At 40.1% G+C, this 72,089-nt stretch overlaps 1 long non-coding RNA gene across 1 annotated transcript; it reads right to left on the minus strand.

Annotated features, from left to right (window-relative positions):
* Positions 1–20,341: 20,341 nt before the first annotated feature.
* Positions 20,342–21,159, minus strand: LOC131899819 (uncharacterized). Its single transcript, XR_009376130.1, has 2 exons — positions 21,054–21,159; positions 20,342–20,610 (listed from the first exon to the last, which is right to left on the minus strand). It is a non-coding gene; the product is annotated as an uncharacterized LOC131899819 (long non-coding RNA).
* Positions 21,160–72,089: the final 50,930 nt, after the last annotated feature.

Consider the following 72,089-nt stretch of genomic DNA (forward strand, 5'->3'; position numbering starts at 1 on the left):
AAAATGATAGCAATCATAAGAATCTAGAAAATTCTTTTTTTTTTCATTTCTGAAGGAAGCATCATCCTACTTTTAGTCAAAATAAATTGAGTTTTCATCTGTATCTCTGCACTTTCAGTTAATGAAAACCCCAGAAGTTACTCAACCTCTCAAGGCCTGTGTCCACATCTATTAAATGAGTGTTCAGAACAGGTCCTGAATCCAGAGAGTTGTCGAACATTTAATGAACTAATGCAGTTGAAGTGCTTCAACCAGAGCACAGCACAATAAACAGCATTTGAAAATATTAGCAATAGTAATAGTTGATTCCTAGTTCAGTCCTGAGTGGTGTTTGCAGCTCTGACTCAAGAGAGCCGAGAGAAGGAAGTGGCTTCTCTGGTTGGAGTTATAAAAAGATTCAAGGCTTTTAGAAGTACAGTCAATCCATACCTCTGCCCTCTGTCCTGAGGAATGGCAAGAAGATGACCAGACCCTGTGCTGCAGTAAAATAACCCTGAATAGCTCCAAGCCACAGCTCCTGGAACTAACCGTAGTGGTTGGCCGTGCAAGCCCCTGACCTACCCAGACCCTCCCCTCTCACTTTAGCTAGCTAACTGTCTGGCAGGCAACAGGAGATGGTAGTCATTCTGTACCATAAAGCCAGCAAGCATTCAACATATTTTTTTTCTGGGAAAGAGATTATCATGTACACCTAAAAGACAATCTTTGGGCCAGTTTTATGTATAATCATTTATCATTTTGTTAAGCAATTTTGAAGACCAGAGCAATAGTTTACTCTTGGGAACAGCAAAACACTTCAGCAGCTTTTCATTTTCAAAAATAAAAATTGTTTCTTGAAGGCTTTTTGTTTTAAGTAAATCTTTACTTTCTAACCCATCACTGTGAGAGTGTTTTAGACTTGGAAAGTTCATGTTGACAATTGGGAGCGGCTTGGGTGCATCCAGCAGTGTGCATTCCTGTCCTCACCAGGAGGAGCCCAAAAGCACCAGGTGTACCTGGTGCTTAGAAAGGGAATGAGGCAGGTGGCAAGGAGAACTAGAACACCCAACAGCCATTGACTAGGCATTCATCTTCATCCAGGTTTGGAAATAAATGGCTTTCATTAATTTAGGGATTTTTTAAAATATTTTGCATTTGTTTTGTTGATACATGGTCTCACATTTTAGCTCAGGTTGGCCTGGAACTTACTGTGCTACCAATGCTGGCCTCAAACTCACAGCAAGCCTCTAGTGCTTGGGTTATGAGTTCAGATTTCATTCATTCCTTCTGTGGTCATTCTCCCTTCCTTCCTTCTCTCTCTCTCTCTCTCTCTCTCTCTCTCTCTCTCTCTCTCTCTCTCTCTCTCTCTCTCTCTCTCTCTCTCTCTGTCCAGGGATTCCTATATCTCAGGGTGGCCTGGAACTTACTATGTAGCCAAGGATAACCTTGAAATTCTGATCTTCCTGCCTCTCTGTCTGGCTTGACCAGGCATCCATTACCACACTGCATCTCTGATACTAGGTCTGGCTTCTGTAGTGCTGGCGAGTGTCAAAGCCCAGGATTCTCATATGCTCAGCAAGCACTCTACCAGGGAGCTGTAGCTCCAGCCTTGGCTTTCACTGGTTTTCTTTCCTTCACTCTCTTTTTAATTCTCTAAGAGTTGTAAACCAAAAAAAAAAAAACCCTATATGTTGTAAAAACAAACAAACAAACACACACACACACAAAAAAAACCCTATTATCTTCCTTTTTACCAGCAAGGAAACACAGGCTCAGAGAGGTTAAGAAACTTTCCTAATGTGTGCATGGCTGAGAAATAATCAAAATGGAAATTCAAGCCCAGGCTAGATGCACTCTTGTTCTCATGATTTGAACCACTGTGCCGTAGTCTTTCTTTTGATAACTTTAAAACATTGAGGTTCCCTTCCTCACCCTTCATGAAATCTAGTTAGTTTTGGTCCTTCATCTTTGTCTCTGAGGACTCTGACATCACATTTTTTGGGGCTAGATTGAAGAAGGAAAAAGGTGGTGACTCACTCAAGTCAGGCCAAGCAACAATCCCTCCTAACCTCTGAATCTCTGAATTATTATGTGACTCATCCTATTGCTTTTATGAGATTTAGCTTCAATCCTTGCTCTGCTACCTACTGTTAATGGGAATCCAAGTTTCTCTGACTCATAGCCTCTTCTTCTGTAACAGAAGTTACTGCTATCTCATAGGATTGGTAAGAAAAAGTTTCAAATAAACACTGCAGACGACTTTGTGTGGTATACTTCTAAGGGCTCAATCCATAACACCCAGTACTTGGAGTTTGAATTGCAGCTTCTATAAGTTGCCAGTTGTGTGAGTTGAAGCAATTTACATCAACTACAAAATGAGAGGGAATAGCATCAGCTTCATATAGGTGCTTCTGGGAGGACTAAGTAGATTAATATGGTTAGTATCTTTAGATAGAGCTTGTCCCACAGTAAGTGTTCCATTCTATTATGCAACATGTTCAAGGCATATAAAAACTGGTTGTTCTTAATTTCTTTTGTGTTGGGCACAAGTCCCACTTGCTTTCTGTAATAATCCCAGCCTACATTGTTTCTGAGAACTCCTCAAACACAGGTCTATCTTAGATTTGAAGTTCCAAGAAGCCAACATAGTATAGTGGTCAATACTCTGCATTGTGAAGTCCCAAGAAATATGCTGTAGCTTTTCCCCCAAGATAGAGAGCAATGGTCCTCTATCATCATGACCAGCAGGGAGAGGCAGGAGAAAGACTATGACTTTGAGACACCAAGATATGAGTGTATTGAGTAGAGCAATGGGAGAAGATATGTAAAGTAACACTAGATCTCTCTTTTCTCTCTCTGGAATGGAAGTAATCCCCCCAAACACACACACACACACACACACACACACACACACACACACACACACACACACACACACTTCCAGAATTGGAGCTGGCCTAACTGTACAGTACTGGTCTTACAGGCCTTCTACAAGCCCTGAGAAATAGTTCCTTTCTCTTTAGTCACGGCTTAGTCACAGGCAACACAGAATGGTTGAAAGGATGGAGAATGTCCACCAAAGGATGAGGACTGATTTTCTGCTTTAGAGTGGAGTACAGAAGACGGCAGGGGCAGCTTTGCATTTTAGTGAAAGAATCTTCCTGAGGGATTCTGGGTGCTTCACAGCTGAACAAGACTGTTGATGCGGTGTTAACGTATGGCTGGCTATCTCTTTTTACAGAATGCAAGTTCCATGAGGATAGGGACTAAATTTGTTCAGAATTATCCACTTAACCTAGTTCTTGGCACAAACACAGAAATAGGCCATGTATGCATACAGTACTGCTGCCTCAGAAAAGAAAAGGAGCCTACTTGGAGGGCATGTATATTTTTCCTTCCCCCAAAGGAGTTGGGGGAGCAGTAAGCCTCACCATTCATTATGGACTTCAGTGGCAACTTAGAAAAAAACAAAAACAGAAAACAAAACAAACAACTACAACAAAAGCACAATCTTCTCTAGCATCTGTCTTCTATCCTCAGCTTTTCTGCCAGACAAAGGCAATTTCAGGCTACCATTCAAGTTACAAGGTTTCTTGCGTCAATTTTCTTCTTCCTACAGAAACTTGATTGCGCCTGGGTATAGCATTTATGTAAATTTCAAGTGCCACTCCTATTTGTCTCTGAGCTAACTTAATGGATCATGTTAATCTCAATCAGGTCTGCCACTCAGTCCTCTTATCCCCTTCACCTTTCACCTAATTGCCAATTTTCCTTGAGGACCCGGCTGTAGAGGCCCTATTGATTCCTTCTTCCTCCTTCACCAGTGGACATCTATTTCATTTGATTATTCCTAGAAACAGTAAGTGGATGATTTCATGTGTTCCTGATGTGCAATAACTACATGCAGCCACCATGAAACTGCAGCATTACTCTGGAAACGGCTTATCTATACAGCTACACACAATAATGGTGGCAGAATCCCTCAAATATTTTGTTAAGAGGAAGGAGCCTGTTTAAAAGGAGAAGGATGGCATAATACCACACTACAAATTCAATTATGTGTAGTCTAAAACCAGCTAGAGTTAGTCTTATTAGACTTAAGGGGGCAGTTACTGGGAGGAGGAACTAGATGGATTTTGAGGATGCTGGAAATATTTTCTTTTGTGGTATGTATGTAGGTATAAGAGCATGGCTAAGTTTCTAATTTCCATAGAGATGAACACTTTTCTTTTGTTCATATTTTTGTATGTATGTTATACTGCAATAAAAATTTCCCCCAAAGGAGTCTATAATACCTCACTGTGTATAAACGCCATGTGAATTATATATTTGTGTGAAATAGGGAACTCTTATTCCTTCCAAAGAGATCAAATAACAAAACTGGAAATGGGTGTGTGTCTCAGCTGGACAGTTAGGGTGACTAGAAACTCTAGTTCATCTTTGGGTTCTTCCATGGACTTTTCCAGGTCTATGTCTGCTTATGGACTTTGCACGGTTCAAGTGCTGTCTTTCTCGCTAAATGTTGACAAACAGTCTCTCTTCCTTTGCTTTGACATTTAACCAATTTCAGGTAAATTTTCTAAGACTGAAATGCAGAGACATAGTTTGGATATTTATTTGTGAATCTCCATGAGGCTGGATATAAATATTCAGTTCATGCCTTCAAACTAAACAGAATTCAACAATCAGAGAAGATAGAAAGAGAAGGCATTTTCATGATCAGGATGGGTTTGATTGTCCTTACTTTGGTGCAGTCTATTCATTTATAGGTAACACTTGAGCTAGTTTCTTGAGCTAGTTAGTAGTTTCCAAATTGCATACTGACATAATGAAGACCACTAACTCAAATATTTATATGGGTTTTGCAAGGTTTTTGCTTTAAAGAATCAATAGACCCAGGGCATTTTTTGATACAACATTTATACCTTCAACTACTTATGAGTTGGTTTTAAAGACCCATGACGTGTAGTAATTTGTAATTTTGCTGAGGCGTAAATTTGAATTGCACACACTTCAGAGATAGTATGATAGAGAGATTGACTTCATAAAAATGTGATGGTTCCTAGGAGAAAAATAGAAATTTAATGGAGGAAATTATATATGCCAAAAATATGATAGTAGGATTTGTGAATTGGAGAGAGGCTGGAGATCAAGTTTTCTGGATGCCCTTCCTGAATTTCAAGGGTTCATTGTACTTCAATTTCCTCATCATAATCATCATAGATTTTGTCTTCAGCTATTTATTTGTCTTTAATTTCATCAAGACTTTCCTAACTGCGAGGCATACAACTGAATACCCTTGGGAGATGAAAACAGATTCAGTAGAAAATGATCAGATTTTTATGATAGGGAAATAAGAGAAGACAAAGTGAAAAACTCGAAGAGAATCTTGACTTTTAGTCTCAGCTCTTCACTGACTTGTTCATATATTTATCTTGACAGAGGGCAGGTGAACTAACCTTCCTTCTCTAGTATTCAGTTTCTCTATTTGTAAAGTGAAGAGGTTGGACTAGGTGTAGTTTGGAAATGGTCTTATGACCTTACAAGAGATGACTACTCAAAGCTACGTACTCCCTTCAAGCTATGTTTTTTGGTGTACGTGATGCCTGCAAAAATGTCATCATTGAGATAAAGCCATCGGAATATGAAACTGCACCTGAAATAGCTTTTTAGCCAGGAAAGATGAAGAGTTGGCCTAATCAGATTTAAATAACCAAACACATGACTCATACACTTTGATCAATTTTGGAACTTTTAAGTGCTGAGAATGGAACACAGGTACTGACTGACATGCTTAGAAAATGCCCTGACAATGAGCTGTACTCCCAGCCCTGTGATAGTTTTTAATTCTTTGGATGGTTTTGACTGTAAAAAAGAAGTTTTCACTCTGCTATTTTTTCTGAATGCTGATATTTAGTTACTGGAACTAGAGAAGTGTGCCGAGGGTCTGTCTTTCATTTTAGGAGTCTTAGTGAAATGGAATGCAGAAAGATTGTAGGTCCAGAAAGGTTGCTGTCTTAGGAGATGGGAGTGTAAGATGGAGAATAATATCCAACCCAGAATCACAAACTACTCAGAACTAAGAGGGAGCACAGCCTTCTCTCACTAGATAGATGGGCACAGCGGAGATTTAAAGAAGAGTTATTTAAAATACATATTCATACACAGTAGAATGCTAGTCAGCTATGGAATGAGGGATCCTGTCATTCGTGACAACTTGGATGAACCTGGAGACATTGTATAAAGTGAAATAAGCCATTCACAGAAAGAAAATCACTGTACCATCTCACTCCTGTGTGAAATCTTAACAAGTTGATTCATAGGGCTGGGGAGATGGATCAGCTGTTAGAGGCCTACAACCAAAAGGATGAAAAGTTTTTTTATAGTAGGAGTACAATAGTGGTTATCAGGCACTGGGATGTTTAAGGAGGGTTTGGTAAATGTTTTCAAAATTCATAAACTTTCAATTAGAAAGAGGACAAAATTTGAATTCCTATAGTTAACATTGGAAACAAGAAATATCATATTCCATTCTTGAAAGATGCAGTTTTCTCAAACTAAAATTGATAAATGTGTAATCATCTATATGTTTAATTAGCTAGATTTCATATTGTATATATATATACAACAAAATGTGATATGTATGTGATAAATACATATAATTTTATCAATTAAAATTAATTTGAATTATATATTATTTAAAATACATAAAGTATAAATACTATTGCAATATATTTATATTACACATAAAAATACATCAATATGCATACTGAATACCTACTATGTACCAGGTGCTGAGGCTACAATGGTGAACAAGGCGGGAAAGGCTTAGCCTTATAGATCTGACTGACAAAGACTGACATGAATATGTCATAGAAATATCTCTAAAACCCACAACAGAGAGGAATTGATGCTGAGGGAGCATGGCATAGAACGCAAGGTTTGACTAGGTCAGGAAAATGAACGAATGCCTCTCTGATGTTGTAATGAAAGACACACGGGAGTTAGCCAGATGGATGGTGAGGGCAAGTCTGAAGGATCTGTGAGAAGACAGAACTTAGTACACGGAACAGAAAGCAGGTCATTGTGGTTAGAGAAGAGAGCACTGGGGCAGGGGAGAGCAGAATATGGCTGCAGGTGTGTGGGGTGTTTGTCCCCAGAGCAACAGAAACTTATGGGAGGGCTTTAAGCATGAGAAAGACATGTTTACACTTGTGGTTTAAGTGTGGTTGCTGGCAAGGGTGGCTGAGATGGAAAATGGAGTGAGAGATGAAGCTAGGAAGAGAGTTTAGGTCCACCTGTGAAAAGATTCAAACAACAGGTCAAGGATTTGAATTTAGCTAGCTGTTAAGAAGGAGCCTACCTAAAGCAGAGACTGGCAAACTGGGCTCACTCAAGCAGCCAGTAGTAAGAGAGTCCTGTGAGAACTCAACACACTTTGCTATCTCATGAACACAGTGAAGAGGTAATGTAACAACGGAGGCCCTGTTTTTTACCTTATGTCCTGAAACTAACAGCTAGCTCAGATAACCACCTAAGGGTCCTTACCTTCATCTAAGAAGTGTGATTCTAGTTTCCAAAACATTTACATCACTGTAGAATATATCAAAAATGTAATTCTGTCTTGCAAAGGTCTGATCCCATGAAATTTATGAAGTCTCTGCTAGGAATCTCATAGAGCTAGACTCATACTACTAGTTCTAATTTGTATAGCAAATTACTCAAAAAAACCTTATCCACTTATATAGAAATATATTTACTACGTCATGGACTCTGGGTCAGAAACTTGGGAATGGCTTACCTAGGTCTTCTGTCTCAGGGCCTTTCCTAATCTGCTATGAAGGTTAGGGTCATATTTGAAGGTTGCAGTGGGAGAGAATCTGCCTCCAAGCTTATGTGATCATTGGCAGAATTCAGTTCCTGAAGTGTTATTGGACCAAGGCTCTCAGTGCCCTGCTGGCCATTGGCTGGTGGTTACTATCAATTCCTTGACCTGTGTATGTGTCCATCATGCCATCTTCTTCATCAAAGTGTCACAGCCAGTGAAGTAATAAGATACCCTGGATGCTTGTTCTCTGGGACTCTTGTAGTCTTTTTGTCAAAGTTTGATCTGCACATAGGAGGCAATTGACAAGCAATATATATGAAAGAATATAATTTAGAGCCCAACTGTATGATACATGCAGTGAAAGAGTCATAGAACTTTGACGGGAAGAGTTAGTGAGACAGGGAAGAGAAAGTACTCCAAATGAGGAGCATAGTATACACCATGACGTGGAGGTAGAACAAGTCTGGTCTATTGGCAAACAGTATGAGCAGCTGCCTGGACAAAGTAGAGCGTAAGTGTTGAAGTGGTGTGATAGAAAGCAGCAGGACAGGACCGCAGAACCAAGTCCACCTTAAGGATTTAAGAGGGAGTCAGTGTTGTGAGAAAAGAACCATCATTTTCACAGTGAGTGTTCCTGTCAGCGTCCAAGAGGCTGACCACGTGACTGATCCTCAAAGGGATACATGGTGACGAATATGTACTTCTTTGACAAGAGTGTAATTTTATTTAAGTACTTATTATTAGTTCCAGGTTGTTTTTTTCTGAACAGTCTCCTTCCAGAACAAAATAATTGGGTAGCAGCTCTTCTTTTCTTGCTTTACATTTCTTTTGTTCCTAAATAAAAGCAAGAGAGCCTTTTTTTCTTTTTTGGTTCTTGTATATGGTTTCCTTTTTAGGTTAATATCAAATGTTTTTCTCTCCTGACAGGTCTCTTAACCCTAAGCAGGCTTCTTCCACTTTCAATACACAAAGACTGTAAACTAATAAAATAGTTATCATCACTAAATAGTTCAAAATGACGGAGCTGGTGCATTTTATTTCTAGTTCTCTATGAGGATTAAAAGTGATTTGGGGAAATGATTTGCTTTGTTCCAGTCCCTAACACAGCGACACATAGCATCTGATAAATGTGCCCAGCAGATGACTGACTGAGTGCAATGCCAATGATTTTTAAATGTGACAAGGAATTTCACTTGACCTAGCACAATTTTATCCAGTTCCTTGTGCAAAATGAGAAATCAATCCAGATACAAATTGCATTTGTATCATTTTAAACTGCTCTGGGGGATCGCCACCTCCCAGGTAGAGGCTCCATATAACAATAAGCCAGTTTATCAAAGATGGGATTTACTGCTCGTTGTTTTTCTATTAGGGAAGAATTACGCTAAGCCCAGCAGCAGACATTTTGTGTTACCATGGCAGCCCATATTTCCTGCAGGGTTGTGACCCCTAATGACTACAGTGGGAAGGCAGGAAAAATAGAGACTCTTTGAAGATTAGTAAATAAATGCATTACTTATGCAAACCGTCTCTGAGATGGCCCCACAGTACAGAAGAGAAACCAGGAAGCTCTTCAGACTGAGCAAATGGTTGTATGTAAATACCTGCACTGGAAAAAACATCACCTTTCATTTGATTATTCCTTTAAAAGTCTGTTTGGCCTGATAATAAAAGTAGTGTAAACTGGACTTCATACTGGGAAAACAGTATTATTGTTCATAAAAATACAAACATTGATGTTTCCCTTTCACCTAGAGGAGCTAATTTTTCCCCATTGGCCCTTCAGATGTACTATGGTTCCTGGAATGATTTTCCAGTTTTGCTCGATGGATTACACATGGGTTGGGGAGGGAAAGAGCATATGCAACTTCATCAGAGCATCAAGTATACATTCCACCCTTTTCTTGTTAAAAGCAGGTTGGTGTTATTTTTAGCCAACTTGCTTTGTCTTAATGAACCTGCTATATTGTGTTGAGTCTATAATTTGTAAGGTATTCCCTTAGCATGAATGTCCTTTGAAGTCACGTCTGTATTTGTTCATTCAAGATATGTTTATTTGATGCCTACTATATGACTAATGTTCAAGGGACTGCATTCAGCTTCTATTATTTGGGCAGATCAAATGTCAGAGGGTTGCATTTTTGTGCCATGCCTTCCATATGCTCTTTTAATTGAGCACAGAAAGAGGGCAATATGATGTATTAAGAAATTAATCACATATCTATAATATTTCTTGCCCATTTTGTCACAACTTACTTGTATTAGAAGCCTTTATTCATGGGGAAGATAGTCTGTATCAGGTAGAATTCTAGCCATTGACTATAAAGTTGTGTACAAACCCTGACTTCGTTCTCAAGTACAGTATGGTCTAGTAATGGTTCCAGCAGCTCCCTGTAACTTGGATATTTGCCTTACTTCTGATCTGCAATGTAAACCAAAAACAGGCTGTGTCTAGGAGAGCAGCCCTGGTGGAATGGATTGGTTTGGGCTGACCTGTCAGTATTCACCCTCCTGATTCTTGTGTCCAGGGCATCACTCTGGTCTCAGCAATGTTCCCTGTCTTTTCTCCCTCAGTCTTCCTATATATTATGTTCTACTAACCATTCTGTGCTTTCTTCATAACCAGGAAGGTCTTCCAAGCTGGACATTTGAGAGTTGACATTTTTAAGTGGTAGGAGTATTATCTCATTGTACAGATTACCTCTGCCCCCTTCTTTAGGAATTCAAATACCTTCACTATTCATGCCCCCAGCCCCAGAAGAGGTTGCCAGTCTAAAGGAAACCTAGTCTAACACTAGAAAACAGCTCCCTTAAGCCCTCATCCTTCAACTTGGCTTTAATATCTTTTAGTATGTGGGTCTGCTATAGTGGGTCTACTTGGTGACTTGAGCAATCTTTTGAAGCTCTGAAGCTCTTTGGCCAAAGGTGCTAAAGAATTTCTTTTATTATTACCACTCTAAGAGGTATTACTTAATATTAGGCACATGTTTGAGGCAGGTACCCTGTTCTGTGGAAGAAAACAAAGCTTCACCTCTGAATGCAAACAAAAACATTGTTTGACTTTGGTTTGAAGTTACGAAATTTTAGGGGAGAAAGAGAGAAGTCTAATGTGTGTAGGAAACAATCTTTCCACATCAGTTTGTTTTCCATGCCACCACTAAGAATTACTGGACAGGAGAGAGGATTTAGACCAAATAAAACCACAGTGAGAGGGCATACCTAAGAAAATAAGAGGGCTCAGCAGGTTTGAAGGCTACTGATGTTGTGTCTCCAAGCTGAGCTGCGGAAGGAGGGTAAGCAATGCCTTGCCTGATTCAGCTGAAGTTCATTGTGCTTGTAGGATCACTATGGGCTATCCATCTTGTGGCCTTTGATGCTGTATCCCACTGCCTAGCCGGAAGGCAGGGAAATAAACACCTCTATTCATCAAGTGAGGGCCCAACAGATCATAACTCTGTTCCTATTTCTCAGAGACAGTAAATTAGTATTATAAGTCATGGTAAGAATATTTATGAAAATCCTTTTCCAACTCAAAATTCTTTGATTCTGCCATAAACTTCCAGAGAGCTGCTTCTAGAGGAACCTATTTAATATTCTATCCATTCTTGCCTCTGGTTTTCTGTCAAATGATTCTATCCGCTCCTTTGACCATGGCCTGAGTAGGAGGAGAGAGTTGTTCTTTGTGTCCCTTTGCAAATTCTCTGCAATGATGAATTCTAATTGCTTAGCAGCTGTGTACCTGTCAAACATGGGGCTGGGAAAGCACTGGGGATTGGCACCAAAGAATGGGCATATGGAGAGAGGCATGCCAGTGAAAGTAAGGTTGCTGCCTCCACCTCTTTGCTACCTGTTCCCTCCAGGTTCCAGGCAACTTTCCCAGACACCCCGATGCACTTGAAACCATACAAAAAGCATGGCTGGATTTGGGTTTTCCTGGCCTGCAGAAAAGACAGGAGGAGAGAGAGTTCACCATCTGCTTCTCCTGTGTTAGCCCACCAGACTTGGGGTTAGTTTTACTTCTGTCAGTACCTGGGAATTTCACAGACTCAAGAGGAAGACCTCAAATATATTACTGCCTTGGAAGTGAGCTAGTAGTTGGAGGAGGTAACAAGGAGATGGGCAAATATTCTTAGTGTTCCATGGACTGTAGAGGAAAATCTTTGAAAATTATTTATGGATGGACTTGAGAGCAGCATTCTTCCTCTGGGCTGGAAGTGCTCATGATGGAAAATAGACTCTAATAATGTTTGTGGCATTCAAGAATTACTTTGCAGGCAATCTCCATGACAAGCCTGCTGGTGGGATCTGATGGCAATTCTAGAGGGAGGGCAGAAAAATAGGGCTGTTGAAAGAAATTGGGGCTCAGAAAATGGAAGAAGACAGGCCAGATGACAGGATGATTGATGCAGCATGTGGAGCTGCAGAGGGACTCCCAGGAGAGGATTCCATTAACCAGGCAGGGAGAGGCAGCCAGCAGCGGCCTGAAATCAAGGAGCAGTCAAGGGGCCATCATTCCCAGGTTGGCCACCAGCACCCAGGAAAGAGCTCATTGGAAGTAATTGCAAGGAAGACAGAACCATCAGGCTGCTGTCGGAATGGCCTATACAACAAACCAGTTTGCTTTGCATAGGATTAAGTGTTCATTTCCAACTTCAGATATAAAATAGAAGGCATTTTTGGAAACATGGAATACTATCCAGAACCAAAATATATCCCCAAACCTGATTACTGGTGATAACCACTGTTAATACTTACAGCCGTAGATTTTCCACTGTAAGCCACACATGCACATTCCTGCTTTGACTATTGTGAACGATTCTGCTCTAAGTACAGGAGTGAAGATGTCTCTTTGGCATGCTGAGTTTAGTTCCTTCAGATATTTATCCAGAAATGGGATTAGTGGATCAAGGAATCAACACTAGTCTTATTTTCAGCATGTGGAGGAACCTCTCGACTGGTTCCCCTAATGGCAGTATCAATTTACTTTCTCACCAAAAACATACAAGAACTTCCTTTCTCTACCCTCTGGGCTGGTGGACAGTTCTTGATGATGTTCCAAACAAAATCAAATATGTTATTTCCTGCCACCACCCGTCCTCCTCTAACTAGGCTTTTGCCACCATTAGGTGAGTTAAGCAAACAAACAAACAAACAAAAAATAGTCACTCAACATTTTGAAAATGCCTCTGAGGGGGCATTGGTGTCCCATTGAGAACAAGTGCTCGGTCCATTGACCTTTCTTCTCTGTGGTGATATTTTATTTGTGCTGAAATGTGATGATATTTTATTTGTGCTTTGATAAATAAAGCTTGCTTGGAAAATCAGAGGAAAAAGAAAGCCATTATAAGTAAACAAAGAAGCCGGGCAGTGGTGGCACATGCCTTTAATCCCAACACTTGGAAGGCAGAGACAGGGTTTCCTTTTAAATAGAAAGAAAAAGGGAAATGATGGGTAATGTCGCTCTGTATGCTGTGAATGTATTGCTTTGATTGGTTGATAAATAAAGTGCTGATTGGCCAGTAGCAAGGCAGAAACTATAGGTGGGATAAGCAAACAAGGAGAATTCTGGGAAGAGGAAGGCTGAGTCAGGAGACATCAGCCTGCCATCCAGGGAGCCGCATGTAATGGCACACAGGTAAAGCCATGGAACACGTGGCAACATATAGATGAACAGAAATGGGCTGAGTTCAAGTGTAAGAGCTAGTCAATAATAAGCCTGAGCAAATGGCCAAGCAGTTATAATTAATATTAAGCCTCTGTGTGATTATTTTATAAAAGGCTGTGAGACTGTGGGTGAGAGATTTGTCCTAACCATGGGCCAGGTGGGACACAGAAAAACTTCCGACTACACTTCTCCATGACTAGGCAAGACCTATTCTCACCTCCTGATTGTTGTCCTCACTAGTGTTCTTTCTGCTGGAAAGTTCTCCCTCCAGTCCACTGAATAGCTCTTTCCCTTCCAGGGCTTAGCTTTCTGTGCAAGGAACTCTACTGTAGAGAGCCCTTCCCTAACTTTCTAGCTAAAACAGTGTTCTAGGCTAGTCGAACTCTGGCTTTGGATACTTATTTTTTTCTCATCATAATCTGATTCTTCCAACCTACTCTTACCTTAGATATCTATTTTCTTGTCCAGCTTTTGCTCAGCTGATCCAGTAGATGCTAGTGACTCTTCAGAAATCACTAAAAGAAGGACTTTTTATTATGTACTCCACCAACGCTGTGTCCCACCAAGATCAGAACAATGATGTGTTGTGTTTCACCTCAGTAATGGAAAGGTAATAGTTGTTTTCTCCTTTCGGAGGCCTTTCATATTATGAGCAGGTACCAGCAGCCAGCCTGTTACTTGTCCACACCATGCTTATATTTAGCTTTGCCTTTTGTTCCTATCAATGGTAAGTATTTATAAATCAGGAATCAAACTCCCCATAAAATGATGTTGCTGTACTATTTTGAAATGTTTCCTCTCTTTAGAGGAAAAGATCTGTTCTGTTTTTTACTTTAAAAATACATTTTTCATGTAATATATTTTGATCACATTATTCCTCCTCTGGCAATTCCTTCAAGATCCTCCTCATCTCCCTACTCATCCAACTTTATGTTCTTTCTCTGTCAAAAAAAAGAAAAAAAAACAAAGTGAAAATCAAAACAAACAAACAAACAAAAACCCCAATAGGACAAAAATTAAAAAAAAAACCAGAAAGCACAGAAAAACTATGGAGTTTGTTTTGTGTTGACCAAATAGTCCTGGGCATGGGTCTGCCCTGAAGTGTGGTTGATACTCCCAGTGTTAGTCCATTGAAGAAAAGTGTTTTTTCCCTTGTCTAGAAGGTATCAATTGCAAATAGTTTCTTGGTTAGGGGTCAGAATTCGTGTTCACTTCCTCTTCTTAGTACTGGGCTTTTGTGTGCCTTGAAATTGTGGCAGTCTAGTGCATGCTGTCACAGTCTCAGTGAGTTTATGTACATCAGCCCTGTTGTATCTGAAAGACACTGCTTCCTTAGAGTCACCCAGCACCTCTGGCTCTTCCAATCTTTCCACCTTAGAGGAAGGCAGAGGAAAGAGAGGGCATGGAATACTTGTGACATGAAAGTAGAAAGGGAGACCATTTGAAAAGAAAAGAACACAGAGAAGGGCAATGGGGGACAAAAATGAATTAGTAAGAAGTATTTTCACTCATATGCATACACACACACACACACACACACACACACAGACACACACACTTGTGAAAACGCCATAACAAAACTCATTGTTTAGATGATGACTTAAAATTTTAATTAAAAAGAAAGGAAGAAAGGAAGGCTAAATATACCTGTGCTCTTGATTACCTCTTTCATTCACTTAATAGTTCAATGAACCAAACAAGCACAACTGTCTTCTCTCCCATATGTGAGAAGGGGATGTCACTGAAGTGAGAAGATTGTATCTCTGTGATTGGGTAGTGGTGAAGCAAGGGGTGGGGGTTACGAGAGTGGGAGGAGGTAGATTAGCCAGAGTGTGCATGCAAATTACATGTAGTGGATCAAGACAAACACAATCTAACATTTGACGGAAGGAGCAATGGGGAGAGGAAATGAGAAAGATAAAAATCAGATGTTGAATCAAGCCAAGAATAGAACAAATAAAAGAGAGCAATTTACAGCAAGTCCCACATATTCAGTGAGTCACCTTGCTCAATTTCTCTTTTCAGGTCTCCAATTAAATGTCATCCCAATAGCTGGATCACCCCTGAACATCCTAAATCAAGTCAGACTTTCCCACTGTCACGCCACATTCCCCATAGCACGCCTGTTCTCTACAGCAGCACTACCCCCACCATTGTATACCAACATACTTTCTGTTTATCATTCTGTCTCTACCCATCCCAATTTACCACTGGGATGTCAGAACAGTACTCTCTACCTAAGGTTTCCCTAGTAAGTAACATTAATAGTAACTTATTATTTTATCAGACATACTCCTTTTTTTTCTTTCTCTATCACTCTATAATGCATTAAAAACTGCAGAAAGACTTGAACCTTGAGTCCTGTGAACATCACCTGCTTTTGGTCATAAAAGCTCTGAGGGTTGATTAGAGACCAGACCAAATTTTTCTTAGTACCTACTTCCTGCTCTGTTAGGAAAACATAGAAATAACTGGGCAGTTTATCAGTGAAAGCAGATTTCACCTCTGATTCCAGGATGATGGTAGCACTCAGGCTGTCCTAAAACTAAATGTCCGAAACTAAATAAAACTAACTAAATAAGAGATACCCCATTTACTGGACAACTATTATATATCATGACTATGCTGTCTCCTCATAACCACTGTAAGTAATGTTCTGATCCTCATTCTGTAGGAATAAATGAGGCTCCAGCAGGTTACTTCATCACCTAGTATCACAGAGACAGTGAGTCAAAGAGTTCATCATTTTTCTATTCCTCCTTGTCCATGTTGTAAGTCTCAGGGTAAATAATAGGCAGTCCTACTCTCAAGTCCTCTGCAAGCCTGTGTATACAGTAGGGAGTGATATCAAACCTGTATGAAGATGATACTATGGTCTACCCTACAGAAATGTCAGCAGACTTTATATAAACCCCACCTTGGTCAGTGGCATCAATGGACTAAGAAAGAAGTGTCCTGCTTGAAATGTCTAACTTTGTCTTTTTATAATGAGGAAATAATGAGTCTGGAGGTGCTGATTTCTCTGCATGAATACTTTCTGAACAGCTCTTGGCTTTGTGCTCTTCCCAAATTCTTCCATGAGATGGGTGCAAGTTGATTTTAAATGTGACTTTCTGTTATATCTTACTGTTATTGTGTATGTATAGCTTATGCCACCTTAGTGTTAAGGCTTCTAAAAGACATGGAGTAAGTCATAGCCATCTTGTGCCCCCCAAGTAAACTTTGGCTTTGAAACCAGGCTAATCATACCTTTACTCCATAATACAGCTGCATAGACAGAGTTCCAGGTGGTACATGACCTGCAACAGACACTGGATTTTGGTTCTTTCAATGCAAAATATCAGCCTTTCTCTGGCTTTGATTTTTTTTCCGGTATCCACACATCCAATTGTCTTTTCATTCTTTTATACAATAATTCCCATCCCCTTGAGGATCAGATTTCTTCTTTTTTAAATTTCTTTTACCAAGAGCCCTATAATCTGAGCTCAATGTATACACAGATATATTCCTTAGCAGACTCCTGCTCCTGAATCAGGAAGGCCCTCCACAAAGGCTGAGACCTCTAGTGGAGACAGTAAGTCTATTTCCTTAGTACTTTATGCCTCTTGGTACAACAGTGTCCCTGTGAATCAGCAGATATTACAAAAAATGCTCATTTTACAGATGAATGTACAGTCTTGAGGAATGTCAATGCTTTTCCCAAAGTCCATAGCATAAGTTAAGTAGCAGATCTGGGATTCAAACCTGGGCTTTTTAATGCCTAGTTCAGAAGATGCTCCTTCTGGAACATGTTGGAGGAACGAAAGATCTTGGGGACAAAATTGCTTCTACACCCAAATCCAGCTTGCCCCACGCACTGCCTGACATGAATGGATCAGTGGGGAAAAGTGTTATACCTTTCATTAGATCATTTGGGGCCAGGGCCCAATTTGCTAACTATAACTGTGTAGAGGTGCATTGATGTTCTCACCACAGATCTTACCAGAGATGAACCTTACTGGACAAGACTGTGAGCCTTTGCAGTGACATCCACTGAATGCCAAAATAAGTCTTTCAGAGACACCCCTTCCCTTATATTCTGGATTTCCTTTTCTTCATCTGAAAATTGTGGAATTCATTCATTCTTTTTGGCAGCATGTGCTAAATTCAACCTGTGGTGATCTAAGAAAGTGTCAGTCCCGCCCCAGCTGATTGCTTCAACTTGTCTTGATACAGCCTCAGAATCCTTCCCCTCATTTTTTTGAATACCTGAATGTGCAGAGAGCTGTCTTATGTTCGGAGACTGGAAGACTTCATATTCTTTAGTTGGATTATTAGACAAGGTGATAAATAGATTCAATGTAACACCTGTGAAAATCACAATAGCCTTTTTTTTAAAAAAAAAAAAAGATGGAAAGACTTGAACTAAAACTAACATGAAATTTCTAGGAAGCCTGAATAGCAAAAAGAACAAATAAATGAGGAAATAGCATCCTTGTGAACACTGGAGAATCCAAACTTCAAAAGAGTGTGCTAATCAAATAAGTATGGGCATGCCTTTAACTCTAGCACTTAGGAGGCAGAGGCAGGTGGACCTCTGAGTTTAAGGCTATCCTGGTCTTCAGAGTGAGTTCTAGGACAGCCAGAGCCATATAAAGAGACCTTGTCTCAAAAAAAGAGGAGGAGGCAAAGGAGGAGGAGGAGGAGGAGGAGGAGGAGGAGGAGGAGGAGGAGGAGGAGGAAGGAAGGAAGGAAGGGAGAGAGAAAGAAAGAAAGAAAGAAAGAAAGAAAGAAAGAAAGAAAGAAAGAAAGAAAGAAAGAAAGAAAGAAAGAAAGAAAGAAAGGGAGAGAAAGAAAGAAAGGAAGGAAGGAAGAAAGAAAGAAAGAAAGAAAGAAAGAAAGAAAGAAAGAAAGAAAGAAAGAGGGAAGAAAGGGGCTGGCTTAAGCATAGACAAGTAAATCAATGGAATACAATGGAAAGTTCAGAATTAAACCCATGCTATATACCTGTCATCAGTTGGTTTTTTTTAATAGAGTGTCAAGACTCTTCCATGGGGGAAAAAGAAGTTTATACAACCAATGGTGAAATGTCATTCCCAAATTACTAATGTGACTAGAGAGTGTTTGTCTGTTTGTTAAAGAAAAGAACAGGTACTTGTGAGGATGTGGAGAAACTGTAACACTTGTAATATTACTGTTGAGAATGTACACGTAAATCAGGTTGTTATTTCCTCAGAATGTTAAACAGATCTGCTATAGTCCCACTAATCCACGGTGAGGTATATATCCCAAGGCACTGAAAACAGATACTCTACACATGTTCACAAGGGCTGTAATCACACTAAGCAGAAGTTGAAAGCTTATTAGATAGCCACCGATTGTTGAACAGATAAAATGTATTGTACCCATATAATGGACAGGCAGTACAAAAAAATGAAGAAATGACATGTTAGATCATGGATGAACCTTAAACATTATCCTAAGTAAATGAAGGCAGGTACCCATGGGTCACACATTATGTTATTATATTTAAATGTACTATCCAAATTGTGTAGCTCTATGGTATGGAAAACATACCAGTGTTTCCCAGGGCCTGGAGGCAGGTATGGGCCTGGAGGCAGGTATGGAAGGAGGACACAGGTCATTTGCTGCATATAAGTTCCCCATTTAGGATGCTGAATAGGATATTTGAGGGCTTGGTATAAGTGATGATTGTACATAACTCTGAATATATGAAATGATACTAAACTGAGCAGTTTAAAATAGTTCTATGTTACATGAATTTAAAAATCACCAAGTAAGCCGGGCGGTGGTGGCGCACGCCTTTAATCCCAGCACTCGGGAGGCAGAGCCAGGCGGATCTCTGTGAGTTCGAGGCCAGCCTGGGCTACCAAGTGAGTTCCAGGAAAGGCGCAAAGCTACACAGAGAAACCCTGTCTCGAAAAACTGAAAAAAAAAAAAAAAATCACCAAGTAGACCTTTTGCACAGCACCAAGGACTCGAGTAGTGTATAGCAGGACCACACACTTCTCTGGATTTTCATACTTGTTTAATGGACTTGGAAAATTATTTTATGACCTGAGTTTTCTGCCAGGAGGTATCTTTGATCAAGGACAGAACTTAATCGCTACTGCTCCATGCACAGGAATGACAATGCAGAATTATCCAGACAGGAATCTGCTCCCCTCAAAGTGAATACAGCAGCCTGTGAGTAGCAGAGCAAAAACTCCATCCCATTCTTGCATGAACAACTTCCAGGGTCTGCAGATGCCCCTGACAGAAAAGTCACCTTGCTACTCACTTTGAAGTTTATGGGCCTGAAGATATCCTCCCCTTACACCTTGGAACCAGAGTCCAGAACATTCTGTCCTAAATCACAAGGTCTCAGATGAGCCTTTTTATGTCAGTAGAATCACAGGTTTGCAAATGATCATAATGTGTTGAAGATGAGAAATCAGATCTTGGCTTCGGTGAAGGATAATGTTTATTACATCCTAAAGAGCACTCAAGGAGATGGCAGCTAATACAGAAGTTGTATGAACATGTGCACCATTAAAAATTGTAATTAAGCTGACTCCCTGAGCATCAATAATGAAACCCAGTGCAGTTGTTTGCTGGAGAGCAAGGTTGCAGTGGCACATATCAAGAGATCTGTGGTATCATTTGCAATGGCAGGCAAAGCACTAGTGTTGACCATGACCTTCGGAGCAGGAGGGACCATGTGGCCCAGAGACAGTGGAATTCACTTGTTTCTGCCTATGAGTTACAGTATTCACAATAGCAGGTAAAAGCCATGATAGGAAACCCTCAGGAAGTTACTGAAAAGGAAAGCAAATATACTTGGAGATCCCCAAAACAATTTCCTAAGAGTACACAAGCAAATAGCAATGTTTACTGTAAGCTGACTTTAATGGAGGGTTTGCACACTCCAACAGTCCACTGAGATCTCTATAAGAATTACCTTTTGAAGCCTCCCAGCCCTGTGAGTTAACTGCTGATATCAGTCTGCATTTACAGATGGGGGAACTTGGACTCCTCAAGGGTAAGTTGTCTGCCTACGTTATTCAGCTCACTGCTGATTCCAAGACAGGTAAGTAGGGACTTTCCTCAAGATCTTCCTAGAGGAGGAGTTGGGAGAAATGTAGGAAATCCCCCTTTTCTGAAAAAAAAAAATGAATGTTTAATCTTCATCACACCCTTAGTGAGGTGAGCACTAACACCACCCCTTGGTTGGAGACACTCTTGAGTCTATCAATGGCTGCTGTCCTGGGGGAGGGCTTCTCTTTAGATCTGAAAGTCTTCTGGCCTTAGAAATAGAATTTTCGAGGTTTTTCGAGGTTGGAACAATGACTCAGTGGTTAGGGATATTTTCTGCTCTTACAGAGAACCTGGGTTTGGTTCTCAGCACCTACAAAGTAGCTTACAAAAGCCTGTAACTCGAGTTCTGGAGATCTGACACCTTCTGGCCTCTGAGAGCTCCTGCACACATGTGATACAAGTGAAACTCACAAAGGCATGTGCATATTCATAAAAATAATAAATGTTCAACTTGTCAAGTCCTTTTGGGAATCCATAGACTTCCCCAGACTGGCTTCCACTGACCTTTCCTGGTGTCAAGTTCTGGGGTTTGAGCATGTTGCATCTAGTGCTTGGGGTCTGTTGGCATGTCTGAAGTCTAACACAGCTGTTCTCCGAGCCTGTACTGGAGGTAACCAAGTGAGTGGAGAGTACGTTCTTTCTGCTATTGTGTTGCAACAAACGTTGATACTGTGGGGTACAAACAAACAGCTTTTAGAAGATTCTTGTCGCTGAGAGGCCAGGGCTGACTAGAGAGAGAGAAGTTCTGAAACTGGAGATGAGGAACACAAAGGGTTTAAATGGATCATTCATGGGAATCACCATGTTCGTTTGTTCATTCCTTCTCCTTTTTAGCTACTCAAATAGTCACGTGAAATGCTCTAGCTCTCCTGCTTCCTGTGGTATGGTTGGGCAGTGAATGGGAAAGGGGACCATATCTCTAGTTACCTAATAGGCGGCAGCAGCTAAGGTCATTGAACAGCCCAATATTCCTTATTCTCATAGGCTGGGGCAAGATCTGATCCACCCCTCATAGCCCTGTGCAGCAGATGTTACCACACACCTGCATTTACTCTGCCCCAGCTTTCCTATGAAGGCTTTTGAGACCCAGAGAAGTCAAGTGACCTACCCAAAGCCACAGACCTAAGTGAACAGTAGAGACAGGGTTACAAATACATCCTGCATCTTCAGAGCCAATGCTCAGAAACATGCTCTCCTCTCCGGGGAATGCAGGCTAGAACCAGGTACCTTGCTGCCACTTTGTTATTACCCTTACCCCCTTGGAGATAGTTTTGAGAGTCAGAGTCCAAGATACTGCTCTGAGTGGGGTCAGTGGACAGGACCCAGTGATCCTGAGAGACTAAGTCTGATGTGAGTGAAAGCCGCTGGGGTGGGGATTGGGTGAGTGAGGAGTGCTTAGACAGTTTAAGCTGAAAATTGCCAGCTTCATAACTGCATCAGTAAGTGGAACTGGGGAGAAGAGGAAGGGTGAATTAGATACAATTGTTATTCATCTTCCCTATTTTTTTTTCCACTTTTGCCCTAAGAGGGCAATTAAGGAAACAAATGGTTTGTGGAGATTAGCTGACTGGGAGCTTTGCATATTAATATAACGACACTTGGCTATACCAGGCTGACTTTCTATTTAAGGTAGCTTTGTCCTTTCAGGCTGAAGAGTTGATTTCAGAGAATAAGGTCCATGCAGTATAAAAACAAAATAAAACCAGTCTGTCCTCCATCACTACCTCTCCTGTGGTCCCCACAAGAGAAAGAAGAATGTGGGTAGAAAACAACGTGAATGGGCTCCACTTCTGCTGCGATTCTCAGAATTCCCTGAGGCCCAGACCAGGGTCGGGCTCCATCCCTGCCCAGGATCACCTGCAACTGCATTTAGCCCACATCTGCTGAGCCTTACGCTTACCAGACCCTGATGATAGGCAAGGTCCACACTGGCTCTTTTTGCTCATGGAGTGTCTCACTTAGGAGAGGGCAATGACGCATGGTTGAGGCTATGCTTTCTGGACTATCAGGGAGTTTAAGACTGGATAAGAAAGATAACTTAAAAGACTGACTAAGAATTAGACATTCTCAATGGACCCATTTCTTTTCTAAAGAGCAGCAGGTCATAGTGTCAGTGTGTAGAGAGCTATGGGGTACCCAGCCATGGTGTCGATGTGTGGAAAGCTCTGTGGTACCCACTGTGATCCCATAAGAAGCCTAAACATTCTGACACTGCTGTCTTTATGGACTATCTAGGATCTGTAGCTTGGCCAGTGAACAAAATCTAAAAATAGAAACTGAATTTTGCATCAAACTCATTACCCCTCTACTGGCAATCCTTTTCAGGGGGCAGTTTGGAAATTGTCTACAGGCATGAGTCTTTTAGTCAAACTGACCTGATCTACAATCATATTTGTACCATTGCTAACTAAGGCTGGATGACTTTGATAAGTTGCTTGACCTCTCTGAGCTTCTGTTGGCTCTGTTTCCTTAGATCTAAAAATGGGTATATAACAGTAAGGCTTTAGGGAGGATTTGGTGAGATCCTGCTTTTAGAACAAACGTCGAAAAGTGAAGTACTCATTTTTTTATACAAATTCTGTTGTATCCAGGCTGGCCATGAACTGTCTTTGTAGCTGAGGATGGCCTTGAATTTCTGTTCCTCCTACTTCTAGCTTCCAGGTGTTAGGATTATAGACATGCACCACCACACTCAGTTCATGTGACACTGAGGATTGAGTCCAGGGCTTTGCGCATGCTAGGTAGTCAGTCGACCAACTAAACTATACCCCCAGCCCTGAAGTACTTTTAAGACACAGATTATATTTGCTTAAACTTCCATTCCTCCTCCAGAAGACAGCTCTAAATTTTTGAGGTGGAATTTTACAAATGTATGTCACCTTTGATCCCGGCATTTCCTCATCCATGAATTCCTGGGATTCATAATATGACCAGTTGGCACAAAACAAAAAGCAAAACCTCTGACATAAAATCCCCACCCTTTATTTCTAGCTCATACTTCAGATAGCAACAAGGGAAGCAAAAGTTCCCAGAGCGTCACTGTGTCTAAAACCTTACTGAGGGTTTGAGAGAGTTGTAGAAAAGTACACAGTTACAATTGAGACTGTCACTCCAAGTCCCTTGGCAGCTCTCCTGTGTCACTCACGGTATGCAGTGCCCCCTCTGTCTCACCAAGGAATCGGGTTTTCTAGCTTTCTGGTACGGAGCAGACTCACCCTCTCTAGCCCCTAACCCCCAACCTTGGCTCTATTTTGAGCTAAGCCAGGGTCTGACTGCAGTATGTACCTGACCTACTACAATTACTTTGTTACATTGTAGGCAAGTTGTCATCCACCTCACTGACTTTACAAAGGGGAAGGTGATCTGTCTTTTTACTGATACACATGAAGCGCTTTGCACACGATCTTATCCACACACACACACACACACACCACACAGTTACAACCACGCTATTGTTAGTGTAAGTGTTTTGATGTTCTGGACTGACTTTAGCACACATCAGTGAAGGTGTTACAGCTATTTTAGTACAAGTGTCAAAGAAAGTCACCTCTAGAAGAGCCCTTCAAGATTTAGTGTTTCTCAAAGCATGTTTCTTGGAGCCCTGGTCTCTCCGTCTGTCTGTAATGCAGACAAGAAACAAAGGATCTTTGCTCAATCACATAATGGCATGCTGCATGTAGCCCACTCTTGGGAACATGAAATTCACATAAGACCATCAAAGGTTCTGAGAAGGCCTGCAAAAACATAATTATCTAATGGGTTAGCCTTGTGATTTCCAATCGTATTTCCCCACAAAATTCTTAGTGTTCACTAAACAAATGTTGCAATTAATATGCCATGACATTGACTTTGGACTATATTAACCTAGATCTAAGCCATCATTTCATAAATTATTAAAGAGACATGGATATGGACCAAAGACCTCCTGCTAACAAGTGCTTTCTGAGTTAAAAGCAGCAAGCAGAATGGAGACTTTGAAGAGTGTCAGAGCTTTGAAGATACCCAATGGTCTTCTTGTGCTATTCATCAACCCCAGTTCATATGGCCTAATGGCTTTTGCTCAAAAGGAGTAAATAAGAAGTCTATTCTGCTTTCTATTGCTCCCACATGATCATTTTTACTTTTCTGGTTTCTGTGATTACTCCAGGTTACGTACTCACATCTGATGATTTGGAGCTGGGAATCATAGATGAGAGAGAACATGTTGCATTTGTCTTTTTGAGTCTGGGTTGCATTACTTGATATAATATTTATACTTCTATCCATTTACCTGCAAATTTCATGATTTCATTTAAAGGGAAGGGAGAAATGATGCAATTATATTTTAATTTAAAAAATTAAAAATTTCCCCACACTTCTAATTACCTGTAAATAAAATAAGCATTAAAGCAAGAAAGTTAGATAGATGATAGATAGACAGACAGATAGAAATAGATAGAGATAGATGATTAGATAGATAGATAGAGATAGATGATTAGATAGATAGACAGACAGACAGACAGATAGATAGGTGGATAGAATTGGGAAGTCAATTCTGTACTCTCTACTTCTCTATCTCTTTCAGTACATACTAATCAGGTTTTAAATCTCACTATCAGACTAAAATTTCTCTTAGCAATGTCATCAGTTAACCTGATGTCTTAAAAATCCAAGGGTGTAGAAGAGAAGGGATTGGGGATGAGAACAGAAAGGATTGAGATGGCCGAGTGGAGGGAGAGACGGAGAGGGGGAGCAATGAAAGAGAGATCTTGGTAGAGGGAACCATTAGGGGGTTAAGGAGAAACCTGGTGCTAGGGAAATCCCCAGGAATCCACAGGGATGACAACAGCTAAGACTCCTAGCAATAGTGGAGAGGGTGCCTGAACTAGCCTTCTCCTATAATTAGATTAGTGACTACCCTAATTGTCATCATAGAACTTACATCCCGTAACTGATGGAAGCAGATGCAGTGATCCACAACCAAGCACTGGGCTGAGCTCCTAGACTTCAGTTGAAGAGAGGGAGGAGGGATCACAGGAGCAAGTGGGGTCAAGATCATGATGGGGAAAACCACAGAGACAGCTGACCCGAGCTGGTGGGGGCTCATGGACTCCGGTCTGTAGCTGGGGAACATGCATGGGACTGAACTAGGCCCTCGGAATGTGGGTGACAGTTATGTGGCTAGATCTGTTTAGGGAGCCCCAGGCAGTGGAACACAGGGGGGAGGGGCTTGGTCCTGCCTCAATTTAGTATGCCAGACTTTGTTGACTTACCAAGGGAGGCCTTACCCTCTCTGATGGGGGGTGGGACGGGGAGAGATGGAGGGTGGGAGAAGGGAAGGGGAGGGAGAGGGAACTGGGAGTGATATGTAAAATGAAAAAGAAACTTTTAAAAAAATTAATGAATAAATAAATAAATAAATAAATAAGGGTTACATCTCCGTCCTCAGCTTACATGATCTAATGACAGTATGCAGCATAATTGATTATTGCCTTTTGAGGAAATATTTTCATTTCCTCATTTCGTATAATATGGAGATTTTCTAGATTTCCTCCATGCCCTGGCCAGGATTTATTGCTGCTGCTCTTTATTGATGCTATTTGTCTAGTGTCTTTTCTGAACAAACTGTGTAAAGACTTTGTTCTTTATCTTGGAGCCACTGAAGTCTAATTTTGGTAGTCAGCTTGTAGATGGACAGAGATTTCCTTAAATATCTCAAAATGCAAGTCTCTCAGTCTTAGTTGATGTGCTACATATCCATGTTGGGGAATTCCTTCAATATTCGATCAAGGACTTGTCCCCTGTGCCTTGGCTTTCACTTCCTGTTTCCTAAAGGTTCAAAGTGAGGCAGAGATAAGGGAGGATGGGAGTGAGAGTGGGGTTGAGTGGGTGAGGACTTCCTAAGTCTCTGAACATCCTCTTACATGTGCCCAGTCATGTGTCCCTATGTACATGGGTTCTGTATTCCCACATGTCTGTTGAGTCACTTCAAGGTCTCAAGTGGACATTTGTTGTCTGGTTAGTCCACTGTATGCCTTGAACTTTATATATTGCCTCAGGAAGCTGTTTGGTCGATCATTCACTACTGGTGACTGTTTTTGTCAAATGCTTATGGGAACAAGACTCTGAGCCAATGTGCTACTGTCTTTCTTCGTGGCTACTGCCATAAGCTCCTGTTTTCCCTTGACTTCATTCTTGTTCTCCTAGAATTTATTCAAAGAGAAGATCTTTTTTAAAAAGCCATTCAATTAACATTGTACTACTGGTTAAACATCTAGCACCTTTCTTTCTGAGAAAATCCACCTTCTCTCCTATGGAAACCCAGGTTCTACATGATGTGGCCCCTGCCTGCCCATTGACCACAATTCATGTTTCCCCCGTGTTGGATCCTAAATTAATAATCTTACGATTTCCTCTATGATGACTACCTCGTGCCAGGGTTCTCAGATTTTTGCCACTGGTAGCATTAGAAGTTCCACATCTCTCACTGTTGGATGAGGTGTGTCACTGCAGGTGGGTGGGCTTTGAGACTTCAAAAGCCTATACCATTCCCAGTTAGCTCTCTTTCTTTCTCTCTCTGCCTCATGCTTGTAGATCAGATGTAAGCTCTCAGCTACTGCTTCCATGCCATGCCTGCCTGCCTGCTACCATGCTCCCTGCCATGATGGCCATCGACTCACCCTCTGAAACTATAATCAAACCCTCAACAAACTCTTTCTTTTATAAGTTAAAAAAGTCCCCGCATCTCAGCTATCCATCAGTTCCAGGCAGACCAGTACAATTGACCACCCTACTCCACACACACACACTGTGACCTCTATTTACAATATTGTTCTCTTCATTTTTCCTACATTTGGTTCATTTTTCACTTAATCTAAGTTTATACATTATTTTTTGAGAGTAGAGTATCCCTATTTTATTCTCCTATGATTCTCCACTTGCTACTTTTGTATAATCTATGCTAATTTGTAAATTTTAAATTTATTTCATTGCATGCCTTCTCTAATATGCTGTAAAGTTTGGGGAATCTTTCTTTATTCATGTGTTACTAGCACCCACATAATACATGAGTTATACCAGAAGCTCAGTTACATACTTATTGAATGAATAAATGAAATAATGCATGCTAAACTGCCATAGGTTAATCCTCCACTTGTAAAAACCTCCAAGAATTCACCAAATACTGGGGCTAACTGCCCATGGCACAATCTTGAACAAGAATTGGGCTAACCCATACAGTGCTACTCTGTAAATTATAGCCTTATGCAGGTCCAGATTACATAACGAGAAGCTATAGACCTGATTTGGAGGAGAAAGTTGCATGCAAAGTCTGAGTAAAGGTAACAAGAAAGAGCCCTAGTGACCCATGGGAGGGAGTATCTGTATCTGGTGAAAACTGGGGTTCCTTTGTAAATATTTTTTTTTTTTTTACAAAAGCTGAAAAGCTGAATGTAGCAACACACATCTGTACTTCAAGTCTCAGAAGGTAGAGGCAGGATTAAGAGTTCAAAGCTGTCTTTGGCTACATAGTTAAGTTTGACACCATCCTGTGCTAATGAGATCCTGTCTCAAAAAACCAAAATAAAAATTAAAAAATAAAATAACATTCACCAAACACATACATATGCACACTGAAGAAGAGAAATAAAGGGCAACTGGGCCTAGTTATATATATTCATGGCATCAAGAGAACGTATTCTGGAATTGCATAGGTTTCCATTCTAGCTCTGCCTTTCATTGTCTGTGTGATCCTTTGAGTAGAGTTTCCACTTTCTCATCTGTAACAGTGACAGGTTCACTGGGTCATTCTCTTATTACACAGCAAATTTTTAGTCATTACTACTATTGGTACATAATATAATTTATTTTATATAAGTAGGAAAGATTTGGTGAAAGGAAGCCTAACAAGAGTGAAAAAGATGAGGAGGAGAAAGAGAAGAGTTCAAGGGTCAAATATGGTCAAAATACATGACACAGTTGAAATAAATTATCTTTATGAAAGCTAACATTAGCTACAATGAATTCATGCTAACTGCACATTAAAATATATTATACAAAATGTTAAATTTGTTAGATGAACTCAAAATGGGTTTCAAACATAGTTTTAAGAGTGCAAACCCTATCCTGGCATCCAGCTTTGTGTTTACATCTTGAGTTTTTAATCAAAAGAGGAAATTGGAAAGATTCCCAGCTAGTACAGTTGGCCAGGTCCCACACCAGCCTGGTGATGGTGTATGGTGATGAGCAAGGTGATTCACTTGTCCCAATAGAGGCCTCATCCCATGAAACAGGGGTGGGGTGGGGTGTTGAATAAGATGTAAGTATAGTCCCCTAGAGTTGTGCTTCTGCTAAATACTGTAGAAGTCACTGGCTACAGGCCTGTCCTCAAGAAGAAGGCCAGGAGGGCTATGATAATTGATCTCTCTGTGGGCAACCAGGCATCCAAAGCAGGTCTTTGCCAGAGGAAGGTATAGCTCAGAACTCCTAGGTATCCTAGATAGTGTCTAGGTGGACTGAGTGGGCAGCAGGAGCATGTTGGGCCTGGAAGAGGCCAAGACTAAGGACTAGAGAGACTCAGTATGGAACTGAAGCAGTTCTAGGTGTTTCCACTTCGTTTCCGACCATGGAAGACATCTGAACCTAGGGAAAGCAGCTTAAATCAATAGCCATGGAAACTACCTTTAAAGGGGAAGAAAGCCATTGACTTAGGTTATATTCAGGTTATGTATGTCGGCAGGTAGAAGTTGGCTATGCAGTACTGAAGTTAACAGCATTAGTACCAATGGGGAAAGAGTAGTGACAGTTGCTGAACCCCATATGCTTGTGGGCCCTGTACTAAGTGCCTATGTAAGCCACCTTGCTTCACTATTCTAACAACTCTGTCAAATAGGGTGGAACTGAGATAAAAATATCTCATAGTTAGCTTTAGCTGTCAACTTGATACAGCTCAGAGTTATCTGAGGGAACCTCAATTGGAGGTTGTATGGATCAGACTGGCCTATGGGTACATCTGTGGGAGCATTTTTTTGATTACTAATTACTATAGGAGGCTCTGCCCATGGTGGGCAGTAGTACAACACTAAGTAGGTGGGCCTGGGATGTATGAAAAAAAAGCTAGGTAAACAAGACAGATGAAGTAAGCCAGTAAGAGGTATTCTGTAGTTAAAGTTTTCCTGCCTGGCCCACAGTCAGGACAAATCTCTCTCACCTGCCAGTCCCACAGCCGCTCAGATCCAACCAAGTAAACACAGAGACATATTGATTACAAACTGTATGGCTGTGGCAGGCTTCTTGCTAACTGTTCTTACAGCTTAAATTAATCCATTTCCATTAATCTATACCTTGCCACATGGCTCATGGCTTACCGGCATCTTCACATGCTGTTTGTCATCGTGGCGGCTGGCAGTGTCTCTCTGACTCAGCCTTCCACTTCCCAGAATTCTCCTCCTTGTCCCGCCTATACTTCCTGCCTAGCCACTGGCCAATCAGTGATTTATTTATTGACCAATCAGCAACACACTTGACAAACAGGCCATCCCACAGCAGTATTCCTCCATGGTTTCTGATTTGATTCCTATATCCAGATTCCTACCTGAAGTTCCTGCCCTGACTACCCTCAATGACAGATCATGACTAAGATGAATGAACCCTTTCTTCCCTAACTTGTTTTTGGTCAGTGTTTTATCACAGCATCAGAAAACAAACTAGAACAAAGGAGGTGAAGTAGCTTTTGTCAAACAATGAAACCTACATTCAAACTGATGTGCTGTGGAATAATCCTTCTGTACACTGTGAAAATGTGTTGCTTTCATTGTTAATAAAAAGCTGATTGGCCAATATCTAGGCAGGATTTTGAGGGTAGATAGAATGCTGGGAAGAAAAGGGGCAGAGGCTTGGGAGTAGTGAGAGATGCAGAGAGAAGCAAGATGAATTGCCATGTTAAAAGAAGGTACCACCGTGTGACAGAGGGTAGATAAGATATATGGGTTAGTTTAAAATGTAGGCGTTAGCTAGTATCAAGCCTGAGCTGTTGGCTGATCATTTCTAATTAATAAGTCTCTGAGTGGTTATTTGGAAGCAGTTGTGAGAACACAGAGAAGCTCTGCTTACACTGTTATCTTTATGACACGAGGCTCTCTAACTGAAAAGCAAGCATGTGGCTTGGCCTTCCGAAGCCTGGAACTTTTTAGACATTTTCAGGTAAAATACCCAGAGACCCTGGTCATCCCTCCACAGTTTCAGGTCTGAGCCAAAGAAGCCCAGTTTAAAAGATCCATTTGGCTTTCTCATTTACCTCACAAAACATACTCACTATAGCACTGTATAAACTTGAAGTAGGGCTTAACACAGCACCTGGTATGCAATACTGCCAGCTGAAGTTATTCTTATTAGCTTTCTTGAGCCTGCTTCACTTGGATAAATGGAGTTCACAGAGCCAACTTCACAGGCCTTTTGAAAAAGAAAAAAAATAGTAAATATGGAGGACCTTGCACACTGGGAAGTTTAGTAGAACATATTGTGCTACTATCATTAATGAATGTATTTGTTCCTACAAGCATTTGTCCTTAATGCTTATTATGGGCTAAGGCAGACAGAAAGGTGAGAAGACTGGGGCTTTGCTATTCTACATTGACAGTCTCCTTGGTGATCTTCATAACTTTTCCTTTGTGTACCAGAGGATGGATATTTTCACTACCATGTCACAGATAAGGTTAAGTAATTTGTCTCAAATCATGTAGTAAGGCAGAATTCATAATAGGTTATGGTTTGAATCTAAAATGTCCCCAGTCTTATGTTTTAAAGTGCTGTTTTCAAGGCTGTAGAGCTTGTGGGAGGTATTGCCTGGTCGGCAGAAGAGGGTTACTAGTGGCAGGTCTTTGAAAGGTACTGGCTTCCTGGTTTGCCATCATGTAAACAAGGTTCTGCCTCACTTTCTTCTCATAGATGATAGACTTCTTGCCTACTTCCATGTTTTCTCTGCCATGATGAACCAAAGTCCCTCTGAAAACACTAGCCAAAACAAGCCTTTCCTCCCATAAGTTCTTTCTGGTAGGCATTTTGGCCATCAAAAAAAAAGTAAAATCTATAGTTTCTGTGTGATCATGTATGCCATATTTAATATGTTAATGGCCCATGAAGTATTTAGACCATTGTCGATTTGCTCCATGGCCAGTAAGGCTAAGCCTCTGTGGATCAAAGGATCTGTCAAAGACTTGTGTTGGGTATCTGGGGACTCCAGACATTTGAGCTCAAGAGTATTGAAAACTAAGAAGTTTTTATTTGTATTTTAAAGCAAGCAAAACGTGAGGTGGCATTTATAGTTTGCTTAAGTAAACACAAGTATAGTGAGAGAATAACCTGGTGTTATGACTCAAGTTTAGTCATGTGAAAAGAGCCAAGAATATTTTTAGGCCCTTGTCTTTCTTACAGGGCATTTTTTTATGTTTTTGTTTTTAAGTCTATTTATCATAGTTTATGTAATTTTTTCATAAGGAACTTTGTGGGAAGAACATTCTCTACTCTGTCTCACTCATAGTTTGTGTCTTTTTGTTTGTTTGTTTGTTTGTTTTGAGACAGGGTTTCTTTGTGTAGCTGTGTGTGTCCTGGATCTCTCTCTGTAGACCAGGCTGGCCTCAAACTCACAGAGATCTGCCTGCCTCTGCCTCCTGAGTGCTGGGACTAAAGGTGTACGTCACTACCGCCTGGCCCATTACATCATTTTTTTTTATATAAGCTCCCATAGACCCTAGTATACTGGCCTATAAGTTACTGCATGTGGAAAAAGAGACTTTGTAGATGTGATTACATTAAGGATGTGGAAGTAGGGGAATCATTCTGAGAGTCCCAGACAGGAACAGTAGAGAAGACAACACCATCATGAAGTGATCATAGGTTGGAGGGCATGGTCTCCAGCTAAGTAATTCTGGGCACCATCAAATCAGAAAGTACCAAGTAATGGATTTGCTTATAGACCCTGCCATCCAATGATCTGATTTTTGACTTTTAAAGCCCAGAAATGTGAAAGAATATTTTTTTCTCATTTTAAGCCAAGAAAACTGTGATAATTTGTTATAACAGCCACAGGAAATGCATAGCCTCCATGCCTAACTTTCCTCAATTGGAAAACAGCACTAATGATAAAGACCACTTCATAGGCTTGTTGTGAGTTAATTAGTATATGTAAAGGCCTTTCAAACAGTGCCTTTCATATTATAATCCCCTTTTAAGTATTAGCTATTGTTGTCACAGCCATTACTGTTATCGTTACCAACATATTCAGTATATGCCAGCCTGTGCGCTTAAGTCTTTTGATACATTTCTTCATGTAAGTAGCTGGGCTAAAGCTCAAGTTTCCCGGATGTTTTTACATTTAATCACGGTTATAATTGTCACATAATTATCACAAGAGAAATTTGTTTACAGCCTCCACAGCTCCTACAGTCTACATCCTGCAGTGTACCTGCTAACCTAAAAGCCAAGATCCTTGGGAATGAAGCCTTCATTTGGAGGGTAGGTATTCCTTGGAGAGGCAGTCCAGGCTCGGTGTAGCTCTGACTTCTTTACTAGAAACAAAAAAGTGGAATGCCATTCTGTTCCCTCCTAGAATGCAAATATTATCTCCTCTTATTAGGAGGACCAAAAGACACCATTACCTTTCTTATTTCTACTCTGGGCACCCAACATATATAAGCATCCAGAAATATTGGTTGGATTACTGAATGCCCTAGGAAGGATGGAAAATGAAATATCATTTCCTAAGCAGAGATGTTGAGCCCCACAGAGGCTCTATCTATTATCTATTATGGTATCTATCTATTATGGCATCAGCAGGAAAGAGATGGCATACCCAAAGGAGTAATTTAAAGGGAGTGCATAGAAATGTTTGTTGGTTGGGTAAAGGAAATGGAATTAATAAAGGAATGGTAAAAATTCCTGGAGCTAGCTAGTGCAGGAAGCTCTTTGCTACTCATCACCTGAATGAGAGATGGGAAGGTGTAGATATGAGATCTATTGAAAGAGTAACTGTGGAAGAGTGGTGACTACAGCAGGTGGAGTGACTTTGAGTAAAGGAATCTGGTCACTGGCAAGTGATGGCCCAGTCCATAAGAGAGCCAGGCAAATCAAGACCCCCAGCATCTCAGTAATCTTTCTGGCTGGAAAACAGAGTATTACGGAGCCCAGGTGACGGAGTCCTAACATAGGTTAGCCTCTCAGACATGTAGTGAGGAGGAGGAGTGTGGAAAGTGAACCTGGAGGGACACATGGAGCACATTCAGCCTGATGAGTGTCCCAAGGCCATCTGGAAGGATCAGGGGTAAGTTAAAAACTAGGACTTTCCATGAATCGGGGCTCGTTCTGAGAGCCCTGATCCTCTAGCCTCCTAGATTAGGGACACATGCAGCACCGCAGCAGCGGCTTGCTACCCGCTCCTCATTCTTGGAACTTCTGACTGTTTTCTTTCTTCCCTTGTCAGTGGGTGTGAAAAGTAAAATCTCTCTAACATTGTTTAATTCTTTTAATTAATTTTTTGTGCCACTTCATTTTTAATTATACTTCCCACAGGCCATAAATGAGTTAATATGGGAGATAAATGAATAAAATCTCTGTGGTATTCCTGCAGGCTATACTTATCCACTTATGCAAAATTAGAGCCAAACTCTATAGAGTCTTCTGAAAGTTAGGGTTGACTATAAATTAGAATTAGAAATCATTTTCCCCCCTTGGGAGACAGAATTTAATTGCCTGGAGAAAAGTTGGCAAGAGGCAGAAAGATCCTAATTGTCGGTCTCAGACATTAGCAGCAGCAGATCCTGGCTTGGCAGGGTTGGAAAGATGGAGGTCATTTGGCCTTGTGACCTTCAGGTGGCCACTCACCAGTGTTTCATATTTGTGAAACATAGATTAGGAAGGTTTCCTCATGAAAGCTTGGCCTCTGGAGAAAGCCAGATCTGAACTGTTTTCCATATCTAGCACTCCATGGCTATGTGGCCTTGTCTGAGTCATTTAATCACTCTGAGCCTCAGTTTACCCTCAGAAAAAAAGTGCAGGGGTGGTATAATTACCTTTTGGAGCTGCTGTAAGGGCAAAATTGGGTGATTCTGGGAAGCCTCAGTGTTCTACTTGGCAAAATGTGAGCACTTTATAAGTGATGCCATAGGGATGCACCGGCAAGAAACTGGCCTTAAGAACTCGTCTCCCCCATTTCTGTGAGTCCCCTGCTAACATGTGCTGTGTCTTATTTGCTGGCCCTGTACCCCAACTTTTAGAGCCACTTCCAGCTTCCTGATGCTTTGGTTTTTCCTCCTCTGTGTGCTTTTCTTCCCTGGTTGTTCTTTTGGGGTCTCAGAGCCTTTCATAGTTCACCTTAGACCAGTCAGTTACACACAGTGGACATATTATTGCACATAGTTTTAGAGGTTGAGAAATCCAAAATACAGGTATTGACAAATTTATTATCAGCTAAAAACTTACTTTCTACTTCATAAATGAGCCTTCTTCTGTGTCTGTAAGTGACAAGAAGGCCAAGAGAGCACCCTCAGATCTCTTTTTTTGTAAAGATACAAATGCCATTAAAGACCCAATTCCTCTGGAAGGCTCTACCTCTTTTTTATTAAAATATATTACATAATTTCCCTCCATTTCCTTTTCTTTCTTCAACTTCTCCCACATTCCTCCCACTCCTCCTCTTCTTTAAATGTTATAGTTATAGATACATGCATGCATGTATAAATGCAACCTGATGAGTCTGTTTATCATTACTGGTATGCACATGATTTTAGGGCTGACCACTTGGTATTGGATAATCAATTAGGAGTCTTCTCTATGGGGAAAGACTAATTCTCCTTCTTTCAACGTTCCTTAGTTGCCTGTAATTCTTTGAGTAGAGATGGGGCCTGTGAGATTTCCCCCTTCTGTGTTAACATGTCTGATGGTATTGTCTTTGTTCAGGTCTTGTTTAGGCAAGATCTTACCTCTTAATAATGCATCATGGATTCGATTTCAACATACAAACTTAGAAGAACCATAATACCCAGCTTCTATGTCCTCAGAAACCGGAGAACAGATGATACTGTTCATACAGCAGCTATGGAGTCCAACTTAGACTCCTATACAAACAAGAAGGAAGTTTTACTGAAAATCGCTGAGACCAGTTGTCAGTCAAACACGGCTTTGAGTCCTAGGTGTGTCACCTACTGGCTGGAGGACCGTATGGAAATCATTTAACACCATCCTGACTCTATCTGTAAAATGGGTAAATAACAATGGCATTCTGCCTCACATGGCTATTGTGAGGACTAAATAAAGCACCATTTGGAGATGCTTGAAGACAGGCTTGCTTGTGCTTTATCAACCTTTGGTTCTACTTAGCTGAGCAACTCAAAGACACCAGATAGTCTGGCTGCAAATCCTGCTGTGAGAATTAATTTTTGTGTCAACTTGACTAGATTACAGGATGCACAAATATTTTCTTAGATCTCTGTCTCTCTGTTTCTCTCTGTGTCTCTATCTCTCTCTGTCTTCTCCCTCGTGTGTGTGTGTGTGTGTGTGTGTGTGTGTGTGTGTGTGTGTGTGTGAAGGTGTTTGGTGAGGGAGCAACATTCAATTCCGAAATCTTAGTAAAGTGGATTGCTCTTCCTGTGAGTAGGCTTCATCCAATCCACTGTTAGCTGGTCACATAGATTTAGAAACCCACAACACGATTTTCCAATACCTTAAAAAAAAAAAAAAAAAAAAAAAAAAAAAAAAAAAAAAAAAAAACCTGGGAAAGGGAAATGGGTTTAAAAATGCATTTATTCATAGTTTGACCAAACCAAGGAAGGAAAGACTCCTGTTTATTTCTCAACCTTCTTCACAGTGGTATTATAAAGGTGAAAGAAAAGCCAGGAAATAAGCTTATGTTAATTTAACAGACGTAGGCTGTCTGAACTGCATGCAGTCTCTTCCTGGAAGGCAAGGTCTTCCTCTGGCACCAGGCTTCAGCCTTTCTCCTTTCCCAGCATAAAATTCTTGTGGAAATCTCAGTTCTTTGGGGGGGGGGGTGATCCATTATTTCAGTAGTCTGAAGCTAAAAGGACAAAAATTTAAAAGAAATAAAGAAGGAAACTGGCGCCAGTCCCTTGAGCTTCTTGAGAGACTGTGTCGCCCCGGGTACCCGTGTTCCGGAATAAAGCCTCTTGCTGTTTGCATCTGAAAAAAAAAAAAAAAAAAGAAGGAAAACAATCCAATAAAAAATGGGCTGAGGAGAATGGCTAAGATCAAAAACACTGAAGACACCTTATGCTGGAGAGGATGTGGAGCTAGGGGAACTCTCCTCCACTGCTGGTGGGAATGCAAGCTTGTACAACCACTTTGGAAATCAATATGGCAATTTCTTAGAAAATTGGGAATCCATCTCCCCCAAGATCCAGCTATACCACTCTTGGGCATATACCCAAGGAATGCTCAACCACACCACAAGAGCACTTGTTCAGCTATGTTCATATCAGCGTTGTTTGTAATAGCCAGAACATGGAAACAACCTAGATGCCCTTCAACTGAAGAATGGATAAACAAAATGTGGTACATATACACAATGGAATACTACTCAGCAGAGAAAAACAATGACATCATGAGGTTTGCAGACAAATGGATGGATCTAGAAAAAATCATCCTGAGTGAGGTATCCCAGACTCAGAAAGACAAACATGGTATGTACTCACTCATAACAGGATACTAGATGTGGAACAAAGATGGCTGGACTGCTACTCACATCACCAGGCAGGCTACCTGGAAAACAGGACCCCAAGAAAGACACAGGGATCGCCCAACGACAGAGAAATGGAATGAGATCTACATGAACAGCCTGGACATGAGTGGGGGTAGTGAAGGGCGAGGGTCGAGGGAAAGAGAGCTTGGGTGAGTGGGAGATCCCAGCTGGATCAACAACAGAGAGGGAGAACAAGGAATAGGAGACCATGGTAAATGAAGACCACATGAGAATAGGAAGAAACAAAGTGCTAGAGAGGCCCACAGAAATCCACAAAGATACCCCCACAACAGACTGCTGGCAATGGTCGAGAGACAGTCCGAACTGACCTACTCTGGTGATGGGATGGCCAAACACCCTAATTGTCGTGCTAGAAACCTCATCCAACTACTGAGGGATCTGGATGCAGAGATCCATGACTAGGCCCCAGGTGGATCTCTGGGAGTCCAATTAGCGAGAATGAGGAGGGTTTATATGAGCGAGAATTGTTGAGACCAAGGTCGGATAAAGCACAGAGACAAATAGCCAAACAAACGGAAACACATGAAATATGAACCAATGGCTGAGGGGTCACCAACTGGATCAGGCCCTCTGAGTGGGTGAGACAGTTGATTGGCCTGATCTGTTTGGGAGGCATCCAGGCAGTGGGACCGGGTCCTGTGCTCATTGCATGAGTTGGCTGTTTGAAACCTGGGGCCTATGCAGGGTCCCTTGGCTCGGCCTGGGAGGAGGGGACTGGACCTACCTGGACTGAGTCCACCAGGTTGATCTCAGTCTGTGGGGAAGGCTTTGCCCTGGAGGAGATTGGAATGGGGGGGCGGGCTGGGGGGAAGGTGAGGGGGGCGGGAGGGGGGAGAACAAGGGAATCTGTGGCTGATATGTAGAACTGAATTGTATTGCAAAATAAAAATTTAAAAAAAAATGGGCTGAGGAGATAGACAAAGAGTTCTTAATCTAGATTTCTATGTGACAATATTTTACCATGGTTTTCTAGGATTTCTCTCTCAGATGGATACAAGTTCATAGCAACATACTCAAGTATCGTTTTTCAAGGTCAGCCAATTTCTGATACAGTTGCATGTATTTTTGAAACTGATAGACTATTACATCTAATCAATTGAGAAAATATGCCTTGCAATATACCCGTGTATTATAAGAGAGGTTTGTATTTTAGTACCTTTTTTCAAGTTAGTAATTCCCACTTCATAATCTCTACTTTTTTCTTTACATCTACTCTTACCTCCTTATAGTCGATTCTCTGTAAAAAGTAAAAACCTTGTTAAAACATAAACTAGGCCTGGGTAGTGGGCAGAAATTCTGGGCAGAGGGAAAGCATGTGTCTAGCCTGGGCAATTCATGTTTGCCTCTTGCTCTTAATCTTCTAGGCTTCATACTACAGTAGATATAAAATCCCAAGTATTTCCCATGGCCTAGATAGCCCTGTAGGACCTGGCCTCCCTCCACTTCTACTGTCTTCCCCTTCAATTTCCCTGTCCTTTGAGTATGACCCATCTTATTGCAGGCCATGAGTATCTCCCTGTGTCTGGCTGTACTGCTCTCCTCACTTGCCTGTGCTTCTTGGAGTCCATTCCCAGCTCAGTGACCAGACTGCGCTTTGTACAACATAAATCTGATCATTTAAACTTTAAACCCTCTAATAGCTTCCCTTTTTGACAAGAACAGAATCCAAGCTCTTTGGTATGCAAAGCCCTTTGTGATTTGATCTCTAACTGTCCTTCTATTTTCCTAAGGCATCCATCTTCTACTAGCAGGGAGTTTTTAAAAACTACAGGAGCAGAACGTAGTTTAAGGGGCTTGGGCAGCCAATGGACCCTTTATTTAGTGAACATGTCTTGAGTCCCCTCTATGTGTCATTGTGGGAGCCCAAAGATGAAATAAGCATATCTTCCCTCAAGACCTTCCCAGGCTAGGGGCAGTAACTCTGGTGAAGATGAAGAGAATATATCTAACTGTAAAGGTGGGAGATTTTGGAGATGACCTTGGACAGCTCCCAAAACCTTTGCATGTCCCATGTAGACTCAAATTCCCTTTGAAATGTAGCATCTTTCAATTTTTGTTAAATTAAAAGAAATTTTAATTTAAATAAATTTTATTTCAATTTTAAGCTAAATCTTTAAACTGATCATGTGAGGGGAAAAAAGTACATCTATGGGGATTCCATGAGAGTCATTCACTTTTATATTCTGTGAAAGTCTACATTCAGTTTCCTATGGAGAGGATATTGTTGCTTTTCTAGGATTGATGAAAACGATGTAATGCTAAGTTAATTTTACCAACAACCCTTTTACTCAATTTTCCTTCTTTAGGTCAGGACAGTTCACTGAACTTCGTTTGCTATGGCCTTTTTCCTTTCCTTTCTTTCTTTCTTTGTGCAAGGGAATGGACTTGACAGTAGCTCTGAAGAGCTGCTCTTTTTTAGGTATTTACTGAAAGTGATGGAGTAACTCTTCATTTTAAGATCGTCTTCAATACTCTGTACCAATGCTTCTGATTATAGTAATGAGGGGGATGGCAAATCAGAATGACCTTTGAACATTTGAAAAAGATAACATACCTTGGGATCATTTTACATTAAAGGCACCCACCCCTCTCCATTAGTACACTCCAATGTGCTATCACTACTTTACTCTTTTCGTTTTCTTTCTTATTTTCCTACCAAATGTTTTCCAACAGTATGCCTATTCATTGAAACCACTAGTTTTCTTCACTCACCTGTGTTATTAGTGTACCTTTATGTCTTTCTAAAAATAGTTTAAAGATTTATTTATTTTTGTTTTATGTATATGAGCATTTTGCCTACATATATAGAAGTGCACTGCATGGGTGCCGTGCCCACAGACACTAGAAGATGGTTTCATATCCCCTGGAATTGGAGTTACAGATGGTTGTGAGCTTCTAAATGTATGCTTGGAACCAAACCCAGGTCCTCGGCAAGAGCAGCAAGTAATCTTAACTACTTAGTTATCTCCCCAGTTTCTTACTTCTTGCTCATCATTTTGTGGATCATAGACAACTTTCACAGGAATTGATACAGAGAATCATATGAGTCACAGGTGTATCTGAAGTTTATTGCCTGTTCGTGGGCAGAATAGCACACATGACATAGTACAGGTTCCGAAGAAGTAAAGTATGCATTCTCTGTCCTCCTGAGCTCTTCATTTAGTTCAAGCTCCAGTGCTGCCACTAATTTCCTCTATCATATGAAGCTAGTATGTCTTGTTTTAATATTTCAGAAACCTCCATATTGGTTCCCCATTGCTTCTTATAACTTTGCTGTGGAGGTATAGTATGCCAATTCTGGATGTGTATGAACCACATGAAAACAATGATTGTCTTGCCTGAGATCATAGAGCTATGTTTTGGTCTCAGAAGAAATACCTTTCACTCTTAGCTAGACCTTGCTGGGGAGTCCATGATCTCATTTAATTGAGTTAGCAAACTGTATTCAAATTAAAGCTCCACTACTTACTAATCATGGGTTTTGGGATGGGGAAAAACAACTTGCCAAGCCTCTGTTAGCTTCAATGTCCTCATATTTTAAACTTAGCATAATCAAGTTTTTTATGGATGAAGTACCTAAGAGTATAAAATTTAAAATATCTGGAAACTTTTCTTAACAAATAATTGGGTGTTAATGATGACTAAATTCTAGTAGGGTAAACAGAGGAGTGAAAGCATATAATTTTATAAACTTGGTCCCCAGGACTTGCCTAACAACTCAATAAAAGGGGAGATGCTAAAATTGTGTGGCATGGAGGACACTTTGGTAAGTGACCATTTGAGATGTAAGAGAAAGCCATATTAGAACAAATTCCTATCAGTGTATTCAGTTTTATAAGAGAAAACTAAAAGCTATTCATGACTGTGAAAGTTCTGTTGCATTGAAAGAAGAGTAGAAATGGGTAAGTTTTATACCAGGACACACCAACTTGGATGTAACTATATATAATTCTGGTTCTTGAGATACATTTTTGATGACTAAATAACTCAGTCCTCATGATGAATATGTATTGAGTATACAATGAATATACACTAATGAAAAATTAAAACTACAAGAAATAACTGGATCCCCAAAATGAATAAATAGTAAATATCTGAGTAATTCAAATTGATACCTCTGGATATTGATGGAATTGGCAACTTCCATACTACTTTGTACCATGGAACACTCTACCTGACTGACTGAGCTTGTATGGAGGTTCATCTAGTCATCAGACATGCCAGGTTAAGCTAAGAGAACATGTAGCACTTCTATATAATTTAGTTGGCCAGCTACAAAAACTGTGAGTATTTGGGTCAGGCCATTGCCTCTGAATAGTAGAAGCCAAGATGTTCAAGAGCTGCTACAAGCCATGATTAAAGAAAATGTCAGTACCTAGTGTAACATGCTAAAATACCATCAATATCTAATTAAATTATGCTAAAATCCAACTATGCATTGTACTATACAAAAATTGCTTTTAAAATAATGATTCATCAGGTTTGGACTTTAGTCAAACAAACAAAAATACTTAATATTTCTGAGATTATATTTTATTTTGTTAACATTTATTTATGTAGTAGAAATGCACTTACTGTGTTTGTTCATGGACTAACCCTCCACCAGTTTCTTTTTGTCTCTTCTATAGTTACAATGACTTAATACATCACACATACACTCAAACCAAAACAAACCATGGGTTATACTTTCTTCTATGATCACTTTTTGTTAGCTGAGACATTTACCTATACTGCTTTGTGCACACCTGCTTTGGGAAAGTCAAGTACTGTAGGACTTGGAAGTGATAATGTCCATACAAGAGAAGAAACATATAAGAAATAAAATAATAAAATGAAGAATATATAAGGATAAGTAAAGACCTGAAGATTATCCCATTACTTTTCAATACAGTACACACACACACACACACACACACACACACACACACACACACACAACACACACACACACATACAAACACACACACACACATACACACACGATAACTTTAATTATGCAAACAAAAGAGACCTGATTATCTACCTTGCTCACTTTTAAAAAGTATAAACTCATGACTAAGGAACAAAAACATGCATTTTTAAACTTCAACTTGTGTGGTAGAATGAACTAACATATGTGTTATACCTTGTCTTCAATGAGGTAACATATTTTGTACTTACCATTTATTATGTTTTTCTAAAAAGTTTTAGAGCTTTTCTTGCTATTCATTCCCAAACAGCTCATGAACTCATCATACACAGCTCTTGATGAATTTTCCAATAGATGGAGACTTATGTGAAGGATCTTCCCAGAGGCTGAGGAGATTTCTAGCCATCTCCAGTAGGGGCTCTCTTCTCTTCCTTTTCAGGGCTACTATTCATTAAAAACCTGCTTTGTGTATGCTACTATGTAAGAATTTTCCACATATCTTATCAAATTCAATATTTTAAAACTCCCATCCAGTTTGTCCATATTACAGGATCTGGTATGACATTGTAACACATGTATGCATGGCAGAATGAGCCAAACTGAGTAATTAGCACTTCCCTCTCCTCACCATTTTTTTTATGGTTAGAGCCTTTAAGCTCTTTGCTTCTAGTTCTTTGTAAAATACATAATAGGTTATTGTGGGATTAGTTAACCCTCTGTGCTACAGAACACTAATGTTTACTAATTTGTATGTTCTAACATAATCCTCTAAACAACCCTGCAAGGTAAGTAGGAGTTCTGTTAGCACTTGTTTCTATAACTTGGTGTCCTAAAGTGCTAAAAGGTAACAAGATGAAATCACTGTTGTTAGTGCTTGTTAAATTTCTCATAGTGATATGGAAATCGTCCATTGGAAAACTAGATACAATTTCAAGATAGGGAACATTTCTGTGGGACTTGAAGTGGACACTGCTGTGAGTTCCACTGCCGCAGGACATTGAATGCTGCGGACAACCATGTGCTCTTGTTCCCAACCTGAAGCCATTTTAGCTGAGTCTTACACTCAGAGGTTCACAAGGCTTCAGTCAAAGTATCATTTAGGGTTAGGCCTCAAGAGAGTTGTAATTAACAAGTGTTCTAAACTACTAAATTATGGCTATTTTTGACAAATCAGTAACATTCGAATCTAAAACTCATGAGCCATAATTCTCTCTTTTTTCATAGGATACAGTTATAGAGATTCAGAAGCATGGTCTCCTCAGTTTTGTTTAAGGGAGTAATAAATGAGAACTTCTGCTTTGGAGTAAGGATTGGGTTCTGGAAGCAGCCTTGACACTTGCCAGCCATTTGAGTTTAGAGAAGTCATCCAGTCCCTCTGGGCTCGCCTTGCCCACTTGCAATGTCATTTCTTAGGCCCATGTTTTTGTTCCATTTACTAACTGAAGATATGGTACTGTGAAGAGTTTGACATGCTTGGCCAGACAAAAAAGGTTTGAACTGGGAGCAATCTACATTCTGGTTTCTGCAGGCTAGAGTTTCAATGGAGATTTTATAGTATGACTTGCTTGGTTCCAATTATTTTAGTGAAGGTAGCAGTGGTGAGAATTGGGACTGCTGGAATTTCACCTCAGGGCCTATTTCAGTTCTCAGTTCTTAGGATCTGGAATCTAGCCCAGTGTTTGCTGGCCACAGTTTGTCTCTATTTTGTCATCCAAATGCAAATAAATAAATCATTAAGTGTTAGCAAAAGGAAGTAGCTCTGAGATCACAGCCTCCGTGAATGTCAGAGAAAAGAGCAACATTTGAGTTCCCTGGGCCTCTGAGCCATGCTCTTTCAACTGTGTCCTCCTCCTCCTCCTCCTCCTCCTCCTCAACTTTCTTCTGATTTGTTGTGAGGCCCCTAGAAAATAATTTTCACACATGGGTTCATCCTCTGTTATTTTGCCCAAGGCCTATATTCTTTAATTTGATTACATCTTGTCTCATTGATAGAAAGTAATTTCAGCAAGTGCTTAGCTCTAATAGTTGCCTCCCCATCACGGATTGCCAGTGCCCACTCACTGTACATTTCATATTTCCACTCCCTATTTGCTCTAAGATGTAGATACAGCTCACATACACTTTGGAAAAGTAAAGGTGGGGAAAGAATGTATAGTGAAAAATATCCTCACATAGAATATTTTTTTAAAGTGGTGACTGGTTTAGTAGGTTTCCTAGAAGGACTGTGCTTTTTTATCTTTACAAAACTCCGTTCATCTTTGAAGACCCATCTTAGTTGACACCCCATCTAGGACTCGTTCTCTGTCCCACCCCAGGCAGATTTTATCTCTTTCTTTATCCTCTATGCTATATTGCATTTTTGTCTAGAACTCCTCTTAGATATTTATCATGAATTGCCTTATATTAAAGTTCTTCTCTGCAACACAAAGGCAGTACACTGTCAGGGAAGGGCCACTAATTTTACTTATCTCTGCATCATCCAGCCTTAGTGTAATTCCTGGCAAAGAGGAGGCACTCAATCACTGTTTGCTGGGTTGAATCTAAAATCAACTGCGTTATAACTTTGAAATTTGCTGCAGCACGCTTTTTGACAAAGTCCCTAACGTGATTAATGAAACTGTTTACATTTTAGAGTTAAATAAGGGTGGGGGATGATACATCAGCATCTTCCAGGTACAAACTTTTCCCAGAATTTTATGTAGCAGGTTTGGTTGATGAGTGTACTTTGGGCTTGTGCCTCTTCTACTATCTATTCTGTATGCTGATGGATCCCTCACCATTTGGGGCAAGAAATAGACACTATTGAAGCAACCTTGAAAATATACTTAAAATTATTTAAAAGGATAGATGAGTGGACTCTATGCTGGACCTTGAAATATGACCTCTAGAATATAATTGAAATGATCCATCTGAAGAACTGCTATTTCTAAGGTCACAAATTCGACCGACTGCCAAATCCAAGACCACACTACTGTTTCTGTGGTTCTGGATTCAGGAAGCTAGCATTCCCATTGCTCCTACCCTATTTGCCTCTTGGCCTGCACAGAGAAGATGTCTAGTTTTATATCAACTTGACACAAGCTAGAGTTATCCCAAAGGGGAGAACATCAGTTGAATAAAATGCCTCTGTAAGATCCAGCTGTAGAGTATTTTCTTAATTAGTGTTTGATGAGAGAGGGCCCAGATCATTATGGGGGAATACACCTCTGGGGCACATGCTCCTGGGTTCTATAAAAAAAAAATTGTAGGCTGTGTAAGCCATGATGAGCAAGACAATAAGCAGCACCTTTCCATGGCCTCTGCATCAGCTCCTGCCTCCAGGGTTCTGTCCTGTTTGATTTCTTGTCCTGACTTCCTTCAGTGATGGACTACAATATGGAAGTGTAAGCCAAATAAACCCTTTCCTCCCCAAGTGGTGTTTGGTCATGGTGCTTCATTGCAGCAATAGAAACCCCAACTAAAACATGAGGGAAATGGGACATGGATTCTGATTGCCATCAGGAAATAATTAATAGGGTGAAGAATTGTTCTACGTTTTACTTCTACCTCCATAAATATGATTAAGTGCATCTGATTGCAGGGATGTATTTTATGTCAAGGATTTAGTTACAGGAGAGACTGGAAAATGTAGTGTCTAGCTTTGTGAGTTTTGGAATACAGAAAGAGATATCCAAAAGAGGATTAGAGACTGAGTGAGGTGATATACAATATTCTCAGAAAATATTCTGGGTTAGTCTGTTGGCCTTGAGTGGTTGTGGCACAGAAGATGTCTCTGCCCTCCAGTCAGATAGACATACTATCTTATACTCATCATTATGTTAGCCATTGTCTGCCATACCCATAACAAAAGAAGCTTCAGAAGAATCTGTCCTACGTCCTTGCTCAATGGTCAGTGGATTATGTGACCCACCCTCATGGATGTAAGTTATGTGATCAGGGATGGGCCCAGCAAGGGTTTCCAAATACTCTTGACAGGGACCTGTATGATGTGGATAGCCTACTTTGAAAATAAAACACACATAGGCAAATAGACTTATGCCCTCAGAAGTTTCATATAAGGAACAGAAACTGTTCTACAGAAGTAGAACTGTAAAGTCATCAGGGAGATCCAGGACCAAGGAGGCCATTGTAGGCTATGTATATAGTAGATTGTTATGAAATCAGATCTCTAGAAAGATGAATGAAGCACATAAGCAAAGTTAAACAAATACTTCCAGTGAAAGGAATGAATGAAAGGCAGCCTCTGAGAGAGCTTGGAGAAAGTAGCTATCTATGTTCTTGTCATTGGTTCAAGGCTTTTTCTAATCCAGTTTGCCATATTCTCTTCATTTTCCTTGAAGATATGATTTGGGGCAAGTCAAACTGCAAGGAAGCAAAAAGGGTATGACAAGAATTAAGTCAGAAGAAAAAAATATATGAGAGACTTGTTTCCTCCCTTGGGACGTATGGCAAACATAATGTTATGTTCATCATCTTATTTTCTGTTCCTGATTACCCAGGAAGATTACATTTCCCAATCTTTCTTAAAGAGATATCCTAAGTTCTTATCATAAAGAATGAGCTGATATGATATTGTTCTTCTAGTCTAGGCAGTTTAAGATGGCCTTGTCTTCATTCATGAGGTTGGAAATAATTTCTGATATAGAGGCATCACACTGAGTTACTTGGAGAAAGGTTTTCAAGGAGGTCTGCATAAACTTTTTTACATTATAGTATGGTCTTTGTTGTGTTACAATATTGATTATGGACTGGAGAAGTATGTCTATAGTGGCAGTAAATATTCACTACCCCAGTGAACACAGACAAGTTATGTGGGTCACTGACACTATCACTGGATTTATAACAACATTCTATGTGCTTAGATACAGAAATGCCTTGTTCATATATGGTCAAGACTTCAATATTCTCTGTCAGCTGCCAAGAATATCTTCAATCTGATTTGAATATGACCAATATTATTAGCTATTTGGAAGAACTATGTTTTCAATAGGGTAGCTTCAAAAAGTGAATTTTCCTTACAACAAATAGTTGTGACAGAAAAACAAAATTAAGTCCTCTGTATAAAAGATAATAGTTCTCCCTTATGGCAGAAGCTCATTTCTACTTGAAGGAGTCAATGAGGAAACTGTGTGGGCCTCTTTGCTGAAATCAATAGTGGGAATTCTATGAAATTCAGTGAATAAGTCATAAAAATTCCAAAAGCGACTTTCTTGTCTGCCATTGTATCTCTGCAGACATTAACAGTACTTATTGTAGGCATTCAACAAGTTCTTGATGAAGGAGCTAGGATGAAGCTAAACTTTCACATCTTTGGGTATAATATGATTTGACTTTAAAATAACTCTAAGGGCTTAGGGGATAGCTCAGCAGTAGAGCACTTTCTCAGCAGGGACACGGCCCCAAATTTAATCTTCAGGACCACAAAAAATCACTTTAAAGGGCTTTCAGTTAACCAAGACCTATAAATTGGCCCCACGAATATCTCCAGATATTGATAAAAAGCTGATCCAAAGCATATGTAGTATGTAACTATTGCAGGTGACACCAATATGCATTGGGGTGTCAGTTCCCTCAGCAATTGCCCTGACTTGTTGTGTGAACTTGGGCAAATTATTTCAACCAGCCTCGATTTTCTAACTTATAAATGAGAGATAAGCTCTTTATTCTTTCTGCTTTAGAGAGTTGTGAAGATTAAATGACATAGGAGATACAGAAGAACTTTATAAATTGTAAAGTATGTATGTGTCTAAGGCACACATATGTGAGGGGTGTATGTACATATACACTAAACCATGACCTGGTAGAATCTAAATTATTCCTTATGGAACACAAAGTCTTATTTTTTCCTGTGGCATTTGTATATTTATATTACCCTTGTAAGATAAATCTTAAAAGGTCTTATTAATTAAAAAAAAACTCAGGAGCCAGATATTGGGATGAATTCTGAAAAATCAGAGAAGCAGAACAAGCCACAGCTAACCATACCTTGCCAACTTCTCAGCCGATCCTGTTTCCTCACACTGAAGCCTCTGAGTTCTCATCTGAATGGATCTCAGCTGAACTGCTGCTAAAAGCCTAAAAGCTTAGAAAGACCTCTAATTCCAGGTCCTCATGCCTTAGGTACTTTTCTGCTTCCTGCCATCACTTCCTGGGATTAAAGACATGTGTCTTTCCTAAGCAAGACATGAGATCTCAAGTCCTGGGATTAAAGGTGTGTGTCACCATGCCTGGCTTCTATGTCTATCTAGTTGTTGTTCTGTTCTCTGACCCCAGATAAGTTTATTGGGGTGCACAATATATCAACCACATACCCTGTTTGGACACATAGTCCCAAACTCTATTTTTTAAGATTTATTTAATTTTTATGTGTACAAATGTTTTGCCTGCCTGTATGTCTATGTACCACATGTATACCTGGAGCCCACGGAGGCCAGAAGAGGACATCAGATCTCCTGGAACTGAAGTTATAATTGGTTGTAAACCACCATGTGGGTGCTGGAAACTGAACCGTAGTCCTCTATGAGAGCAACAAATATTCTTAACTACTGAGCCCTCTCTCTAGCACCCAAATTCTATTTCAGTGCAAGGGAATTAAACCACCACATCTGTGTAATTGTTGATGTATGTATAAGGTAAAGAGATGTAGTCAATCTGCATATATCTCAGGATTGATAGTGAAGAATAGAGATACTAGAGAGAACTTTGTTTGGATTATGCAAATCTTCTAGGATTTAAAAATATCTGTCTAAACAGTAAAGGAAACAGAGCTAGCTGCCAGCACAGATGGTAATATGTTTATACCACATAATACAAATGTACCTATGTGTTGCCTCACTCTGCATAATAGCTGAGTTCTTAGAACTTGATATTTAGGAATTTAAGCCATTCCTCACTTCATGTGCAAGAGGTACTTTCTCATACATTCATAGCAAAAATTCATGCCCAGGAAGTACTTCTCCTGTGATTGGATAAGGCAAAATTTCCCCTTATTTTTAAACAGTTTCTCTGTGTAACAGCCCTGGCTGTCCTGGAACTCACTCTGTAGACCAGGCTGGCCTCAAACTCACAGAGATCTGCCTGCCTCTGCCTCTGCCTCCTGAGTGCTGGGATTAAAGGCATGCATGACTATGCCCGATCAAAAAGTTATTCTGTGGTTTGTATAGTCAGGGAAACTTGACTTTATGTACTTGAGTGTTTTTCCTTGTTCCTGGCCCTATAGGAAGCAAAAGGCATGGTGATGTATACAGCATGGACCCTGTACTCAGGAGATCAGAGTTAAGCTAGGGATATTCAGGAAGAGCTTCTTGGCTCACTCATGCTTTCTCTCTCTCTCTCTCTCTCTCTCTCTCTCTCTCTCTCTCTCTCTCTCTCTCTCTCTCTCTCTCTCTCTTCTGCTCCCTGAGGCTTGCCTTGAACTCATTATACAGCTCAAGCTAGCCTCAAACTCATAACAATCCTTTTGCCTTAGCCTCTCAAGTGTTGAGATTTTAGCTTCCCATTGATGCAGAACAAGTTATCATAAACATAGCAATTTAAAATTCTGTCCTTTATCAGCTCAGAGCGCTATAGGATACAGGTTATTTCTTTGCTCGTTGTATCAGAAGGTTGAACTCAAGTTATCAGCCAGGTGGCTAGAGAGATGATTACTAAGCAGTTAACAACATCCATATGACAGCTCACAACCACCCATAACTCTAGATCCAGGGATCTAACATCGTCTTCTGGCCTCCTTGGGTACCAGGCATGCATTTAGTACCCATACATACACACAGACAAAATACTCATACACACAAAATTAGAATAAATGGATCTTGAGTCAAGTTCTACAGCAAATCCTCTGTTATCCACCCCTCTCTCTCTCTCTCTTTCTCTCTCTCTCTCTCTCTCTCTCTCTCTCTCTCTCTCTCTCTCTCTCACACACACACACACACACACACACACACACACACACACACACACACACATTATTCAATCTGCTTCTATAGAGAACCATGACAAATATAGTCACTTCCCTGGTGTGCAACTCTCTTAACCTCAAATTCCTCTTTTATACAATGGGTTGGGGGATGGAGCATGATATCCATGCTAAAATGTTGTGGTGGCACTATTATTCTTCCATGATTCTGAGATTCTTAGTGGCAGAAAGCATATACCAATAAAGCACAGATCAGTCATATGCTTGTGTTTTGACCCCGGTATTTTTATAGACTATCAGCAGCACGTATGTTCCCATGTTCTTATTGAGAATTGGGTGTCTACATTTCTCATATTTCCTTGCACAACGCTTGACATGTAATAAGAACCCCATCAACATTTATAAATGGTAGGGATGGCGAATTGATTTATCTCTTCACTTAAATTGTGTGCTTATTGAGGGCAAATAATTTCTCTTTCTCCTAGGACTCTACATGGTTCTTCTTTCAAAAGGCAATGTTGATTATATCATGACAATTTTCAATGTATAAACAATATTTGGTAATGGATAATTGCTTTCTTCATTCAAATTCTCAGAGTTAGATGAAATCTTAGGGAAGGTTGAACTTGACCATCTCTGTAAGATTGGCTCTTCAATGTTTATGAATGATCAGGGTAAAGTGATTCTACAATCTTCCCCCGATAACTTACTGCTAAATTAGATTAAGTAGGATGGAAAAAAAGATTATTAACCCCCCCCCCCATGTTCTGTGAGTTTATTGCTAGAAAGTTAACAACTTTCTTCCTCCTCTGGCGTGTGTGTGTGTGTGTGTGTGTGTGTGTGTGTGTGTGTGTGGTGTGTGTGTGTGTGTGTGTGTGTGTGTGTGTGTGTGTTTAATGTTCACTCAGCAGGAGAAGTAAAAATAGGTTGTTTTCCTTGTCTATGGTAGGGAAGGAAAATGGGCTCTTACAGATAATTTAGATCAAGGGATTCCTACAACAAAGTGGTCAGATGTTACAGATTCCAGCTCCACTGTGATTTGGATCAACAATTTCTTGAGCTGTTTTGAGCTCTACTTTCTTAATCTGGAAAGTAAAGTTGAAGACAGACCTCATTCAAGAATCAAAATCAAAATTTGTGGGAGAATTTACATAAAGCTCTAGCACATTTTGCAAGTATAATAGTAATAGCTAGCTATTTATATAATGAGTAGAATTCTCTTTTAACAAGAGTGTTATAGTATCTCACTTGGTATAATGTTATAATGTCCTCATGATTAATTCACATAACATTGCTTTACTGATGAAAAGGAATACTCTCAGCAGAACCATACTCTAAAGACCCACTGTATTTATTTAATTGTCCTAATACTGGGATACAATTATCATTTCTGTGAAGCTCAGTGTTAGTCTCTGTAAAGGGTTCATTTAGACACAGTTTCCAGGCACTTTTGGTTATAGGGATGGATCAGACACTGATTTTGTCTGATCTAGGAGACTGGATGAAAGATATGTAAAAGTAACTGCACCTTAGGGACAAATGCAGTAAAAGGCTGCAAGAGACACATGTAAGGTATAGAGAGTTCAGAAAAATATGTCACTTTTGGATCTGCCTGTGATGTGGCCCTGTCTATCTTTAAGTCACAAAATGTCAGAGAACATTAGAAGTTCACTCCTGAAAACCTCTTTCCTTCAAGCCTTGACCTCTGTCTATCTCCTGCTATGTAAAATGGAGATGGTACTCAAACCTGCCCCCATACAGTGCTGGGAAAGATTGATTGCCTCGCATGATGTGTCCTTGATCCTCAGAAAGCATTTTGGTACTCTCCTGACACTCCTTAGGCTCATCTTACTGGTGAGTCAATTCACAAAGTAGATATATCTAAGGTACTGTTGTGGGGGTTTCAATACTTGGCTGTTTAAAGCAAATCACTGAACTGGAGAACCTATAATCTTCTGCTTTTCATGTGGCTTTAGTTGGAGAAATTCACAAAGACATCAACACTCTACTTTATCCTCACCATTGGTCAGTCAAACTGTCCCAAAATTTCTGATGTAGATCTTACTTGCACAAATAGCACTATGTGTAAAATGTATTAAGAACCTCAAAAGATGCTTTCAGCCGTGCCTATAAAAGAAAACTGTAATTGCATGGCCACACTTATTACTAGAATGTACTTGTGGTCAGTGAGGCAACTCCTGTGGGGATTGCATGCTAATTCCTCCCCACCCCTGTAAAACCAGACAGTACATCTAATATGTGCCCATGTTTCAACTGGGTTACAGAAAAAAATCATAATTTGGATTTTATTATATCACCTCAAGCATCTTGAAATAAAATTGATTTATGTGCACATTGATAATTATTTATGAGGCACAGCTAAGCTAATTGGCAGATAATTATTAGCTCAATTATCCATTTAACAATCACCAGTATTGTGAATAACTAAGATGGTTATTTTCTGTTGTGTTGCAACCATCCTTGTTTTTAGTACTAAGAAGTCACACTCTTAAGACTGTCACAACTTGTATTTGAAATACAATTTAGGTGTGGATGGGAATTGTGGTGGTTTCAATGAGGATGACCCCCACAGGCTCATATGTTTGGATATTTAGTCCACAGTTGGTAGAACTGTTTGGGAAGGATTAGGCATGATCTTGTTGGAGGAGGTGTGTCACTGGGGAGGTAGACTTTGAGGTTTCAAAAGCCCATGTCAAGCCTGGTGTCATTCTCTCTGCCTCATGCTAGTATCTCAAAATGTAAGCTCTCAGCTACTGCTCCAGCGCCATGCCTGCCTGCCTCTTGTCATGTTCCCTGCTATAAATTACAAAGGTCATGGACTCTAACCCTCTGAAACTGTAAGCCCCAAGTAAACTCTTTCTTTCATAGGGTGTCTTATCATGGTGTCTTATCAGAGCAATAGAAAGGTAACTAAGACAGAGTTTTCCTGCAACTGTGGAGGAAATTCAACCTTGAAAGGAAAATAACTCTGGAGGAAATGAAAAATTCATTAGTTTTGAAGGTCAAAAGTTAAACATTTCTTGTTGACAACCTGAAAAATGGTTTCTTTTAGTAATATTAGAGCACCAGAGTTCATGAGACAAATGGCAAAATGTCAGAAGTTCTGACAAGTTCCTGGTGACGTCCAGCCCAATAGCAATACTCCCTCACATTGTCCCTTTCTAACTTTCCCTCTCCCTCCCTCCCTCTCTTCCTCCACCACCTCTTCCCTCCCTCCCTCTTTCTCTCTATTACATACACACATAAAGAGAGGGAAGAGGAAAGAAAACACTGCTGTTTGAATAGTTCATATATTTATATCTCATTTTACAATATATCAAAAGGAAAGAAGTGCTAGAATTGTTTGTAGAATCCTAACAAACAACATGAGGAATCAAGAAGCCATGGAAATAGCCTGTATGGTTATATAAAAGCAAAAAAAATGGATTTTGAAAAACTAAACAACGAAAATAAATAGAGTTCTCTTATGAACTGTCTTACAAGTGGGTTATTGATTTACTGATTTATGCTTCAATCACTTCTATCATGTACACACACACACACACACACACACACACACACACACTAAAATAAGCCTTAGTAACTTTCTCCTTAAGTTCCATGATCTTTTTTCCTCTGAAATTTGTGCATATTTATATTAGTAATCTCTTAGGTATTATATTTTTATATCGTTGTATCCTCCTCACAACTTTGTGACACATTAAAGACTCCTTAAGTTTCAGATAAGGAAATGGAGGTTCTGCAAGATTAAGTAACTTAGCTGAAGTTACAGGGCTATAGCTTGTTAAGGCCTGGACAACGATTCTCGTGCTCTGCCTATTAATGAAATGTTTCTATACTCAGAATATGTGTCTGGCCTATTGGATAAGTGGGACTCCTTTACGAGCCATCTAAACCTACTTTGAGGGACCTGTGCTTTTATCTCTTCCATGGAAGAAAACCAGGTCTTCTGACTGGCTTTTCTGGCCACTCAAGTCATATAACACATATTATGTTCAGTGACCAGTCCAATCCTATTCTAAAGTCAAACCCTGTGTCTTCATTTGAAGCTAACACTAAGTAGGTGTTCCATTCTTCCAAGTAGGACCTGAAGAGGAAAAGTGAGGTTTTGGTCATCCAATTGATCATCTAGAAAGGTTATCTACACCTTTCACTTCCACTATTTTCCTATGCCTAGCTCACCATGGCCCTGGACTTCCTCAGTGGTCAAAGAAAGGATAGAGAAGACAGATAGGGAGGCAAGATGCCTTACTCTACTGATGCTACTGTGATAATCCAGTATCAGTGCTTTCAAGCTTGCACAGGTGGTTAAAGCTGGCTTTCTACTCTTTGGGTTGAGTCATGTATTCCTTCTTTATACTCTTAATGTTGGAGAGGGAGTTATCATGAAAGCCCAAGTTCTAAGAGCTCCTTTGTGGTGTTTCACCTGCAGTTGGGATCAAGTTTTTATCATTGCACTCTGCTCCATATAACTGATATATTCATGTATAGTGTGGCTAGGATCCCCACATTGGACTTAATGAGACTTGACCTTGAATCCATATTATACTACTCATCAAACATATAGTATTGGAGATGCTTTCCTATCTCCCTAAGTCTCAGGGTAATTTTAACTGTGTAAAATTAAATATAATACTAATTGCACAGGCATTGTAAGAGAAATTGAGATAATATATACTCTTAGTTTGATATAAAATAGGAACCCATTATAATTGGTGATAGTAGTAGCTCTTTTTGTTATGTAGACAAATCTGGCCCCAGTGAACACTCCAAGTTGGACAATATTTGCCTTAAGTATCTTTACCTTCTCCTGCTATCTGGAATCCTAAAAGTCTGCAGAGTTGCTTTCATTTTATTGCTTGCTTGAAATTCATCAGCATATTATCCAGCCTAAGCCTGGAAGCTCTGTAGAAAGGTTGTAATGAAGCAATGGGATTGAAGATGATTATTTTCTGTATCAGTTACTTGTCTTGTTGGTGTGACAAAATGCCTTGACAAAGGCAACTTAAGAAAGGTAGGCATTATTTTGCTTTCACAGTTCCAGGGCTGCAACCCGTCATGGCAGGGAAGTCCTGAGTCAGATCTTAAGACAGCTTGTCACATTATATCCACTATGAGGAAGCAAAGGAGATGAATGCTTGCATTCTCCTTTTCGTGTATCATGGGACCTCAAAGAGTACAGCCCACATTCAGGGCTTCTCATATCAAATAACCTAATCTAGGTAATACCCCACAGACATTTCCATAAACTAATCTAACTTAAATAGTACCTCAAAGACATGCTCAGAGGCTTCTATCCTGAGCGATTATAGATGCTGTCAAATTGGCAATCAGTATTAACACCCATCACACCTGCCATCTTGCACTTAAAAGCTCAAGAAATGAAACATGCTATTATTGTTGTTTGTGTATAGTGAAAACAGAATATGTAATGTATAAGGAATAAGTAAATACTAGCAAATACTATCTTGCGTTCTTTACTGTTACTCATATAGGAATCATTTATCAACCACCTACCATGAGGTCTGTTTTTGCTAGAACTAGGAGATGAAAAGATGAAATGCAAAGCCATAGTTTTAGAACTGACAGAATTTATAGTCCACAGCAGTGGCTTTCAATTTTATGTGCCAAAGTCACCTTAGAGACTTTTAAAACTCTCAATACCGCATCTATAGCAACAAAATCAGAATCTGTTGGTGGGAGATATGCAACCTAGGTATCAGGATATTTCTGAGTGGTTAAATTATGTAGTCAGAGTTTGAAAGCACTGATTGAGAGCAGGGGTTGAGAAGCACTCTCTATAAGGAGCCAGAGAGTAAATATTTTAGACTTTCTAGGCCATGCATTTTTTGCTGCAGCTACTCACCTTGGAGTGAAATTCCAAAGCAACAGGGAACATATGGGGAAGTGGCAATGGCTATACTGCACCACAACGTTATTAAGAACAAAAGAAAGAAAGAAAGAAAGGAGAAAGAAAGAAAGAAAGAAAGAAAGAAAGAAAGAAAGAAAGAAAGAAAGAAAGAAAGAAAGAAAGAAAGCCATAGCTTCCTAACCCCTAAAAAGAGAAAATCAAAGCACATCAAAGATTACAGTTCAATTTAGCAAATATAAAATTTGGTGAAGAAGAACATTGAGGAAATGGTGAAATTAGTGCTGAACCTTGAAGCATGTGTACAAGCTCGTCAGTAAAAGCAGGACAAGGCAGGGGGTGAATGGAAAGAAAATCTTCCAAGGAGAAAAACAGTGGCAGCAATAGCTATTAAGAGAACATGGAGAGTTGATGGACCTAAAAATAGTTGGTATGGCTCAAGTACACAGCAGGTATTAGGAGAGAGGTAACAGAGTAACCTGTACAGATAAGAACAAATATGCAGGAGCCAGACCAGAACAAACTTTATACTTTGTTCTATGGGTTCTGAGTTTTATCTTGAAGACCATGGAGAGCAGTGGCCCCCCTGAATCCCATTTTTCAAAGAACACTCTGACAGAGGAAGATGTGGTATTGGGAGGGAGTCGTAGTAGACTAGTAACAGTTAAGAAATGATTACAGTGATGATATAAAAAGTAATGAGACTATCAAGATTGATAAGTAGATGTGCAATCATGTAAAATATGCAAGGAAATAAAACAGGAAGCTGGAGAGATAGCCCAGTGGTTAAGAGCACTTCCTGCTCTTTGAGAAGACCCCAGTTTGGCTCCCAGCACCCACATAACAACTCACAACTGTTGCTTCTCTAGTCCCAGGGGATCTATATGTGGTGCACAGACATACACACAGTCAAAACACTCATACAAATAAAATAAATAAATCTACCAAAAAATCAAATCGTATAGACAGCAGAAGATGGACTGATGATATTGACAGGGGACAGTCCAGAAGAAGAGTGAATGAGCCATAAGAGCTCTTGATTCTGGTCTGTGCAGCTGAGAATTTTTGGTGCTATTCTTTGAGATAAGGAACAAGGGGAAAGGAGCATCAATGAATAGTTGAAAAGTAGACCCTGGAGCTGTAAGTTTGTGATGCACACCTTTAATTCTAATACTCAGGAGGCAGAGGCAGGTGAATCTCTGTAGGAGTCCAGCCTATTCTACAGATGGAGTTCCAGGACAGCAAGGGCTACATAGAGAAACCTTGTCTTGGGAAAAAAAAAAAAAAAGGAGGAGAAGAAAGAAGAGGAAGAGCTGGGCGGTGGTGGCTCACGCCTTTAATCCCAGCACTCGGGAGGCAGAGCCAGGTGGATCTCTGTGAGTTCGAGGCCAGCCTGGGCTACCAAGTGAGTCCCAGGAAAGGCGCAAAGCTACACAGAGAAACCCTGTCTCGAAAAACCAAAAAAAAAAAAAAGAAAGAAGAGGAAGAAGGAAGAAGGAAGAAGGAAGAAGAAGAAGAAGAAGAAGAAGAAGAAGAAGAAGAAGAAGAAGAAGAAGAAGAAGAAGAAAGAGAGAGAATAAAGAAACAAACAAACAAACAAACAAACAAAGAAAGAAGGAAGGAAAGAAAGAAAGAAAGAAGAAAATAAGATTCTGAGTGTAATTTTAGACTTTGAGTTTGCCATGCCAATGGGACCTTATAGAAATTTGGCAGTTTTTAGCATAGGAGGGAGGGGTAGATGAATTGTAGAGAGTAGATGTTAACAACATAGAAATGATGGTTAAAGCAATGGTTTTTGCTGAGTTTACCATGCAGTATAAACAAATGACAGAAAATGGTTTTTTTAAAACATAATTCTTGGAATATAGAGAGAGCTGTGGCTCTCACTTATGAGGTCCTTTCATTATGTCAGGAATTAGACTAAGGCACCTTATATAGACCCTCACCTTCCTATCCAGGCCTTTTAGGATTGGTAATATTACTAGCTCAGTTTCAAATTTAAGAAAAGTGATAGCCCAAAAGTTGAAGTAATCTTCTGCAGAACACAGCTTTGGGCTGGCTCTGTGGCCCAACTCTAAAAGACAAACTAGTACCTACTACACATCTTCCTTTCCATAGGAAGCCAAGGCAGAATAGACTTTACAGAAGGAGAGCTTAGCTATAATTAGATGCTTCAGGATCTACATAGAGGAAAGACAAAGCCGCGTGTCCTTTAGACTTGTTAGAAGTCAGTGCTCAATTGATCAACGAGTGACTGGTTGGTAAGGAGGTAAGAAAAAGTATCCCTGGTGCATGAGCTGGATTTCTGGAGCCCATTACCTATGGTCAGACGCCTTGCTCAGCCTTGAAGCAGGGGAGAGGGCTTGGTCCCACCTCAATTGAGTGTACCAGGCTTTGTTGACTCCCCATGGGATACCTTATCCTTTTGGAGAAGGAGATGAGGGATAGGTTGAGGGTAGATTGGGGGGAGAGGGAGGAGGGATGAGAGGAGGATCTGTGGTTGGTATGCAAAATGAATTAAAACATTTTTAAAATAAGAAAGTAAGATATTCTCAACTGAAAAAAGAAAAGAAAGGGTTTGTGGAGGTAGTTGTCTTTATCAGGACCTTATCTGTGAAGAGGAGAACAAGTACAATGGCAGAGTCCATGAAACTGTGAGGAAACATGTTCTATTTTTTCTCGCTTATTTTCAATATGAGAGAAGCTTACACATGTTGATATAGTCAGTTGTAAGGAATCTGCACTGCTTGGTTTTTGGTCAAGTTCATATAAGCTTGAGTCTTTTGAGAGAAGGAACATTAACTAAAAAGATGCCTCCCATGGGGCCTGTAGGCAAGCCTGTAGGGGTATTTTCTTCATCAGTGATTGATGGTGGAGGGCCACCCCTGGGTAGGTGGTCCTGGATTCTATAAGAAAATTAGCTGACATTGGGATAGCAAACCAGTAAGCAGAATTCCTCCATGGTCTCTGCACCAGTTCCTGCTTCCAGGTTCCTGCCTTGAGTTTCTGCCCTGATCTCCCTTTGTGATAGACTATAAGCTGTAGAGTGAAATAAACCCTTTCCTTTCCAAGTTACTTTTTGTCATAGTGTTTTATTTCAGCAATATAAACCTTAACTAAGATAGAACCTGTAAAGAAAGAACACTTAAAGATAGGACTGTTATGTGAGTAAGGGTCACAAGACAGTCAGGATACATGATGATCTAGCATGTAACTTACTCAGTAGAGGATGAGGGTCACCACCTCCACTGATGTGGAAAAGAAATGAAAAAGACTGTAGAAGGATCCAGAAAGAATTGCAGAAATGAAGGGAAATCCTTCCCAGTGGTCCCTTCCCTGCATTAGCATATCATTGCCTTTCTCCATCCTGCTCAGTACATGGGATGCTGATCTATATGGAGCTCTAGACTGGATGTGAGCAGACTTGGGAGCTGCCACAAAGGACAGAGATGCCACAAAGAAAATTAGTTGCTGCCAGGCTCAGGGGAAATGGTTGATACACTGAATTTCTCCTTAACAAGTAAACAAGCAAATAGTCTTTCAAAAACAAGTTGTTGGGGGCCAGCAAGCTGGCTGGGCATGTAATGGTGCATTCTGTGCAAGCCTGGTTACCTGAGTTCAATTCCTGGAACCCACATAAATGTAGAAGAGAATCAATACCATAAAGCTGTATGCCCTCCACTCATTCACTGTGCCACATGCCACCCACATACATACACATCACACAGAGAGAGAGAGAGAGAGACAGAGAGAGAGAGACAGAGAGAGAGAGAGAGACAGAGAGAGAGAGACAGAGAGAGGGAGAGAGACAGAGAGAGAGAGAGAGAGAGAGAGAGAGAGAGAGAGAGAGAGAGAGAGAGAGAGAGAGAGAGGTTTAAAAGTTTGCAAACTTGTGAAGACAATATAAGGCCGAAGGCACAGAATTGAAAGAAGCCTCACTCTCACATGCCTGCCCTGTGCTTGCATGACTCTGATAGTGTGGGCCTCATGAACAGGGTCTCTTGTAGTCAAGGCTGGCCTTGAACTTGCTATGTAGCAGAGAATGACTTTGAGCTCATGATCCTCCTGTGCATGTGCCACCAGGCCTTAGAAGTAGCCTTTCCTCTTCAGCTCCTACTTTGTTTTCTGTAGTGCTCGGGATCAAAACTAGGGCTTTATCCCTGTTAGACAGGTACTTTGGCACTGAGATGCAGCTGACATTGTGAGCACTTAGTGGCTTGCCTCTCTTTCTTACCCTTAGCCTAGACCCTGTATGCAGGGTCCTGATCCCCTAGGCAACTAGGAATATTTTGACATATTTCCTTCATACATCCTTCAGGTCAGCTCACCTAATCAGTTATTTGTTTCACCAAGCAAAGGCCTTGCTGCTTCTACACTTTTCTATCCAGGCTTATTTACTTTGACATTATAATGAAATTGAATTTTCTTTAAGACTGCTTTGATTATGGCTCCATTCACTGGCAATATATATTCACTGCAGCAAATCCAGACAGTCCAGATAAGCAGGACGAAGAAAATAAAGAATCATCTGTAATCTCCCCATCCAGAGACAATGACTGCCATCACTTCACTGCCTTCTGATAGCAATTCATAATGCAAAATCTATTTCTGAAGTAGAAATAGACTGCCAGCTTGTGGAAGGCTGTGCAAAGAATATCTGAAACTAGCCAAGTACATTGAAGCTGGGGGAAGGAGTTGGAGAAGGAAAGAAAGACATTTGAGTCGCAATGTTGAGTGGGAAGCAAGCACACCCTGACTAAGGACTCTAGGCTTTACTCTTCTCATCTGTTCCTTCATCCCAAGTGCACAACCTCCATCTATGGAGAGATCATGCAAGAAAAAATACAAATGGAAAATCTTCTTTTTTGCAATATCTTTTTGGCAAGGAATCTTTTAATAGACTTCTTTATAAATGGATTTTTTAAATGTATTCTCTGAGAATTTCATACATACCATGTGTTTTGATCAAATTAAACCACAAGTCTTTCCTTGCCAACTCCTTCTAGGTGCCCCACCACATCTCTCTCGCAACTTTATGTACTCGTTTTTATTAACCATGAGTCTAATTGGTGGTGCCAGTTATATTTGTGCATGTAGGGCCATCCACTGGAGTATGGGCAGCATCCCAGGGATCATGTCTCTGAAGTGAAGTGACACTTCTTCCTCAACTAGCCATCAACTGCCAATTGCTCCTTAGCTTTGGGTGGAGACTAAGCCCCTCCCTCATGTGTTTTGAAATAGTAGCTTGTTTGATCACTGTGAGTGGGCCTTGAACAGGCTTAACACGGTTTGAACTTTTTTTTTTTTTTTGAGAAACTCTGGTTCTGTAGTCCCCTAAGTGAAAGACACATGTTGTGTTCCCAGGTAAAAATTAAGATATGTGGTGACTGGGTACACTAGATATGATTACGATCATCCTTATCACTAATAATATAATCACTTATATTATATAATAATATAATCAGCCTTTTTAGAAACCTGATGAACCTTAATAGTCCTCTTACCCATCAAAACAATAACAAACCCTTTCTTTAACATTGCCCTAGTTTCTCAACAGTCTCCTTTTCTCCCAGTGCCTTTATGACCATTACCACCACCATGATTAACACTTCTAACTCTACTGCCCCTTCTTTTTCCTCCCCACCTATGATTATGGGCAAATGAGATCAATTGCCATGCCCAACATTCTGCCTTGCTTCCCACCTTCCTTAACCTGTTCAGCTCCATTTTCTCAGTATACCTGTTCAACATTGCCTTCCCAAAGTCCAACCCCAACAATAATTCAAGCATGAACCCTTCCCAAATCCAGCTAACCAGAAGTGATTTTAACTATATTTTTGTTCCTGTTAATATTCTTCAAAATGAAGGATGTTCTCTTGAGTAGGAACGTTGAGTGTTTTTAGGTTAGGATACTTGGCATCAAATATCAGAATAAAATAGGAAGTTCCAACCATAACATACAGTTTTAAAATACTGTGATAAGTGGTAGTGGTTATATGTACAACTAACTAGAGCTTTTGTTTGAAAGATTTGAGGATGCCTATGAAGCAAAGTTCTTATTTCTAATTGGAGTAAATAGAATATGGACCAGTTAAATAAAAGGTGAGGTGGACATTGTGGCACATACCCATAATACCAACACTCTAGGCTGCTGAGACAAAAAATATCACAAATTCCAGGGCAGCCTCAACTACATACTTGAGATTCCATCTCAATAAAATAAGTAAAAATCAAATATAAGAGTTGAAACCCAGTGTATGAGGAGATCAAGACTAAGAGCTGCGAGACAAGTAGAGTAATGAGTTCTCTCCACCTTCTTTATTAAGGTGGAGGCATTGTAGATAAAACACGAGGTATGGAAGAGAGAAAACTGAGAGCCAGGGGTGGGCCAGACCCTGTGTTATGCACTTGGTGGACATCATCCCATTTAGTTTCCAACGTGCTTTGATGGAATTGTCACTATAAACGTGACTTGAGGCTGTATCACTCACTAGCTCTTTTCATTTTGTCCAGGAATGTTAGATCATTCAAGTCTTAGATTCCATCTGTAAAACAGGACAATCAGTTATGTTTCCCTGGAAGGTTCTTCGAACAATCAAATGAAATACATGTGGAAAAAGACCTCTCTCACATAGCATGCATCTAAAAAAAAAAATCTATGTTATACAGCAAAGGGCAAGGGAAAGGGACACTTTTGTCCATGAATTCATTTATGTGTACACCAGACCCTGGGATGGCTCAGAAGCTTCCTTCATCAAGTATAATTTAAGAATGAGGGACCAGCAACTCACTGTTAAAGGGAATCGGAGCTCTAGAGAGATTATTAGGAAATACCAGAGGGAATGTGCTTCCATGATGGGCCAAAGAGACTATGAATAAACATTTCCCAAGTACATTTTTGATACAGAACTTGTTTCCAGAATAGTTAACTCTGAAAACACAATAATATGAGAAAGGAGGATTGAGACTATACCTGTCTCAACAGCCTGAAAGAGTTTGCTGGGATGACTCTTTGAAGGACAAGACCGGGGGACTTCAAACCTGACTTTTCTGTACTAGTAAGGGAGGCTGGAACCTCAGTGTTCAGTACACAGACAGACAAGTCTGCTTGCCCAAGATGTCTTCAGTCTGGTCAGTCTCAAATCTATGAGAATACATTCGTGCAGGCAGCTTTGGTGGGAGGAAGATTTACAGACTTTGCTCTATTTTCCCCCAAAGCAGTTCCCTACAAGAGGTCTCTAATCCCCATGGCTATAAGTGAAGGAGAAAGTAAACATGGCTTGGCAAAAAGATGCAACTGGAATTTGCTCATAAACTGAGTGGGAAATAAATTTCCAATGTGACCCTAAACCTAGCTAAGTCTGTGCCTGTACGTTCAAGATGAAGGAATCTGTCTCCCTTCCTTTATTAATATTCAGTTAACTGAATTTATTTAAAGGTATGTAGTTTAACAGTTATTGATACACACACACACACACACACACACGCACACACGCACGCACGCACGCACGCACGCACGCACGCACGCACGCACGCACGAAACTACCAATGTAATCAAGATAATAAATACACTGTGACTGCAAGAGTTTCCTTGTCCCTCCTTCTAAATGTTTCCTCCCCACTTTGGTTCTCCCTCTTCCCAAGCAGTAAGCCATTGCTATGTTTCTGTCATTAGAAATTAATTTGCACTTTATAACTTTTTTAGAAACATAATCATACAATATGTACTCTGTTTTCTAGCTTCTTTATGTCAGCAGACTATTGAGTTTTATCAGTGCAGTCCCATGGATCAAGAGTTCACTCTTTTTATTGCTAATCTATAATTTATTAATCTATAAATCATAATTTATTTCTGTGTGCCTTTGTGGTTAGACATTTGGGTTGTTTCTAGGTTGTTGCTGTTTCAAACACAGCTGCTATTTATATTCATGTACCAGCCATTATACAGACATATTCTTTCATTTTTCTGAGTAAATGTCTAGGAATAGATCATATGGTAGATATATGTATACCTTTTTAGGAAACTCCAAAGAAGTTTTACAAAGTGGTTGTACTGCTTTATCACAGAAAGTCCCTGTTTTTCTTTACTCTGTTCAACGTATGGAATAGTCAGCCTTTTCAAATTTAGCTATTCAAATTCTTGCAGTTTAATTTGCATTTTGCTATTGACTAATGATGTTGATCATCTTTTCATATAATTAATTGCTATCTTTGTATCTACTTAGGTAAATCACCTATTGAGGAGATATTGTGCCCATTTTTTTCATTTTTCTTTATTAAGAAATTTTCTACTCACTATACATATCACCCACAGATCCCGCATCCTCCCTCCTCCCTCCCTTGAGCCCTCCCTCCCAAGCCACCCCACATCTCCATATCCCCCAAATCAAGGTCTCAAATGGGGAGTCAGCAGAGCCCAGCACACTGAACCTAGGCAGGTCAAAGCCCCTTCCCACTGCACCAAGGCTGTGCAAGGTGTCACACCACAGGCAGTGGGCTCCCAAAAGCCTGCCCATGCACCAAGGACAGATCCTGATCCCCCTGACTGGGTGCCCCCTAAACAGTTTGAGCCAAACAACCATCTTCCATATCCAGAGGGCCTAGTCCAGTCCCATGGGGGCTCCACAGCCACTAGTCTACAGTTCATGGGCTTCCACTAATGTGGCCGGTCACTTCTGCACGTCTTCCCATCATGATCTCGACGTCCCTTGCCTGCAGAATCCCTCCTCTCATTGACTGGATTCCCGGAGCTCAGTCTGGTGCCTGGCCATGGATCTCTACATCTGCCTCCATCAGTCACTGGACAAAGGCTCTATGATGACAGTTAGGGTATTCACTAGCCTGGTCACCAGAGTAGACCAGTCCAGGCACCCTCTGGACCACTGCCAGCACTCCAAAGTGGGGTCATCCTTGTGGATTCCTGAGAGCCTCCCCAGCACTCTGCCTCTTCCTATTCCCATGATGTCCTCATCTATTGTGGTATCTCCCTCCCTGCCCTCCCATTCTGTCCCTGTTCCAGCTTGACCCTCCCATTCCCCTATGTTCTCATCCCCCACTCCTCACCCTCTGCCACCCCCCTACTCCCAGTCTGCTCATGTAGATCTCATCCACTTCTCCTTCGCTGGGCCATCCATGTGTCCCTCCTAGAGTCTTTCCCTGTTAGCTAGCCTCTCTGGAGTTGTGGGTTGCAGTAGACCATCCCTTTCGTCACATCTAGTATCCACTTATGAGTGAGTACATACTATGTTTGTCCTTCTGAGTCTGTGTTACCTCACTCAAGATGATATTTTCTAGCTCCATCCATTTGCCTGCAAACCTCATGCTATCATTGTTTTTCTCTGCTGAGTAGTACTCCATTGTGTATATGTGCCACATTTTCTTTATCCATTCTTCAGTTGAGGTTGTGCCTATTTTAAATGGAGTTTTTTATATTGTTGTTTTCAGGGTTAATTATTCTGGACACAAATTCTTTATCAAGAATGTGCTTGGAAAATATTTGCTGATAGTCTGTGGATTACATTTCTGTCTTTATATTCATGTATTTTCAAGAGAAAAAGAAGGGTTGAGCCACAATTCAGCAAAACTTATTAATTAATGTCATTGATAGATAATGTGTTGGTGTCGCACTACTAATTCTTCATTAACTCGAGGTTAGAATACTTTTTTTCTTATATTCTTTTAAGGTTTTACATTAAGATCTATGATCTATTTTGGGTTGATTTCTGTGGGTGGTACAAGACATTATTTGAGGTGACTTTGCATGTGGATATCCAATTATTCTTGCATTATTTGTTGAAAGAGTTTTCATTTCTAAGTGAATTTAATTTGTACCTTTTTCTGAAATCTGTTGTTCATATTTGTATGGGTCTATTTCTGACTCTCCGTTTCCCCCTTTTTATGCTAATATCACACTGAATTGATTACTGACGCCTTATAGAAAACCTTGAAATCCTCCATTTTGTCATTTTTTCATAATTTATTTTTGGAAACTCCGGGACTTTTGTACTTCTATGTTAAATGTAGACTCTAATTGTCAGCATAAAATTTAAAAGCCCTGCTGAAGTTTTCATTAGGATTGCACCGAATCTGGAAAATCAGTAGGCCATTTGGGGAGAATTTACATATTAGGAATATTATCTTTCAATCAATGAACAAAATCGTTGTCTCTATTTCACTAGGTTTTCTTTGATTTCTCTCAGAATGTGTTACAGTGTTTAGAATGCACATGGTCTGCACTTGTTTTGCAAAATGTGTTGTTAAGTATTTGATTCTTTTGAATCCACCGGTGGATGGCCCAACGCCAGTAACTCTGTGGGCAGCACAAACTGGAATTGACGGGTTATTAAATTATGGGTGTATTTGTTTTTTTAATTTCATGTTGGATTGTTTCTATTGAAAAATAATAATTTCATGTTTTTCCTCTCCCTCAGTTCCTCCCAGATTCTCCATACCTTCCTACCCACCCAACTTTATTTTCTTTTTTCTCTCTCTCTTTAAAAAATGACAGATAAAAACAAAGACAAAACAACAACAAAGTCCAAGAAACACACGTTAAAACCCCCACAGAAACACAAAAAAATGAAAATAAATATAAACAAGCAAAATAACAATAAGACAAAAACATGTCCCAACAAAACAAAATGAGACAAATCTAAAAAATACCATTTAATTGCTTTTGTGTTGGCTGACTACTCGTAGAGAATGCATCCTGACCTGAAGTGTGATTAATATACCCAGTAAGCTTCCATTTGAAAAATCTTATTTTTTTTTTCTTTGCCAACAGGTATCAGTTGCCCATCATTTTTTTGGCTGGAGGTGGGAGCCCATGTCAACTTCCCAGTCCCAGCACTGGGACCCCGTCTGGTTTGAACCTGTACAGGCCCTGTGCATGCTGCATCAGTTCTGCTGTGTCTAGAAGACACTGTTTCCTTGGAGTCAACCCCCACTCTGGTTCTTAGAACCTTTCTGCTTTCTCTTCTGCATAGATGCCTGAGCCCTGATGGGATGGCTTTGATTAAGATATCCCATTGAGGACTCAGTGTTCCAAGGTCTCAATCTCTGTGTTACTTCCCATCTACTGCAAGAAACTTCTCTGCTGTGGGCTGAGCCATTTTATTGCTGTGTTCCTTTAGTAGAATATAGTATTAGGTTTTTTCGTAGGCCCATGGCTTATCTAGTCTCAGGCTCTTGATCTTTAGTGATGTCAGTCATGAGTTCCATCTCATGGAGTAGTCCCTAAATACAAAAAAGTGATTGGTTACTATCATAACATTTGTACCACTATTCACCAGTACATCTTGTAAGTAGGTCACTGTTGTAAGTCTCAGGGTTTCCAGTTGGGAGATATTGATGATTACCTTTCTCCTCTAGTAGCATGCAGAGTACATTTGAGGATGTCAGTAGGGGTGAAACTTCTAGTTAGGCACCAGCTCAGCTTCCCCGTGTATGATCTTATATGTAAGTGTTGTCTTCAGCAACCGGGGCTTACTACTAGGTTGTGAAGAGCATCAAATAGATTTGGCAATAGCCCATGATGTTTGTGATTTGGGCCAATGACTCAACAAGATATACTCCATTCCTGGCACTGGAGGTTTTACTTGGTAGCATAAGTTGTCTAACTAGGGCATTGTCTTCCCTCTTATTTGATGAATCCATTTAGACTTCTTCTGCATGTGTATATATTTTAGGGAGTTATATCGCAGTAAATTTCTGTATGGTTTTTCAAATTGTCTTTACTGTTAGTTTTCCCTTCCCATATTTCCTATTTTACCCTTCTCTTTGGTCCCCTTCCCTATTTAATCTTCCTATTCTAGTTGCCCATTTTTTTTCCATAACAAAAAATTCTATTTCCCCTTCCTTAGAAGATCCTCTTCTCCATCCCCACCTTAGTCCCTACTAGATACCTAACCTCTGTGGCTATTCAGATTGTTTAACTCATGTCAAAGGCTTGAAAGATAACATCCACTTATAAGAGAAAACCACAATATTTATCATTTTACATCTGGGCTAACACAGAATGATTTTTCCTAGCTCCATATATTTACCTACAAATTTCATAATTTTTTCTTAACAGATTAAAATATTTCATTATGTAACTATACCACATTTTTATTATCCATTCATCAGCAGATGGACATCTAGGCTGCCATTTTGAATAAAGCAGCAGTTAACATGGTTGAGCAGGTGTCTCTGTAGTTTAAAATAGTGGTTGTACAAGTTTGTACTCCCGCCAGAAATGGATAAGTACTCCCCTTTCCCCAAGTCCTCAGCAACATGTGCTGCCATTTCTTTTGTTTATCTTGACCATTCTGACTGGTGTAAGATGAAATCTCAAAGTTCTTTAGTTTAATTTCCATTTCCCTGGAGGTGAACAGTATTGAGATTTTCTTTAAGTGTTTCTCAGTCATTTCTGTTTCACCGTTTGAGAATTCTCTGTATAGTGTGTAACCTATTTTTAATTGAGTTTTTTTTCTTGGTGTCTAGGGTTTTTTTTTTTAGAACTTTTGGTAGGATGGCCATTTTCACAGTATTAATCCAACTGTTCCATGACCATGAGAGATCTTTCCCTCTTATGGTGTATTCTTAAATTTTTTCTTCAGTGTTTTAAAATTTTAATTATGCAAGGCTCAACTTGCTTGATTAGAGTTACTCCAAGCTATTTTTTGAGACTATTGTGAAAGATATTGTTTCCCTGATTTTTTTTCTTAGTTAATCATTTGTATATAGGAAGGCTACTGATTTTTTGTGATAATTTTGTATCCTGACACCTTGCTGAAAATTTTTACCAGCTCTCTTGGTTACTATTCTGTTGCTATAAAGAGACACCATGACCAAGACAACTTATAAAAGGAAGCATTTAACTGGGGGACATTCTTCCAGTTTCAGGATAGTCAATGACCATCATGGCAGGTAGCATGACAGCAGGTATGCAGGCATGTTCCTGGAACAGTAGCTGAGAGCTCACATCTAGATGATCCACAAGCATATGGCAGAAAAAGAGAGACTGAGCCTGGTATGGGCTTTTGAAAGCTCAAACCCACCCCCAGTGACACAGTTCCTCCAACAAGGCCACACCTCCTAAGCCTTCTCAAATATGTCCACCAACTACCAACCAAACATTAAAATATATAAACCTATGGGAGCCACTCTGATTCAAACCATCACATCATCTGTAGAAGTTTTTGGTGGCGTTTTAGGGTCTTTTATATATAAAATCGTATCATTTACAAATAAAGATACTTTGACTTCTCCCTTTCCTATTGGTATCTCCTTTAACTGTCTTATTGCTCAAGCTAAGACTTCCAGTACTATATTGAATAGGAATGGAAAGAGTGGACGTCCTTTTCTTGTTCCTGAGTTTAGTAGAAATGCTTTTAATTTCTCTCCATTTAAGTTGATGTTGGCTGTAGGCTTGCTGTAAACTACCTTTATTATGTCCTTTGTATCCCTAGTCTTTCCAGAACTCTTATTATGAGAAAGTGCCGGATTTTGTCAAAGGCCATTTTCTAATCTAATGGGATGAGTGCATGGCTGTTGTCTTTCAGTCTGTTTAAATGGTGGATTACATTTGTTGATTTACATATGTTGAATCATTCCTGCATCTCTGGGATGAAGCCAACTTGATCATAGTTTATCTTCTTCAGAGGTACTTTCTGTTGCACCCCTCTACCAGGGACTCTACATATATATTTGTTTACTTAAAGTTGGCCCATAGCTTACTGATCCTCTTCTCAGTATTGTTTTTCATCTCCATGTTTTGCTTGGGATATTTTCTATGGCAGTGTCACCAGTTAATAAATCCTTTCTTTGGTGAGATCCAATCTGGCATTAATGCTGCTCAGTATATTTTTCATCCCACACCAAGTATTTTAGCTGTATAGAAATTTCATTTGGGTCCTTTTTTTAAATACCTTTCATATATCTAATAGTTTTCTGAGAGATTGTGTCATGAAGATGATGGATAGTGTCCTCATTAGCACTGGACAGTGATGTTGGCTGCCATATGAACATGAACATCTAATTTGTCCACATGACTTTTCCTCACATAACTGTCTAACTGGACTTTTATGCTTACCACATGTAGAGTGGTTATTATCCAAAAAAATCTCCTGCCTTGCTAGTTTGCCTTTTGCTAGAACTTCGGCTTATTTGAGCTGATTCTTCTTGGGACATTTGTTACCCATGTCTACTGGCATTTCTAGGTTGCCAGCATTTCTGCCATGTAGTTATTATGGCAAAAAGAAAACCCAGGGGCCACCCCAATGTGCTATTTCTTGATTCAGAGTTCATTGTTCAGAAGATCTTTTTTTTTTTTTTTTTGCTTTTAATCCTTGTTTTATACACAATGTGCAAGGTTTTAACTATTCTTGGCAGGAGGCATAGGCAAAAAATATCAAAAGGGCCCCAAACCTTTAACTCTGAATGTCCAGCAATGGACTTAGAGGTGTAGTGCTGCAAATCTAATGCTCAGTACACATGAAACTAGGATTTTAAATCATTAGGCTCCTTAGTGCTTTGAAGGATAGGAGATACTGGGGATAATCAAAAGACTTTTCCAATATTCTCAATTATACAGTGACAAAGGCATAAGAAGATTAGTGACAGTAGTAACAACTGAAATGAGAGAAGAGATGTGAACAAAACTTGAAATACAAACGTAGTTTGGGGGAATGGGATTAAAAATATAGTTCGATGCAAAAGTTTATAAAACTTTGAGAGTCCTACTGAGAAGGTTTGATCTTAGGAAACTCATGAAGACCTTCTACAGCTTTACATCATAGTACTAATGTTCTCATATTAGTCTTAAACTGCCATAACAAAATACTGTAGACTGAGTAGCTTGAACAGTATTTCTTTTCTTACAGTTTGGAGGCAGAAGTCTAAGGTTTGAATGCCAATATGGTCCGCGTCAGGTGACAGCCTTGTTCTGGCTTGCAGAGAGCCTTCTCTGCTCTCTGGTTTCTCCTATGACCTTTCCTTTGGGTGTGCCTTCCTGGAGAGAAAGCCAGCTCTCTAGTGTCATTCATTCCATCTTTGTAGAGCAACAGACCTATTGAATTATAGCTTTACCCTTTTGGCTGAATGACTCCTAATTCCACCTTAAAGACTGACTGTCTTACAATTAAGGCTTCAACCTATGAATGTTTTAAGGAAATAAACAATTATTCTTTGATATGGAGATTTCTGGAAATACTACTCTGCTAACATGCATAACTTTTTACAGAAATCTTTTCTGGTCTTTGAGAAGTGCACTAAATAAAAATAATATGTTTAGGTATTATATACACACATTAAAATGCCATACTGCATCCCATACATACATGCAAGTCAAATGATAATTTCAAACTAATAAGCTGTGAAGAAATTTAAGGATTAGTTGAACACAGCGGTCTTCTTTCAGTCCCTGAAACAATAAACAATATAGATTCTATTGGTTGCCTTTCTTTCTTGGATTTTGTATATTTGAGATAAAAGAACTAGCTAGGCTTTATGAGTAATGGAGTCATTGACATTCTCATGACTGCCAAAATCATCTGAGTTATCTTTAAGATAAATCCCTTCACAGATGTAGCCAATGCTTCAGGCATCCATTTTATTGAATGTGGACATTATCTGATGGCTGACCTCCTTGATACAGGAAATAACTCTAACTGTATATTGAGATAACCTGAGTTCTAGCTTTAGCCATTATTCTGTAATATCCGCTTTATTGAGAATTGGGGATTAATTATGAGATAGTTGAGGCTAGCACATTATGGGTAGATGATAAAGAAGGCTGGTATCCATAAAACTCCCACAGACAGCCGTCATCCTTTCATTCCCCTTAGCCATCTGACTTTTCTTCCAGCACTTTCAGAGGGTTGCTTCTCTTCCTTTCTGTCACCCCAGCTGCCCATACTTGACCTTACCAAGATATTCAAAATGTTCTACTAGGTGTTTCTGGGGCTACACAGACCCAACCTGAACCAAATTATCTTGAGGACCCTGGGACCAAGTCACTATCTTGCTTCCTTCTTGTAACACATTATCAGACTCTTTGGTATGCTGTGCAAGTCAGATAGTATGCTCTGCTAGCTGAC

This window comes from Peromyscus eremicus, chromosome X (genome assembly GCF_949786415.1).
Source record: "Peromyscus eremicus chromosome X, PerEre_H2_v1, whole genome shotgun sequence".
Classification (NCBI taxonomy): Eukaryota; Metazoa; Chordata; class Mammalia; order Rodentia; family Cricetidae; genus Peromyscus; species Peromyscus eremicus.